Below are 72,089 nucleotides of genomic sequence, written 5' to 3'. Positions count from 1 at the left end.
GGATCTTTTTGCATTTTGCATTTTCTTTGACTGTTGTGTATGATATCTTCTGCACCTGAGATTCTCTCTTCTATCTCTTGTATTCTGTTAGTGATGCTTGCATCTATGACTTCTGATCTCTTTCCTAGGTTTTCTATCTCCATTGTTTTCTCCCTGTGTGGTTTCTTTATTGTTTCTATCTCCATTTTTATATTCTGGATGGTTTTGTTCAGTTTCTTCACTTGTTTGGTTGTGTTTTCCTGTAATTCTTTAAGGGATTTTTGTGTTTCCTCTTTAAGGACTTCTACCTGTTTATCTGTGTTCTCTTAATTATGTCCTTCTTAAATTCCTCTACCATCATCATGAGATGTGATTTTAAATCAGAGTCTTGCTTTACTGGTGTGCTGGGGTAAGCAGGGTTCGCTGTGGTAGGTGAACTGGGTTCTGATGATGCCAAGTAGTCTTGGTTTCTGTTGCTTATATTCTTGTGCTTACCTTTCACCATCTGGTTATCTCTGGTGTTAGCTTGTCATTTTTTCTCTGACTTTGGCTTGTCCCTCCTGCACAAACTTCCTGTGTGTCAATCCTTCTGGGAGACTGGTTCTCCCCGGAAGGTATTTCGGTGTGGAGATCTGTGGTACAGGCTCATCTCTGGGGTGCAGACAGAGACCAGAAGAATCCTGTGCCCAGATGATCCTTGGTTCCTGTGTCCTGATGGCTCTGGAAGGGTCCCTCTTGGGCCAGGAATTTGAAGAGAAGTGGTGGCCTTACCTGTGCTCATAGGTCTGTAGGCACTCATGGGAAACCAGATTTTCATGGGAGAGTTCCTGGCATTATTGTATATGAAGTTCTGTGGCACAGGATCAGATCTGGGTTCCCATTCGAGGCCACCCCTCAGATCCTGTGTCTTGAGGGTTCCAGGCAGGTTTCTCTGAGTAGGAGTTGTAGTCCTGTCTGCATACACAGGCCTGTCCATACATCTGGGAGGCTCGCTCCCTCCAGGAGTTATTTGGGTATGGAGCCCCGTGGCAGAGGATCTGCTACAGGCAGAGACCACCTATAATTCATAGGGTGAACATGTATAAAAGATTTTCATATTTAGAGAATTAGAATATGTACATATTTTAGATTAAGTTTGAATATTGTAAAAATATCTTTTGATCACCAGATGTAATTGTCATCTTGGAGGCATATTGCTAAATGAACTCTCCCTTTCTATCTCTTTCTGAACTTTGACTGGCTAGTTCAACTAAGTTGTTCAAGTCCTAACTCCTTTCCAAGCTGTCTGATTCAAAATGGCTTTCAAATGAATTGCTATACTTGGTCTCAAACTGACTCTGAAAATCACTTTTAATCATTTTACCTTCTCATTCTCTAGATTGTTCTGTCTTTATCTGTGCATAAATTGTTCTATTTCCACCTTTTTCCATTAAACTATCCTGGTCAAAGTGCCCCACTTCATCTTTCTGCACTGCTCACTTAAGTTGCTTTTCTTTTTTTTTTTTACACATTTTTTTAATTAGGTATTTTCCTCATTTATATTTTCAATGCTATCCTAAAAGTCCCCCATACCCTCCCCCCACACCCCTACCATCCCACTTTTTGGCCCTGGTGTTCCCCTGTACTGGGGCATATAAAGTTTGCAAGTCGAAAGGGATTCTCTTTCCCGTGATGGCCAACTAGGCCATCTTTTATACATATGCAGCTAGAGTACTGGTTAGTTCATAATGTTGTTCCACCTATAGGGTTGCAGTTCCCTTTAGCTCCTTGGATATTTTCTCTAGCTGCTCCATTGGGGGCACTGTGATCCGTGCAATAGCTGACTGTGAGCATCCACTTCTGTATTTGCTAGGCCCCCCGGCATAGTCTCATTAGAGACAGCTATATCACGGTCCTATCAGCACAAACTTGCTAGTGTATGTAATGGTATCAGCGTTTGGAGGCTGATTATGGGATGGATCCCTGAATATGGCAGTCTCTAGATAGTCTATCCTTTTGTTTCAGCTCCAAACTTTGTCTGTGTAACTCCTTCCATGGGTGTTTTGTTCCCAATTCTAAGAAGGGGCAAAGTGTCCACACTTTGGTCTTCGTTCTTCTTGAGATTCATATGTTTTGCAAATTGTAACTTATATCTTGGGTATTCTAAGTTTCTGGGCTAATATCCACTTATCAGTGAGTACATATTGTGTGGGTTCTTTTGTGATTGGGTTACCTCACTCAGGATGATACCCTCCAGGTCCATCCATTTGCCTAGGAATTTCATAAATTATTTTTTTAATAGCTGAGTAGTATTCCATTGTGTAAATGTACCACATTTTCTGTATCCATTCCTCTGTTGAGGGCCATCTGGGTTCTTTCCAGCTTCTGGCTATTATAAATAAGGCTGCTATGAACATAGTGGAGCATGTGTCCTTCTTACCGGTTGGGACATCTTCTGGATATATGCCCAGGAGCGGTATTGCGGGATCCTCCAGTAGTATCATGTCCAATTTTCTGAGAAAATGCCAGACTGACTTCCAGAGTGGTTGTACAAGCTTGCAATCTCACCAACAATGGAGGAGTGTTCCTCTTTCTCCACATCCTCGACAACATTTCCTGTCACCTGAATTTTTGATCTTAGCCATTCTGACTGGTGTGAGGTGGAATCTCAGGGTTGTTTTGATTTGCATTTCCCTGATGATTAAGGATGTTGAACATTTTTTCAGGTGCTTCTCTGCCATTCGGTATTTCTCAGGTGAGAATTCTTTGTTCAGCTCTGAGCCCCATTTTTTAATGGGGTTATTCGATTTTCTGGAGCCCACCTTCTTGAGTTCTTTATATATATTGGATATTAGTCCCCTATCCGATTTGGGATATGTAAAGATACTTTCCCAATCTGTTGCTGGTCTTTTTGTCTTATTGACGGTGTCTTTTGCTTTGCAGAAGCTTTGCAATTTTATGAGGTCCGATTTATCAATTCTTGATAATACAGCACAAGCCATTGCTGTTCTATTCAGGAATTTTTCCCCTGTACCCAAATCTTCGAAGCTTTTCCCTACTTTCTCCTCTATAAGTTTTAGTGTCTCTGGTTTTATGTGAAGTTCCTTGATCCACTTAGATTTGACCTTAGTACAAGGAGATAGGTATGGATTGATTCGAATTCTTCTACATGATAACAACCAGTTGTGCCAGCACCATTTGTTGAAAATGCTGTCTTTTTTCCACTGGATGGTTTTAGCTCCCTTGTCAAAGATCAAGTGACCATAGGTGTGTGGGTTCATTTCTAGGTCTTCAATTCTATTCCATTGGTCTACTTGTCTGTCACTATACCAGTTCCATGCAGTTTTTATCACAATTGCTCTGTAGTAAAGCTTTAGGTCAGGCATGGTGATTCCACCAGAGGTTCTTTTATCCTTTAGAAGAGTTTTTGCTATCCTAGGTTTTTTGTTATTCCAGATGAATTTGCAGATTGCCCTTTCCAATTTGTTGAAGAATTGAGTTGGAATTTTGATGGGGATTGCATTGAATCTGTAGATTGCTTTTGGCAAGATAGCCATTTTTACTATATTGATCCTGCCAATCCATGAGCATGGGAGATCTTTCCATCTTCTGAGATCTTCTTTAATTTCTTTCTTTAGAGACTTGAAGTTCTTATCATACAGATCTTTCACTTCCTTAGTTAGAGTCACGCCAAGGTATTTTATATTATTTGTGACTATTGAGAAGTGTGTTGGTTCCCTAACTTCGTTCTCAGCCTATTTATTCTTTGTGTAGAGAAAGGCCATTGACTTATTTGAGTTAATTTTATATCCAGCTACTTCACTGAAGCTGTTTATCAGGCTTAGGAGTTTTCTGGTGGAATTTTTAGGGTCACTTATATATACTATCATATCATCTGCAAAGAGTGATATTTTGACTTCTTCCTTTCCAATTTGAATCCCCTTGATCTCCTTTTGTTGTCTAATTGCTCTTTCTAGGACTTCAAGTACAATGTTGAATAGGTAGGGAGAGAGTGGACAGCCTTGTCTAGTCCCTGATTTTAGTGGGATTGCTTCCAGCTTCTCTCCATTTTCTTTGATGTTGGCTACTGGTTTGCTGTAGATTGCTTTCATCATATTTAGGTATGGGCCTTGAATTCTTGATCTTTCCAAGACTTTTATCATGAATGGGTGTTGGATTTTGTCAAATGCTTTCTCTGCATCTGAGATAATCATGTGGTTTTTGTCTTTGAGTTTGTTTATATACTGGATTATGTTGATGCATTTCCGTATATTGAACCATCCCTGCATCCCTGGGATGAAACCTACTTGGTCAGGATGGATGATTGTTTTGATGTGTTCCTGGATTCGGTTAGCAAGAACTTTATTGAGCATTTTTGCATTGATATTCATAAGGGAGATTGGTCTGAAGTTCTCTATCTTTGTTGGGTCTTTTTGTGTTTTAGGTATCAAAGTAATTGTGGCTTCATAGAATGAGTTGGGTAGAGTACCTTCTGTTTCTATTTTGTGGAATAGTTTGTGAAGAACTGGGATTAGATCTTCTTTGAAGGTCTTAAAGAACTCTGCACTAAACCCATCTGGTCCTGGGCTTTTTTGGTGGGGAGACTATTAATGACTGCTTCTATTTCTTTAGGGGATATAGGACCGTTTAGATCTTTAACCTGATCTTGATTTAGCTTTGGTACCTGGTATCTGTCTAGAAACTTGTCCATTTCATCCAGGTTTTCCAGTTTTGTTGAGTATAGCCTTTTCTAGAAGGATCTGATGGTGTTTTGGATTTCTTCTGGATCTGTTGTTATGTTTCCCTTTTCATTTCTGATTTTGTTAATTAGGATGCTTTCCCTGTGCCCTCTAGTGAGTCTGGCTAAGGGTTTATCTATCTTGTTGATTTTCTCAAAGAACCAGCTCCTTGATTGGTTGATTCTTTGAATAGTTCTTCTTGTTTCCACTTGGTTGATTTCACCCCTGAGTTTGATTATTTCCTGCCTTCTACTCCTCTTGGGTGAATTTGCTTCCTTTTGTTCTAGAGCTTTTAGGTGTGTCGTCAAGCTGCTAATGTGTGCTCTCTCTAGTTTCTTTTTGGAAGCACTCAGAGCTATGAGTTTTCCTCTTAGTAATGCTTTCATTTTGTCCCATAAGTTTGGGTATGTTGTGGTTTCATTTTCATTAAACTCCAAAAAGTCCTTAATTTCTTTCTTTATTCCTTCCTTGACCAAGTTGTCATTGAGAAGAGTGTTGTTCAGTTTCCACGTGAATGCTGGCTTTCTATTATTTATTTTGTTATTGAAGATCAGCCTTAGTCCATGGTGATCTGATAGAATGCATGGGACTATTTCAATATTTTTGTATATGTTGAGGCCTGTTTTATGACCAATTATGTGGTCAATTTTGGAGAAGGTACCATGAGGTGCTGAGACGAAGGTATATCCTTTTGTTTTAGGATAAAATGTTCTGTAGATATCTGTTAAGTCCATTTGTTTCATCACTTCTGTTAGTTTCACTGCGTCCCTGTTTAGTTTCTGTTTCCATGATCTGTCTATTGGTGAAAATGGTGTGTTGAAGTCTCCCACTATTATTGTGTGAGGTGCAATGTGTGCTTTGAGCTTTACTAAAATTTCTTTAATGAATGTGGCTTCCCTTGTATTTGGAGAATAGATATTCAGAATTGAGAGTTCCTCTTGGAAGATTTTACCTTTGATGGGTATGAAGTGCCCCTCCTTGTCATTTTTGGTAACTTTGGGTTGGAAGTCGATTTTGTTAGATATTAGAATGGCTACTCCCGCTTGTTTCTTCACACCATTTGCTTGGAAAATTGTTTTCCAGCCTTTTACTCTGAGGTAGTATCTGTCTTTTCCCCTGAGATGAGTTACCTGTAGGCAGCAAAATGTTGGGTCTTGTTTATGTAGCCAGTTTGTTAGTCTATATCTTTTTATTGGGGAGTTGAGTCCATTGATATTCAGAGATATTAAGGAAAAGTAGTTGTTGCTTCCCGTTATTTTTGTTGTTAAAGTTGGCACTGAATACAAAGAGAAAGGATAATGACAGCTGAGTACCTGCATTCCTTGTTCTGTGTTCCCTGATTTACTAAGCTAAGAGAAAGTAGCCTCCTGTGTCAGTGGCATAGACGCATCTACCATCACACAATTCTTACTCTGTAAAATATAAATCAGAGCAAAATTTGCCTCAGTATCCAGTCTGGGTAATATACTTACTACTTAAACTTTTAATGTTTCCTTAACAGAATTATATTATTATTCATTTTAAATAATCTACATGCAAGAAATCTAATTCAACTTAGATTATCTATTGCATCTTCAAAGTGTCTGTCTGATCAGCCTTAGGCTTTGAGATTATATCTGTAAACAAGGAAAATCCTTCATATCCTAAAGTATGTGTTTCATAAACAACCAATAATAGAGCAAGAAATAACAGAAAAAAAGTGCTCAATACTATTTCCCCCAAAAGGTTCATTTGGTACTTATCTATTTCTAGTAAATCATAGCATAATACAAAGGTATGAGATTTATTCTCCATTTCCTATTTGAAATTTCACTGTATAGCTGTAAATTCAGCTGATTCTAGCACATTGATCAGGATCTAGCCAACACTCAGAAATAAAGAGTGATAATTAACATTTTATATAGGAAGAAACATGGGCATTTTGTGTTAACAAATTTATAGTGGTCTCCAGTATGAGACAACATTATATTTATTATACAAACTGGTCCACACCAAATTTGTTTGTACCCACTAAAATCACGTTTATTGGGAGGGAACAATGGCCTTGGAGATAGAGACTCTGAGAGTTATATGACTTCGGCCACTGCTTAAAGCATCATTTCCTTGTACTGTAAAATGAGTTAATAACTTACAGGGCTACTGTAAACACCACCAGATTAAACACACAAGATGAGTCCACTCAAGGTCTGGGATATAGTTGAAAATCAGCACATTTTTAGCTATTTTATTTTTCTCTGAATGGAAGAGACAAACTGTTTTTAGATAAGCACTACAAAAAATGTTCTTGCCTTGCTGAGGGACAGGAAGGGCTATCCTGTGTTTATCACCCTTTGTCGTTTGCTCTAACAAGAATGATGTGCATTTGTTAGTGCTACTAGCTCTTTGCAACCATTTTCAGTGAGGGATGCCTGAGAAAGACAATTTTGGTCAAGTACCAGATGTGCTCAGGTGCTCTATTGATATTAATTAATCCCCAGTAGCAATAATTTGGCCACAGATTTTGGCTTTTGTGATCTTTCATGCTGGATAGAATTACATTAAGATAATTCCCTTTTAGCCAAGCCCTTCAGAATTTTATTCAGCTCTTGGCAGAATTCACACTGTGTTTGTCTTGTAGGTCTGTGGTTGGCACCTTGAGTGGGCTGGTATTAAACAAGTAGACTGTGTGATGTTATTGATTCAAGTTTGATAATGAGAGATATCCAAAATGTGCGGCAAACATTCACAAATTCTCTCTTGAATTCTGAGCATGTTAATGAGGAGAAATTTAGAAAACCATCTACTGCCACTGACTCTACTCATACAGCAAGTTTAATCATGTGGCAGAGCCATTTTCAAAAATCTCTGCTTCTCTCAAATGGTAGAAAGCAAATTTAGTGTCTAGCATAACATCAGATTTACCTTTGTTTCCAGTCTCTTCTTTTTCTCACTGTTTAAAAACAATTCGATTTACTTTGTATTTGAAATCAAAGCAGTGGGAGTTAGTCACAAACTGGAAGCAAGGGCCTGATGCTACCTGGTCCTTTTCTTTCTGGGCTGATAATGCTCATGATCTGATCATTGTGCAGCATAATACAACACAATGGAGAGACCAAACAATGTTCAAGTCTTCTGAAATCCTTATATGTGCATTTTTAGGAATCTGGTATTTAATATAAATTAAAAATTCACTGTAATCTTAGATTTTTCAAAATTGACTTTTAGTGAGGGTTCGTAAATGCTTTAACATCCCTTCTAGCTCACTACCCACCAGAGGTAGTGGAAAGAAAAAGTTCATAGAGCAAAGGAAGATGTGGACCTGTTTAAAAACGTTTCTTTGGAGAAAATCCAATTTGTGTTGTCAGGATATCTGTAGTTTAGTTTACACGAATCATCTCAAAGATGATGATGATTCATGTAAACTTAACTACTCTTGCAAACACCATTCATGCATTAGCAATGGCAGGACTTGCAAATACCATTCATGAAACAACAATGGCAAGTCAATCCCGAAGAAATTGCAAAGCTCTTTCAATTGGCCAGAGTTCTCAGAAGTGGCAAGAAGCCACAGTAACACCACCAGAAGTTTTGTGGTGTGTTTCTCTCTGTGAAGTCACAACAAACAACAACCAATGAAGAATGGTAAGGCATGTCAATATCACTCAACATCATCGCCAATGACCACTGGTGACCAGCAAAGGCATACAAACACTATCTAGCATTGCCCAGGGTCTATTGGACTATTTTTATTTATTTTTTTTGGACTATTTTTATATCCTTTCCAAACATCACATGTTCTCTTAAGCTCTAACAAACTATCACATGCTCTTTTTCCAGGCCACATCCAGAAAAACACTATGTGTCTGTTTTTAGCAAAACTTCCACATGTTTGCTTCAGCAAAAAGAGCCTCTCATAAAACAGTTTTCAGAAAAATATCACATGACACAACTGAGTCCCCCAAGAAACCAGATATTTCCACTTTAGTTCACTGTCTTTTAATTAATTAAATTATTATTATTATTTATTATAAAAGTGTTTAATTGGGCTTACTTACAGTTCTAGACGTAAAGTCCATGATGGCAAACAACACCATACCACACCACAACAAAAAAATAAATAGATAAACAAGAAACTCAAGTCCATTGTAAAGATGAATATCAAGAATTTGCTAATAATAGGGGCTAGAAAGATGTCTCACTTTAAGACTGCTTTCTATAAAAGCCTGAAAACCCAACTTCAATCCCCCAAAAACCTATGTAAAAATGCTGAGCATGACTGCACATGCCTATAACCCCAGCACTGAGGTATGGAAACAGGTAGACCCTGGGAGCTCATGGCCAACTTGTTAGCCAAGATGTTGAACATCTTGTTCAATGAAAAACCCTACCTCAAGGAGGGGACTGATTAGGTGCAGACCTATTGTGCTTCTCTGGCTTCCACATATATGCACATAAGTACATACATTCATACATACACACACAGAGAGAGAGAGAGAGAGAGAGAGGGGGGGGGGAGGAGATATTTTGCTAGTAACACTATAATTTTATTAACATAGATAGTTATAAAATAGTGTTATAGTTCTCTACACAACCCTTATGCCAGTTGTTGAAATGATTAGTTTGCTTTTCTTTACAAACCACAGTATCTTATGATGCTTCCTAGTTATGTTTCTGCTACTTGAAATTATGACTGCTCTTATATTCTCTTATGAAGGCTATAAGCTTGTTCAGTATGCTGGATCCAAAGGTCAACAATAGCAGAACAATTAGGGATCCTAATAAGGTGGATATGAGGGTGGTTAACCAAAGGGAGGAGTTAAACTAAGACTCTTTAGTAAACATTTGGCGAATAAAAAAGATGAAAAATTGGGACACTCCTGATAATAATATTTCCTAAATTACAGAATCAATTTGGGAGATATGAGCTTATGTCATGTACGTCCTCCTTACTTTTAACCTACTCTTGACCGACTCTCATCTATTTATTTATTTCAGATGAGCAAGGTTCTCAGAACGTCTTCTTTGATGCTATTCCCTACAGTCAGGCAGTGTATGCTAAATGAACCCCTTCTTTATCAAGTTGATTTTTGTCCGAATCTTGGGCACAATGGTGAGAAAAGTTACGTAAACAATATCCTACCACCTCCTTCTCCTACTTATATTGGATATACCTTCCAAAATGATTTTTACCAAGCTAGCCTTGGGACATAAATTCACTTCCCTTGCATTACCCTTAAACTAGTTATGATGTTTTGAAATATCCTCTTTTTTTGTTTTTCCAAAACCAAGAGGCTAATTTTCAAACACGTCGGGGTCAACCCTCAATCAGTCCCTTGAAGTGAGTGACAAGAAGGCAACCCCTAATGGCTTTTACAAGCAGTTTTTGTACTTTTTAGGGGCACAGGTTACATCAGCAAAGCTACAGTTCAAACTTATTGGCTAAACATATTAACCTTTAACTCTGTTGGCTAGCAAGCATGACACGAATTTGAACTCTACCTGGTACTTTCCAGAGAGTCAGGTAACTATCAGTAAGTACATTCTGAGAATTTTTTACTGAAGAATGTTTCTGTGGGTTGAGAATGGAACGTGGCCTAGCCTTGTCCCCAGGTGGGAGGGGGAAGCTGTAAAGAGGGTGTGGGAATGGAAAACCCTCTAGGGTCTCTCATTCCCAGCCCCCCCCCTTTTTTTCTTGTACAAGCTCCAATCCTGGAGCTAAGGTCAGGGGTCTTGGGTAACTAACTCATATTCTTCAGGTCCTGTCCTCAGGGTCTCATATTGTTGGCCCAGGACCATCAGCTGCACTGCTCTTATATTCTCTTATGAAGGCTATAAGCTTGTTCAGTATGCTGGATCCAAAGGTCAACAATAGCAGGAGAACAAATAGGGATCCTAATAAGGTGGATATGAGGGTGGTTAACCAAAGGGAGGAGTTAAACTAAGACTCTGAACCAGCCCTGACTCTGTTCTCTTTCTCTCTTCTGCTTGGCTAGCCCTTCTCTCACCTTGGCCATTGAATCTTTAACTACCTCTGGAATGGTTTCCAGTATATGCTTCCTGAAAATTCACATCCCCAGGTAGCACAGAAAAAGTGCTTGACCTCCTAACACTGATGGGCCTGCTGCTGGCTTCCCCCATCTCAGGGCAAACGTATATGGGGGTTTCTCAAAGGACACTCCTCAACTTTGGGTGTCCAAACCCTAAGCCCCACCCTCCAAGGCTGCTTTTGGGACACAGTTTAGATTCACAAGTTCCTCGTCCCACACATTTGGGTCATCCCTCCCTGTGTGTCTCTAGGGTGGGGATATCCAAGAAGTCAAGGCCCACTGCTAACTTACAAATATCAAAGACAAGGTCTGACCACCAGATATAGGGTGGGCGTTCCTATCTAGTGGTCCAAGCTACATCCCCAGTGGCTGAGGGTACTTGCCAAGTTACTTTGGTAGGGTTGTGGGGGTTGCTGAGGCTCAGTGCTGGAAGATACACTATAGCCATCTCATCATTTCTCTGGCCTTGCAGAAGGAGGTTGCTCAGGTGTCTGACTGCTACATTAGTTACATGAACACAGGCAGATACATTAAAGGATGTAAGTGTGGTCAGCAAAACCAGGAATGGCCCAACTTCTGAAGTACCTGCATTATACAGGGCACTAAGTTTAGGCCACAATTCCTGTTGGCTGATCTGGAAAGCTTGCAATAAAGCCATAAGATCCTTTTCAGCCTGAAAAGTCACTGGTGTGTGTGTGTGTGTGTGTGTGTGTGTGTGTGTGTGTGTGTGTGTGTCAAGAGCCAGGGTCAAGGGAGTGGGAGTCCCGTACAGGATCTCAAAAGGGGTCAGGTTAAAATGGTAGGGGGGATTCTGGGCTTGGAACACGGCCAGGGGAAGGAGCACCACCCAGTCAGTACCAGTCTCCAAGGACAATTTAGTTAAGGTTTCTTTTAGGGTTTTGTTCATTCTCTTCACCTGCCTGGAGCTCTGGGGACTCTATTCACAATGGAGCTTCCAATTAGTCCCTAATATCTCTGCCAATCTCTGACTTACCTTAGAGACAAAAGCAGGACCGTTTTCTGATCAAATTACCTTGGGCACTCTGAACCTCGGAAAAATTTCCTCTAATATCTTCTTGGCTATCACTGTAGCTGTTTCTTGCTTGGTGGGGAAAGCCTCAACTCATCCAGAGAAAGTATCCACAAACAGTATAAGGTATTTTGTAGCCATATTTTCCTGCCTTCTGTAAAATTGGCATCCCAATATACTCCAGGCTGTTCTCACCTAGGTCTTTTGCCCTGTTTGCTCTTGGCTGTATAAGCATTTACTTGCTGGCATACCATATACTGATATACTTGTCTCTCTGACTAAAACCCTAAGGTCCATTACATATACCTTAGATCCCTTGAATGCTTTGATGAGTTTCTTACCCCTAAATCTATGCATTCGGTCAAGTAAGTCCTCAGCTTGTTTTCTGGGGAGTATAGATTTTCCTTGTGTGCACCATTGCACTTCCTTCTCTAGTAGTTGGTAGGGTGGCTAGCAATCTGAGTCCTTTCTTCTGTATATTATAAGTGATGCCATTCCTTAGTCCAATTAATTCCCCAGCAGGTATCTCTTACAGGCCCATAACCTGGATATACTCCTACATAGTCACTACTCGAGCTACTTGATCTGCCTGGTTATTGCCCCAGGTCACTGAGTCTCTTCTCTTCTGATATCCTGGACAATGAGCAATACTCAAAGTTGCTGGCTTCATCAGGGCTTCCAAGAGATCCAAGATTTCCTATTTGTTTTCTTCTTTTCCCTTTGATATGAGCAGTCCTCTCTCTTGGTATATAGCTACATGAATGTGGGCTGTGGCAAAGGCATACCTGCTAGCCATGTAGATGTTAATTTTCTTGCTGTCCCCAAGTTCCAAGACCTTGGTGAGGGCAATTAGCTCCACTTTCTGCACTGACATGCTGGGGGTAGGTATTCAGCCCAGATGATATTTATGCCATTCACCATGGCAGCACCCTCTCATCTATGACCTTCTCCCATCTGTAAACAAGGTAGCCTTGGATTCTGGCAGGCGTCAGTCAGAGAGGTCTTTTCTCCACCTGTGGGCCAGTTAGTTGTGATCTGCTGGGCAGGATGTGTATCTGGGGCCCTATCTTGAAGAGTATATCTTGACCCAACAAAGGGTAGGGACAGTCTAGGATGACCAGAAGTGAATGGGATACCCAGCCCATCCTTGGGTCCACTGTTCTTTGGGTAGTCCATGAATACATTTTGGTGCCAGTGGTTCCTTGGACCCAAGATTTTTTTTTCTTGGAAATGGGACCATCATCTTGGAGAGGAACCAAATGTTGAGCCCGTGTCCACCAAAATTGAGTGGGTTTCCCTCCATGCTCAGAGTTAGCCTTGATTCATGGAGGAGGTATGAACCCTGTCCTCTCTAGTCACTGTCTTCCCCCAGGGCTAACACTTTCTCCATTTGGAAGTGCTTTTCCCAAAGCCTGGAATTTCCTGCCCCTGACTTATGTTTGTTAGGACACTCAGGCATAGTGGCCCCTCCTCTCATAAGATGTGCATTGGTCCTTATCAAAGGATTTTCTGTCTCTCTTTGGAGTCTCTCTTCTTTGCTTTTCCTAACTACTGCAGTCAAGAATCTATGTAAATTCTCTTCCTGTCATTTTTCTTTCTTTCTTTTTTAATCTCCATTTCATCTTTTTTCTTTTTCTTTTTTTTTCCATTTTTTATTAGGTATTTAGCTCATTTACATTTCCAATGTTATACCAAAAGTCCCCCATACCCACCCACCCCCAATCCCCTACCCACCCACTCCCCCTTTTTGGCCCTGGCGTTCCCCTGTACTGGGGCATATAAAGTTTGCGTGTCCAATGGGCCTCTCTTTCCAGTGATGGCCGACTAGGCCATCTTTTGATACATATGCAGCTAGAGTCAAGAGCTCCGGGGTACTGGTTAGTTCATAATGTTGTTCCGCCTATAGGGTTGCAGATCCCTTTAGCTCCTTGGGTACTTTCTCTAGCTCCTCCATTGGGAGCCCTGTGATCCATCCATTAGCTGACTGTGAGCATCCACTTCTGTGTTTGCTAGGCCCCGGCATAGTCTCACAAGAGACAGCTACATCTGGGTCCTTTCGATAAAATCTTGCTAGTGTATGCAATGGTGTCAGTTAGAGATTTTTTCCAGTTTTGTTGAGTATAGCCTTTTGTAGAAGGATCTTATGGTGTGTTGAATATCTTCAGGATCTGTTGTTATGTCTCCCCTTTCTTTTCTGATTTTCTTAATTAGGATGCCGTCCCTGTGCCCTCTAGTGAGTTGGGCTGAGGGATTATCTATCTTGTTGACTTTCTCAAAGAACCAGCTCCTCATTTCGTTGATTCTTTGAATAGTTCTTCTTGGTTACACTTGGTTGATTTTGCTTTTTAGCCTTCTTGTATGTTCATGGTCATCTCTTTCTTTAGGTTTGGCAAGTTTTCTTCTATAATTTTGTTGAAGATATTTGCTGGCCCTTTAAGTTGAAAATCTTCATTCTCATCTACTCCTATTATCTGTAGGTTTGGTCTTCTCATTGTGTCCTGGATTTCCTGGATGTTTTGCGTCAGGATCTTTCTGCATTTTGCATTTTCTTTGATTTTTATGCCGATGTTCTCTATGGAATCTTCTCCACCTGAGATTCTCTCTTCCATCTAATATATTCTGTTGCTGATGTTCGCATCTACAGTTCCAGATTTCTTTTCTAGGGTTTCTATCTCCAGCATTGCCTCACTTTGGATTTTCTTTATTGTGTCTACTTCCCTTTTTAGGTCTTGTATGGTTTTTTTCAATTCCATCACCTGTTTGGTTGTGTTTTCCTGCTTTTCTTTAAGGACTTCTACCTGTTTGGTTGTGTTTTCCTGTTTTTCTTTAAGGACTTGTACCTCTTTAGGTGTGTTCTCCTGTATTTCTTTAAGTGAGTTATTAAAGTCCTTCTTGATGTCCTCTACCATCATCATGAGATATGCTTTTAAATCAGGATCTAGCTTTTCGGGTGTGTTGGGGTATCCAGGACTGGCTGAGGTGGGAATCCTGGGTTCTGATGATGGTGAGTGGTCTTGGTTTCTGTTAGTAAGATTCTTATGTTTGCCTTTTGCCATCTGGTAATCTTTGGAGTTAGTTGTTATAGTTGTCTCTGGTTAGAGCTTGTTCCTCTCGTGATTCTTTTAGCCTCTATCAGCAGACCTGGGAGACTCTCCTGAGTTTCAGTGGTCAGACTACTCTCTGCAGACTACTCTCTCTACTAAGCTCTCCTCTTTTTTTTTTTTTTCCATTTTTTATTAGGTATTTAACTCATTTACATTTCCAATGCTATACCAAAAGTCCCCCATATCCACCCACCCCCACTCCCCTGCCCACCCACTCCCCCTTTTTGGCCCTGGTATTCCCCTGTACTGGGGCATATAAAGTTTGCAAGTCCAATGGGCCTCTCTTTCCAGTGATGGCCGACTAGGCCATCTTTTGATATATATGCAGCTAGAGACATGAGCTCCAAGGGGTACTGGTTAGTTCATAATGTTGTTCCACCTATAGGGTTGCAGATCCCTTTAGCTCCTTGGGTACTTTCTCTAGCTCCTCCATTGGGAGCCCTATGATCCATCCATTAGCTGACTGTGAGCATCCACTTCTGTGTTTGCTGGGCCCCGGCATAGTCTCACAAGAGACAGCTACATCTGCGTCCTTTCAATAAAATCTTGCTAGTGTATGCAATGGTGTCAGCGTTTGGATGCTGATTATGGGGTGGATCCCTGGCTATGGCAGTCTCTACATGGTCCATCCTTTCATCTCAGCTCCAAACTCCGTCTCTGTAACTCCTTCCATGGGTGTTTTGTTCCCAAATCTAAGGAGGGGCATAGTGTCCACACTTCAGTCTTCATTCTCCTTGAGTTTCATGTGTTTAGCAAATTATATCTTATATCTTGGGTATCCTAGGTTTGGGGCTAATATCCACTTATCAGTGAATACATATTGTGTGAGTTTCTTTGTGAATGTGTTACCTCACTCAGGATGATGCCCTCCAGGTCCATCCATTTGGCTAGGAATTTCATAAATTCATTCTTTTTAATAGCTGAGTAGTACTCCATTGTGTAGATGTACCACATTTTCTGTATCCATTCCTCTGTTGAGGGGCATCTAGGTTCTTTCCAGCTTCTGGCTATTATAAATAAGGCTGCTATGAACATAGTGGAGCATGTGTCCTTCTTACCTGTTGGGGCATCTTCTGGATATATGCCCAGGAGAGGTATTGCTGGATCCTCCGGTAGTACTATGTCCAGTTTTCTGAGGAACCGCCAGACTGATTTCCAGAGTGGTTGTACAAGCCTGCACTCCCACCAACAATGGAGGAGTGTTCCTCTTTCTCCACATCCTCGCCAGCATCTGCTGTCACCTGAATTTTTGATCTTAGCCATTCTGACTGGTGTGAGGTGGAATCTCAGGGTTGTTTTGATTTGCATTTCCCTGATGATTAAGGATGTTGAACATTTTTTCAAGTGCTTCTCTGCCATTCGGTATTCCTCAGGTGAGAATTCTTTGTTCAGTTCTGAGCCCCATTTTTTAATGGGGTTATTTGATTTTCTGAAGTCCACCTTCTTGAGTTCTTTATATATGTTGGATATTAGTCCCCTATCTGATTTAGGATAGGTACAGATCCTTTCCCAATCTGTTGGTGGTCTTTTTGTCTTATTGACGGTGTCTTTTGCCTTGCAGAAACTTTGGAGTTTCATTAGGTCCCATTTGTCGATTCTCGATCTTACAGCACAAGCCATTGCTGTTCTGTTCAGGAATTTTTCCCCTGTGCCCATATCTTCAAGGCTTTTCCCCACTTTCTCCTCTATAAGTTTCAGTGTCTCTGGTTTTATGTGAAGTTCCTTGATCCACTTAGATTTGACCTTAGTACAAGGAGATAAGTATGGATCGATTTGCATTCTTCTACACGATAACAACCAGTTGTGCCAGCACCAATTGTTGAAAATGCTGTCTTTCTTCCACTGGATGGTTTTAGCTCCCTTGTCGAAGATCAAGTGACCATAGGTGTGTGGGTTCATTTCTGGATCTTCAATTCTATTCCATTGGTCTACTTGTCTGTCTCTATACCAGTACCATGCAGTTTTTATCACAATTGCTCTGTAGTAAAGCTTTAGGTCTGGCATGGTGATTCCGCCAGAAGTTCTTTTATCCTTGAGAAGACTTTTTGCTATCCTAGGTTTTTTGTTATTCCAGACAAATTTGCAAATTGCTCCTTCCAATTCGTTGAAGAATTGAGTTGGAATTTTGATGGGGATTGCATTGAATCTGTAGATTGCTTTTGGCAAGATAGCCATTTTTACAATGTTGATCCTGCCAATCCATGAGCATGGGAGATCTTTCCATCTTCTGAGATCTTCTTTAATTTCTTTCTTCAGAGATTTGAAGTTTTTATCATACAGATCTTTCACCTCCTTAGTTAGAGTCACGCCAAGATATTTTATATTATTTGTGACTATTGAGAAGGGTGTTGTTTCCCTAATTTCTTTCTCAGCCTGTTTATTCTTTGTATAGAGAAAGGCCATTGACTTGTTTGATTTTATTTTATATCCAGCTACTTCACCGAAGCTGTTTATCAGGTTTAGGAGTTCTCTGGTAGAATTTTTAGGGTCACTTATATATACTATCATATCATCTGCAAAAAGTGATATTTTGACTTCCTCTTTTCCAATTTGTATCCCCTTGATCTCCTTTTGTTGTCGAATTGCTCTGGCTAATACTTCAAGTACTATGTTGAAAAGGTAGGGAGAAAGTGGGCAGCCTTGTCTAGTCCCTGATTTTAGTGGGATTGCTTCCAGCTTCTCTCCATTTACTTTGATGTTGGCTACTGGTTTGCTGTAGATTGCTTTTATCATGTTTAGTTATGGGCCTTGAATTCCTGATCTTTCCAAAACTTTTATCATGAATGGGTGTTGGATCTTGTCAAATGCTTTTTCTGCATCTAACGAGATGATCATGTGGTTTTTGTCTTTGAGTTTGTTTATATAATGGATTACATTGATGGATTTTCGTATATTAAACCATCCCTGCATCCCTGGAATAAAACCTACTTGGTCAGGATGGATGATTGCTTTAATGTGTTCTTGGATTCGGTTAGCGAGAATTTTATTGAGGATTTTTGCATCGATATTCATAAGAGAAATTGGTCTGAAGTTCTCTATCTTTGTTGGATCTTTCTATGGTTTAGGTATCAGAGTAATAGTGGCTTCATAAAATGAGTTGGGTAGAGTACCTTCTACTTCTATTTTGTGAAATAGTTTGTGCAGAATTGGAATTAGATCTTCTTTGAAGGTCTGATAGAACTCTGCACTAAACCCATCTGGTCCTGGGCTTTTTTTGGTTGGGAGACTATTAATAACTGCTTCTATTTCTTTAGGTGATATGGGACTGTTTAGATGGTCAACTTGATCCTGATTCAACTTTGGTACCTGGTATCTGTCCAGAAATGTGTCCATTTCGTCCAGGTTTTCCAGTTTTGTTGAGTATAGCCTTTTGTAGAAGGATCTGATGGTGTTTTGGATTTCTTCAGGATCTGTTGTTATGTCTCCCTTTTCATTTCTGATTTTGTTAATTAGGATTTTGTCCCTGTGCCCTTTAGTGAGTCTAGCTAAGGGTTTATCTATCTTGTTGATTTTCTCAAAGAGCCAACTCCTCGTTTGGTTAATTCTTTGAATAGTTCTTCTTGTTTCCACTTGGTTGATTTCACCCCTGAGTTTGATTATTTCCTGCCGTCTACTCCTCTTGGGTGAATTTGCTTCCTTTTTTTTCTAGGGCTTTTAGATGTGTTGTCAAGCTGCTAGTATGTGCTCTCTCCCGTTTCTTCTTGGAGGCACTCAGCGCTATGAGTTTCCCTCTTAGAAATGCTTTCATTGTGTCCCATAGGTTTGGGTACGTTGTGGCTTCATTTTCATTAAACTCTAAAAAGTCTTTAATTTCTTTCTTTATTCCTTCCTTGACCAAGGTATCATTGAGAAGAGTGTTATTCAGTTTCCACGTGAATGTTGGCTTTCCATTATTTATGTTGTTATTGAAGATCAATCTTAGGCCATGGTGGTCTGATGGGATACATGGGACAATTTCAATATTTTTGTATCTATTGAGGCCTGTTTTGTGACCAATTATATGGTCAATTTTGGAGAAGGTCCCGTGAGGTGCTGAGAAGAAGGTATATCCTTTTGTTTTAGGATAAAATGTTCTGTAGATATCTGTCAGGTCCATTTGTTTCATAACTTCTGTTAGTTTCACTGTGTCCCTGTTTAGTTTCTGTTTCCACGATCTGTCCTTTGAAGAAAGTGGTGTGTTGAAGTCTCCCACTATTATTGTGTGAGGTGCAATGTATGCTTTGAGCTTTACTAAAGTGTCTCTAATGAATGTGGCTGCCCTTGCATTTGGTGCGTAGATATTCAGAATTGAGAGTTCCTCTTGGAGGATTTTACCTTTGATGAGTATGAAGTGTCCCTCCTTGTCTTTTTTGATAACTTTGGGTTGGAAGTCGATTTTATCCGATATTAAAATGGCTACTCCAGCTTGTTTCTTCAGTCCATTTGCTTGGAAAATTGTTTTCCAGCCTTTCACTCTGAGGTAGTGTCTGACTTTTTCCCTGAGATGGGTTTCCTGTAAGCAGCAGAATGTTGGGTCCTGTTTGTGTAGCCAGTCTGTTAGTCTATGTCTTTTTATTGGGGAATTGAGTCCATTGATATTAAGAGATATTAAGGAAAAGTAATTGTTGCTCCCTTTTATTTTTGTTGTTAGAGTTGGCATTCTGTTCTTGTGGCTGTCTTCTTTTTGGTTTGTTGAATGATTACTTTCTTGGTTGTTCTAGGGCGTGATTTCCGTCCTTGTATTGCTTCTTTTCTGTTATTATCCTTTGAAGGGCTGGATTCGTGGAAAGATATTGTGTGAACTTGGTTTTGTCGTGGAATATTTTGGTTTCTCCATCTATGGTAATTGAGAGTTTGGCCGGGTATAGTAGCCTGGGCTGGCATTTGTGTTCTCTTAGTGTCTGTATAACATCTGTCCAGGCTCTTCTGGCTTTCATAGTCTCTGGTGAAAAGTCTGGTGTAATTCTGATAGGCCTTCCTTTATATGTTACTTGACCTTTCTCCCTTACTGCTTTTAATATTCTATCTTTATTTAGTGCATTTGTTGTTCTGATTATTATGTGTCGGGAGGAATTTCTTTTCTGGTCCAGTCTATTTGGAGTTCTGTAGGCTTCTTGTATGATCATGGGCATCTCTTTTTTTATGTTTGGGAAGTTTTCTTCTATTATTTTGTTGAAGATATTAGCTGGCCCTTTAAGTTGAAAATCTTCATTCTCATCAATTCCTATTATCCGTAGGTTTGGTCTTCTCATTGTGTCCTGGATTACCTGGATGTTTTGAGTTAGGATCCTTTTGCATTTTGTATTTTCTTTGACTGTTGTGTCGATGTTCTCTATGGAATCTTCTGCACCTGAGATTCTCTCTTCCATTTCTTGTATTCTGTTGCTGATGCTCGCATCTATGGTTCCAGATCTCTTTCCTAGGGTTTCTATCTCCAGCGTTGCCTCGCTTTGGGTTTTCTTTATTGTGTCTACTTCCCCTTTTAGTTCTAGTATGGTTTTGTTCATTTCCATCACCTGTTTGGCTGTGTTTTCCTGCTTTTCTTTAAGAGCCTGTAACTCTTTAGCAGTGCTCTCCTGTAAATCTTTAAGTGACTTATGAAAGTCCTTCTTGATGTCCTCTATCATCATCATGAGAAATGTTTTTAAATCTGGGTCTAGATTTTCGGTTGTGTTGGGGTGCCCAGGACTAGGTGGGGTGGGAGTGCTGCGTTCTGATGATGGTGAGTGGTCTTGATTTCTGTTAGTAGGATTCTTAAGTTTGCCTTTCGCCATCTGGTAATCTCTGAAGCTAGCTGTTTTAGTTGTCACTGTTAAGAGCTTGTTCTTCAGGTGACTCTGTTAGCCTCTATGAGCAGACCTGGAGGGTAGCACTCTCCTTAGTTTCAGTGGGCAGAGTATTCTCTGCAGGCAAGCTCTCTTCTTGCAAGGCAGGTACCCAGATATCTGGTGTTCGAACCAGACTCCTGGCAGAAGTTGTGTTCCACTCACTAGAGGTCTTAGGATCACGTGTGGAATCCTGTGTGGGCCCTTGCGGGTGTCAGGCGACTCAGCTGGCAAGGTAGCCGGGGCTCGAGTGGAGTGGAAGGGGTTTGTGCCCCAGATCAAGCCCGGGTAGCCTGCTTCCCTATGTACCGCAGTCTCAAGTTCCACGCGATTGGATTGGGGTAGGCGCTGTGTTCCACTCACCAGAGGTCTTAGGGTCCCGTGGGGAGTCCCGTGTGGGCCCTTGCGGGTGTTGGGCAAGACTCTGCTGTCAAGGTAGCCCGGGGCTCGAGTCTCGAGTCGAGCGGAAGGGACTTGTGCCTCAGATCAGGCCCGGGTAGCCTGCTTCCCTATGTACCGCAGTCTCAAGTTCCGCGCGATTGGATTGGGGCAGGCACTGTGGTCCACTCACCAGAGGTCTTAGGGTCCCGTGGGGAGTCCCGTGTGGGCCCTTGCGGGTGTTGGGCAAGACTCTGCTGGCAAGGTAGCCCAGGGCTCGAGTCTCGAGTCGAGCGGAAGGGACTTGTGCCCCAGATCAGGCCCGGGTAGCCTGCTTCCCTATGTACCGCAGTCTCAAGTTCCGCGCGATTGGATTGGGGCAGGCACTGTGGTCCACTCACCAGAGGTCTTAGGGTCCCGTGGGGAGTCCCGTGTGGACCCTTGCGGGTGTTGGGCAAGACTCTGCTGGCAAGGTAGCCCGGGGCTCGAGTCTAAGCTCTCCTCTTGCAGGGAAGGTGCACAGATATCTGGCATTCGGACCTGCCTCCTGGCAGAAGATGAAGGCCTGAAACAGGGCCTTTCCCAGAAGCTCTGTCGCTTCCACCTGTTCCAGAATCTGGGTAGCCTCTATAGTTGGCACTCTCACCTACACAGAGTAGTCTCTGAGAGATCCTGGACCAGAGATGGCTCCCCAGGTGTTCCGGCAAAGCCCTCCCTGGCCAGGTGGACACCTCTCCTCTGGCAGTGAAGGTGCCTGGATGTCTGGAGCCTGAAACAGGGTCTGCCCCAGATACTGTGTCACTTCTGCCTGTCACAGAATCTGTGTAGCTTCTGTAGTCTGCACTCTCACCTGCGCAGACTAGTCTATGAGGGATCGGCGAATCAAGATGGCTCCCCCAGGTGAATATCCCAATTTTGCAGAGACTTACAGTACTCTAAGCTTTGCCCCAATCTCTGTCATTCTTTGTCTTTCATTCTTTTAATCAGTTGCTCAGCATATAGATTGAAAATTGCCTCATCACTCTCATCTAGTTCTAAGACTTGTTCCTCCACTACTTCTGCTTTTCCTCACACTTCCACCTAATTTTAGACTCATCCAAACTTTCATATCCTGAACAACAGGGTACCTACTTTCTGCTCTTTGAAATACATTCTTATTTCCTGGTCTGTAATGGTGCCCTGACTGCACTAGAGCCATAGTGAGACAAAGCTTGTGGGAGTAACCAAATAATATCTGATTGGATTTAAGACCCACTTCATGAAATGGAACCTATGCCTAAGTGTCGCTTCTGTCTCCAACCAGCAGAAAAGAGTGATGACACAGTGTTCTTCTCAAAGCAGTTTATTCAGGAACCTTTCAACATGCAAGCAGGAATCTCTCTTAGCCCCCAATCACAATCCCTTATATAACCCCTCAACCACGCCCCATCAGCCCAGTCCTTGTATGGCCTGATCTTGCATCATGGTGATCCTGTGCAGCTCTCATGATGAACGTGGCTTATTTTCGGGTGTATAAGGAAGTCAGGTGTAGGTCATAAGACTTGGCTGCAGTCCTGGGTGCCATCTTGGGACTACTGCCACACCCGCTCCCCACACCTAAGGCCACTTGGGTTGTCTAGAATCCAAGACAAGACAGGCTAAGAACCTAAGGGAAAATCAAACACTATTGTTCTGCTAAAGTAGCAAACATTTTTCAGTCTTCCTAATACTGAAACACTTTAACACAATTCCTCATATTGTGATGACCTCCGACAATAAAATTACTTTTGTTGCCTCTCCAAAACTGTAATTTTTCTCTTGTTATGAATAGTAATGTAAATATTTGATATGCAGTGTAGCCACAAGATTTTCTATCTGGCCTCTGCTTCCAGAATAAAAATTTTGAGATGTGATTATTTATAAATAAATGCCTAGGTCATAAGCTTTGGCTTGTTCCCCAACTAGCTTGAAACTTATATAATCTGTTTATTTTAGTCTAAGTCTGCCACATGGCTATTTACTTCTCCTGTCTGCTTCCTCTGAGCTCAGAGAGAAATCTACCACTCTTTTTTTCCCAGAGTCCTACCTCTCTCTGCTGAATGCCCCACCTTCTATTTTCTGCCTGCGCTAAAAGACCATCAGATTTTTATTGCAGGTGATGTTTCCATAATAGTATAGGAGATATTTTCTCTACCATGCAGGATTATCTTATAGGCAACATCCATAAAAGTGTTATTTCACCCCCAAACGAATCATGATCCACATGTTGAGAACCACTGTGCTAAAGGAACACAGCAATAAATGAGTTGTGAGGACATTCTGTTATCTTCATAAATTAGTGCCTTGCTCACCCATCATCACAGAGGCTTCATCCTGCAGTATATGGAAACAAATGTAAAGACCTGTAGCCAGGCAATATGCAGAGTGAGAGACCTTGGAACACTCAGCCCTACATGAGATGTCTCCATTAAATTCCACCTCCTAGGGCTCAGGGAACCCTCTGGGAAGCAGAACAAATGAAAGAGCCAGAGGAAATAGTGGATACCAAAGAAAGAAGGCCTTCTAAACACAGGATAACTGGCACACATATGAAATCACACAGATCTGCATGAGTCTGCACCCACTGGTGTCCTAGAAATGGATACATGTCCCCATCCTTAGCCCAGAAGCTATCTTTATTTGATACCCATTGAAAATGAAAAAATTACTTTTCTCCAAGGGATTCTCACTGGGGAAATAAACCAATCATAAGGGTAGGCTGCATGCCCAGCACTACACAACACTGAAAGACCCAGTCTAACATTATAAACTCCATTTTGTATTCAGACTCCATCTTAAGTTTGTCCTTAGTTTGAACTCAGTTACTGGAAAAATACACAACTTATCCCAGAAACCCAGACACCCCTAGCAATAGCCATTCTAACCTTAGTAACAGTCGATCAACTCCTAGGAGGAAGGTACCTATGTACCAGATGTTTTGAAATAGATTACTCAAGTTAACCACAATTGGTCATAACAAGTTGAAATGATTACTAGCCAATAGAAATACACAAAGCTGAAAATTTCAAATGTTAACCAATCATGTAAGGGAGTTGGAAAATCCCTTATCCTGCTGAAACTATGATAAATAGGCAAAGCGTTACCAGCTTGGAGCCTTCCACACCCATCCACTGCTGTGGAGAGGTTGGAGAAGTCTGAACTTGAACTTGAATAAAGACTCTTTGCTTTTGTATATGAGTTGGATTCCTGGTAGTCTTTGGTGGTCTATGGGGATCCCAGGATCTGGGCATAACTGAAAAGAATCCTTTGCAGTTACTTTGATTTCACTTTCTGAATTTTCTAAAACTGCAAAAACAATCCTTTTATCCCTTGTATCCTGAGAGGGGTTTCTTTAATTGTTTATTTCCTTATTGTTGCCTTGGTCATGATTTTTGTTCACAGCAGTAAAAACCTAACTAAGACAGAAGGTGAGACACTATAGCCTTGACTTCACAGGAAATTTAGAAGAGCAGAGGTTAGTTTGGCTAATATCTAAAGAGGGACTGCAAGGGAGAATGCCATCAATGTAATGAATAATCTTACATTTAGTGAGGCACAAGAAGAGTTGGTCAAAAGCCAGGTCCTGGCCAAATAGGTGTGGACTGTCCCAGAACACTTGAGGTAGGACAGTCCAGATGAGTTGTGTAAAGAAGTGAGTGTCAGGCTCAGTCCAGATAAAAGCAAAAATGTTTGTGACTAGGTATGGGGGGCGGGGGTAGAGAAGAATGAATCCTTGAGATCTAAGACTGAGAAATGGGTCCCTGATGGCATAGTGGAAAGCATCATATAAGGGTTAGCCATGACATGGTATAGAGGGACCACTGCATAATTAAGAAACCAGAGATCCTGAACCAGGTGATAGGTCCCATAGGGTTTCTTGACTGCTAGTATAGGAATGTAAAAATGGGAAGAAGTAGGATGGAGAAGTTTTATTCATAGGAGGTCAGAGATGATAGGCTTTAGACCTCTGAGGCTCTGGAGAGAGAATAGGGGTACTGAACTTGCATGATGTACCAAGCAGGGTCCTGTAATTAGATGTTAATGAGAGAATGGTGTTTTGCAACAGAGGAGTTCTGGATGTCCCAGACTTGGGAGTCTAACTGGGAGGCTGGCAAAGGAAATGAAGTGTTAGAGCCAGTAGGCTGGGTATCTAGGAGGAGAAGAGGAGCTGCTGACAAGCTTGAATTCAAGAAAATGGAAGGAACAAAAAATTAGAGGCTCCTACTTTGGCTAGAAGATCTTCCCAATAAGGGAACTGGACACATTGTACTACCAGAAAAGAATGGGTAAGAGGAACACCCCTAAAAATGCAACTGAGTTCTGGGGTCTCGTGAGGTTAATAAGGTGGTCCCCCTGCCAGACAATAGGGAAATGAGGAGAGGTGGGTCCCCAAAACTCTGTCCAGACTGAATAAGTGGACTCCAGTGTCCAAAAGGAAGGAGATAGGTTGTCCTAATACCATAATAACTACCTAGGGCCCCCTTTTAAAAATGGTAGTGGTTGGATCAAGGGAGCTTGGGCCCCTTCATTCATCTATGGCCAGGCCTAGGAGATATGCTGGAGGGTAGTCTAAAATAAGAGTAATATCCCTGTGCCATGAGCGACATGGAGTAATCTGCAGCCAAGGTCCCTCTTGGTAGCACTTTGGACATGGCCCTGGTAGTTTGCAGGAATTAGGGCAGGCCAGTGCTCAGTGAACCTGTGGACCACATTTGAGACAGGGAGCTAGTGGTTCTCAAGTCTTAGGAGGCCAGAAAGCCCATACAGTCCCTAATGCTGTTTGAACAGCCTTGGCCAGCATATGGTATTTTTGTTTGTAGGCCTTTTCATATTTCCCATGGTATACTTTAAAGGACAACACTAAGACTTCTGTCTGTGGAGTTAAGGTTTCTCTGTCAAACCATTTAAACCTGGCCCTAATGTCAGGGTAGATTTGGGAAAAGAAATAGGTCATCAGGAGTTTCTTACCTTCTGGGTTTTCAGGGTCTAGGTTAGCATATTATAAGGTGGCCTTTGTAAGGGGTTCTAAAAGTTAAGACAGGTTTTCCTGTTTGTGCTGGATGACCTCCTGGAGTTTTTCATAATTTACTGGTTTAAGGGCAGCCTTACAGAGACTAGCCAGGAGACAAGATATAAATTGGTCTCTACCTAAAACACCACCTAGGCTATTATAATTCCATTGGGGATCCTGGTCGGGCACTGCCTCAGACCAGATGGGTATACTGCTTTGGTTTGGTGTATGTCATCTGCATTTGCTCTAGCCTGTTCCGAGACTCGCCTACTTTCCCTGGGGAGTAAATTGTTAGTGAGGATCATGTATATGTAACAGAAACTGAGACTAGACTATAAGATTGAGTGATATCTTGAAATTCCTGGAGGCTGGCTGGGGAGGTACCTGATTACTAAAACTTGTCACTATCATTTTAGTTCTTGTAATACAGGAAAGTTGGGGCTACCCTCTTCTGGAATCAAATGGAAGCTCAAATTCAATCTTATTGGAATTTTAGAGAAAAACCCCAAGGCAGGGCAGCTGTAAATTTCAGCCACTGACTGGAAGAGGAAAATTAGGAGAGAAGGAAAACAGTCATGACCATTTAAGATGGCATGAAGGTCACTCATGTGGCAGACAAGGAGCTACGTGGTGGGGGGGTGGAGGCTTTAGAGACAAAGTATGGAAGAATGGGGATTGGGGAAACCCAACATGTCATGGACAGCATGCTTAGAAAGGAAAAAGAAAAGAAAAAGGGAAAGTTGTGATTTTTGTAATTATTCAGAAGACATACAGTGCCACATGGCTGCAGCCCTGAGAAGTCACTGCAAACAGGAGTGGGGACCCTGGGAAGGAAAAAGCAGCAGCCTATTATTTAAGGAGTAATTATTCCACCTACCTCATTAGCATGGTTTACGGTGAACAAGTCTTCCTGGAGTTGACCCTTCCCAGGTTATTGAATCAACCCCAAGTGGAATATCAGGTCTCCACCCAGGCTGAAGACTCTATTGTCTTGGTCTAGAGTGTTTGGATTTGTTTATTTATTTGGTTGATTTTTACACTAAAATTTGCAGGAGGAGCAAAGACTCAGATCAAGAGTCCACCTCACAATCCTTCACTTGGAATTGGCCTGTGTTTCCTCTGGTTTTATACAAGTTTCCTAACTTCCCAATCCTGTCAGGCCAGAAGAAATCAGTTTCTCTATAATAAAGCTATCACATTTTATTTGCAGCACAGTTGTCAACCTATTTATTGTTATCATCACATCAACTATTCACAGCAAGAAATTGTTCTCTCACATTTCTATTCAATGACTCACTGGCTAGGATGCTTGAACTTTTGCCTGTGACCTTAGGCATTTTTATTACTAAGTATTATTTTGATGTACTGCACGTGATTCTCTGTACCCTTAGCTTCAGCCACAATTTATCTTTTGTTCCCTCAGTCTGTCAGATATTTCCTTCTCTTCAACTTTAATTTTATCTTTTCTGAGAAGTAAAATGTTCATTTCTAGCAGGATTTCTGTAAAGGTCACTGTTGAGAATTTTGGCACATGATTCATTAATGCAGTTTCTTCAGATAAGAGAACACTGTGGCCTGGAGGGTATTACATAACCTTAGAATGATGGTCAAGCAACCACATATTTCTCAGAACTATTTTTAATATGTACTTAAGCATTTAAAATAATGTGTGTCAGTGGGGCAAGAAGCAGTAGTCTATACCATATGTGGAAATACTGCTAAAGCTGAGAATCATGAGAGAAAAACCAGTTCCACACTTTTGAGGCAATTTTGAAGCAAGCTTTAATTAAACACTGGCTGGATGATGGACTCTGGCCAGGTCCATTACAGGGTTCCTAGGAAATGGTGATGAGTCAGGTTTCGAAGAGGCTTAAAAAGGCAAAACCATCAAATTTCCCATCATGTCCAATCAGGGGAAATCATGTTTCCTGCTTCCTACCTCTAACCTATATCCAATCAAGCACTTACAGTGCAAATAAGCTTATTTACAAGAGTGAAAATATGTGGATTTGTAAATTTTCAAGGACCACAACCTTCAGCGTTCCAAGAAGTAATCTTTCCTTGGACAAATGAGGCTTATAGGTTAACTTTGGCTATTACAATACAAATGTGTACAACATTGTCAAAATAAATCGAGATATAGTATGTGTATAATATTGTCCACATTTCCAGTTCTTACTTTCAGGATGATATTTAAATAATGTGTTCCTTAATACCATTATTCAGTCCATATTACTCCAGCCAATATAGATAATGCCTACTTCTTGGTCACTTCTTTTGTTCTAAGCTTTTCAAACACATATTCTACAAAAGAGAATGATAATACCCTTGGGTATAATCTTGCCTGCATTTATATATATGCAAATTAAGAAATAAAGGTAATTGTGATCATTGATTTTATCTATATTTTCTTTACTTTTCCTGAGAATTTCATATATGTACACAATGAAATATGATTATATCTACTCCCCGATCTCTCTTCTGCAACTCCCTCCATAAACTCCTACAATGTTCCCCTCCAAAGTTCATGTCATTCATGTTGTATAGGTGTGTGTATGTTTGTGCGTGTATGTGTGCATGTGTGTGTGTGTGTGTGTGTGTGTGTGTGTGTGTGTAATGGCCCACTATGTCAAGTTAGTGCTGCTCAGATCTGTATGACTGAGGGGCCATCCACTGGAGCATGAAAAATCTAGGAATGGAAACACCCTCAAACAAATATTTCTTTCTCCTCCAGCAGCTATCAAACACTAACAGTTGCTCGGTGCTAGCTCTCAAACCCAACACAAACAGCTGAGGTACTTACTTAACACATCAAATTGGACCTGGCTGCCAGGTTCTCCCAGCATCCCACAGTTCCGACCTGTTACAGGGTCCTCCTGGCTGTCATAACCCTTCCCTAATCTCCAGCCCAGTATGTACTGGGCTGCCCTTCCATGAGTTGCTCTTTCCTGTATAATCCAGCCATTTGGTTCCCTAGCCCTTTTTTGTCTTTTCTTTACCTTCCTGGCCTCTTATTCTGTCTCTCTACTCTTTCCTTCCCTCCTTTCTTCAAATGGCCTAGTTCAGTCTAGTCATGTTCACTCTGGACTCCCACAGATGCCCCTGCCTCTGACTATTTATTTCTTCCTTATCTACAATAAACTCTCACCTTGTCATACCTAGAAGCAGTCATGTCCTTCCTTTTTCTTTTTTTCACTCAGTAGTAGCTGGGGCCTGGAAAACACCACCCCATCTATGCCAGAATTTTGACTAGCTTGATTTTATGCAGTTGTTTTTCAGCTAATCACAGCTACTGTAGGTCCATGAGTGTGGTATCCAAGCCATGTGTGCAAAACAGCACTTCACAGGATTCCTCTCTATCTTCTACCTCTTATGTCCTTTTTGTTGCCTCTTTTGTAACTTTCTCTGATGGTGGGCTGTGTGGTAGGAAGAGACAGTTAAAAAGATGACCTATTTAGGACTGACAACTTATGTGTTTCTGCAGTGAAATTTGCCCAATATTAAGAGAAGGAGGAGGAAAAGAGGAGGAGGAGGAGGAAGAGAAGGAGGAGAAGCAACAGCTCTGACTGGCCTGCATATATGGATAAACATTTAGAAAGCAATTTGCCAATGAAGCCACTTAACACCAATAACAGACTCTACCTTTGAGCCTGGGACCTCCACAGCCATGGTAATTTGATCAGAATTACAGTACTGGGTATAAAATTTCCTTCTGTGGAGAGCCTCACATTCAATCAGAAAGTGCATGGTTACTCCACAATAAGTTTGCTTCTAATGTATTGTAGGCATCTTATTTAGTGGGTCTTATTGCAGCAAGACAAGTTCTGCACTGGGGAGGACCATTGATGTCTTTTCTTCTTCTTCAGTGTCCTGAATAGCACTTTCCAACACCATGCAAGCAAGTCAACAAGGTAAATTTCCTTGTAACATTGGGAATGATTTCCCTATGTCCTATAGTCATGCTGTGTGGAATCTTCAAGAATAACGTCTAGCTATGTAGCTATGGTGGTTAGCCAAGGACAGTGACAATAGGCTGAAATGTTAGATACTTCTGCAGACTCTCTGTACAATAACAAAGAGAGAGAGATTTTATTACTTGCAGTTTTTATTTAATAACACATACTTTCTAAGGGCAGTACTGTCTACCTACATGCAGTAAGTCCATTTGAACTCTGGATATTTTAAGTATATTTTTATATTAGCTATTATTTCCTGTGTTACTGGGGAAGTTGTATTTAGGGTGTCCTAACATGTGCCTAGGAGTTGAATCATACTACCTAGGTTTTTCTCTAGCGGTTACTCAGTATTATATCTTACTTTGAAGGTCCTGATCCATTTGGAGTTGAGTTTTGTGCAGGGTGATAAGAATGTAGATTTATTTTTCTGATTTCCCAGAACCAAAATTTGAAAAGCCTATCTGTTTTCCAGTGATGTATATTTTTGACAACTTTGTCAAAAAAGAAAAGTCAGATACCTGTAGTTGCATGGATTTGTCTTTGGGTGCTCAATTCTATCCCATTACTGTGTGTGTCTATTGTGTGCCCAGACTATCCTGTTTTATTACTATGGCTCTGCACTGTAACTTTACATCAAATATGGTCAGTCCTCCACAGCATTATTTTTGTGCAAGAGTGCTTTAGCTGTCTTTGATATACTATGCCTCCATATTATGTTTGGATTTTTTCTCTTGAGACTGTGGATAATGGCTTGGAATTTTATCAGTGTTGCACTGAATCGCTAGTTTGTTTTTGGTAGGAAGGTCATTTTCCATGATCTTAAAATGTCTTTCTCTTTAGTTAAGTTCATTTCGAAGCTCTCTCTCTCTCTCTCTCTCTCTCTCTCTCTCTCTGTGTGTGTGTGTGTGTGTGTGTGTGTGTGTGTGTGTGTGTGTGTGTGTGTGTGTTTATGTTGAATAGGATCATTTCTTTGATTTTGATTCTGGTTTTGGTATATTTGCTATTGATATAGAAGGTTCTTGAGTTTTGTATTATTCTATTTTGCTAAACATACATGTGTGTGTGTGTGTGTGTGTGTGTGTGTGTGTGTGTGTGTGTGTGTGTGTGTGAGAGAGAGACAGAGAGAGACAGAGAGAGACAGAGAGAGACAGAGAGAGACAGACAGACAGACAGACAGACAGACAGACAGACAGACAGAATCAATGCTGTGTGTTCTTAGTGGAGTCTTTTGAATCTTTTTATGTATAGAATTTTATCTTCTGCAAAAAGAATACACCACTGAATTATTCTTTTACTGTTTGTATCATTTTTATTTCCTTCTCTTATCATAGTCCTCTAACTAAAACCAAGCACAAAAATAGACACAGTTGTCTTGTTTTCTTTTTCTTTCTTTTTTATTGTGCTAGTTAGATTTACTATTGCTATCATGAAACTCAAAAATAAGTTGGGGAGGAATTTATTCAGCTTACACTTCTACTTCTTATTCCATCATTTAAGACAGTCAAGGCAGGAACTCAAACAGGGTCAGAACTGTACCTGATACAGATACAATGAAGGGTACACTTACTAACTCAGTATCATGGCTTGCTCAGCCTGATTTCTTATCAAAACCAGGACCACCAGTCCAAAGATGGCACAACCACAATGGGCCTCCCACATAAATCGCTAATTAAGAAAATGCCCAACTGGCTTGCCTATTACCTGGGCTTATGGAGGCAGAGAATGAGAAAGAGCCAAAAGATTAGGACATATTGCCAAATTTAGCATGATTGCCAAAGTTAGCATGAGGCCAAGCAGAGACATTCAGTCAAAATCTGAGAGAAACCAATTTGAATAAGTTAACTTGGAGAGGAGTTTGAGCCAGACAGCTGAGTTGAACCAGCTAGCCAGAGTTCAGAAAGAACAAGAAAGGGTGAGCTTATTCAGCAATAACCCTCAAAGGCTGAAAATATTCTAGGCCTAGATAAGACTGTGTGGAGGCTAGAAGCTTCTAAGACTAGGCCCAGGTTAACAGATGGAGACAATTATATCAGGTGAATAAGAGATAGTTTTACATCATTGGAAGTAGTGGGATCACGAAATTCATGTAATACAAGAAAACACATTTTGGTCTGTGGGTTGGCAATTGAAGCACCACAAACCTTATAATTTTCAGTAAAATATTTGAAAAAATATTTTTTTGAGAATACAGTGTGGGACTGTCTCTTATAACAAAAAATTTTAAATATCCAGCCCTACTTAATGAACTTTAAAATGCTCTGTTTCCTTTTCAATCAATGGGAAATTTAAAGAGATTGTATTTTCATATTCTCTAAGAGTTTCCATTGCTGGGAAGAGACATGATGACCAAGGCAACTCTTATAAAGAACAACACTTATTTGAGACTGACTTACAGTTTTAGATGTTCAGTCCACTATCATCATGGTGGGAAGCATGGCAACATGCTTGGTGCTGGAGGAGCTGAGAGTTCTACATTTTGTCCAGAAGGCAAAACATGAGACAACTGGCTTCCAGGCAGCTAGGAGAAGGGCCTCAAAGCCCATCTCCAAAGTGACACACTTCCTCCAACAAAGCCACATCTATTCCAATAAGGCCACACCTCCTAGTAGCATCACTCCCTGGGCCAACCATATTCAAACCACCACACCTATCCTGCACAACGTTATTTCTGTCTGAAAACGTTGTTGAAATCAATTTGTTTTAATTAGAGGATTGATATCCCATTTACTTGACTTAACAAATTATTCTCATTTTGTGCTGACAATGCTTGTAGGAGTTCCATCATTGATACCTTTGATGACATAACCAAAAAGAAGCTCTTTCTTTATTTTTTAACTGAATTCAAATCACATATTTAGATCCTGATAGCAAATGCCATGGAGAAATGGGATATTGAAAGAAGTCATATTTTAATTTATAATTGTATATTATATTTTCCTATAAAAATGTATTATTATGTCTGGGGCTGCAGAGATACCTAAGTGATTACAGAGCACTGACTGCTCTTCCAGAGGACTCCAGTTCAATTTCCCAACTTGCATATGACAGCTCACAACTGTATAAAACTCTAAGATCTGACCTTCTCCCACAGACATACATGCAGGCAAATCACCAATGCACATAAAAATTGTTTTGTTTTGTTTTAAAGTATTACTTCTTTAAGTAGTGATATTATGAATGTATGCTGCCAGATCCCAACCCACCTTTATATAAGATCCTATCCAGAAGGAATAAAGGTGTGTTAGAATTACTCCATCATCTGAGACCATCTGTCACAAGAGCTATAATACTCCTGGGAAGAGAGCACTCTCCTGAAGCTTTTGCCACTGGAAGCATCTCTGTACTCTGCTCACTTGCTAGCCAGCCCTCTGCTAGCTCAGCTCTGCTTAGCTCAGTGCAGCCAGTGCAGCATCTCGGAGCAACAGCAGCTGCAGGATAGCAGTACCAGAGCAGCAGCAGAGGTGGCAAAGGTGCTTCCCCCGTCCTGTTCATGCTCTTTCCTCTTCGCATGAACCCTCCCACCAGGCTGGGCCAGAGATCTCCATGGATAGCCTCCAGTACACAGACTGGCATGTCTCTATGAGGATTATGAAGGGAGACTATGTCCATTCCTACTCCGTGGCAATGGATCTTGTAGTTAGTGTGGTTCTCTCATCTCATCTTCCCTCTATGTGTACACCTCTAGAACAATTCACCCATTTTATAAAGACAGTGCTCACAGTAAATTAGAGCTTGTTCTAGTCTCATTCATGATGCTGTGATAAAACGGTCTAACCAAAAACAACTTAGAGAAAGAGTTTATTCAGCTTATACCTCCAGGTTTCAGTCTATCACTGAGAAAAGTCAGTAACTCAAGGCAGAAACTTGAAAGCAGTCCAGCTTGCTATTCCACACAGCAGTACCTCTGACCAAGAAACTCACTTCACAGCCAAGCAATTACAGCAGGAACCATGGAGGATACTGTTATATGTATGACTAGTAGGTAGGCTTGCTTTTGCTCAACTATCTTTCTCATACAGGTTAGGATCAACTGCCCAGAGAAGGGTGTTTTCTACAGTAGGGTGGACCTTCTTACATCAACTATGAATAAAGAATTACACACACACACACACACACACACACACACACACACACACAGGCCAACCTGATCTAGGTAATTCTTCAATTGAGACTCTCTTCTCAGGTGATTCTAGGTTGTGGCAAGTTACCATACAAAACTACCCAGAGCCCATCCCAATAACCTTGTATGTTTGTCAGGGTTCTCAAGAGTAACAGAGTGAATATATATGTGGGGAAGGAGAGGAGGTGTACCAGCCAAGTCCTGCATGGCTGGGGAAGGGACAATGTGAAACGGTTCCTGCGCCTTGAGTAGCTGGGCCTCTACAAGTGTTGACCATTGCTAGGCATAAGGCTTGTTTGTATAATGTAAATATTTCCATGTTCTTCTTTCAGCAAATGCTCTCTCCATTAAGGTCAATGGCTCCATGATAACTAGAAACAGCATGAGTCTGGGAGGCAAGAATATGTTCCTTAGCAAAATGGTGAATGCTGTGACTTTATAGGACAGCCCTTAAGGCTGTGGGAAAGAACTCTGAAAACATGAGTTCAAAAATATATACATTCTCAACTATGCAACATATAAGGATGCAATATGAATTGTTTGAGGGGCTTTACAAGCCTAAAAGAACCGAGGCAGCTGCACTATGAGCCAGCTTGTCATAAAGATATTAAGGAAAGAGATAAAGACATATAGGGAATGGTGATTTCAGAGCAAGATTCCACCCAGCTAAACTTACTGTGCTTACAAAGGCAGACAGATTTTTGAGTTCAAGGTCAGCCTGAGACAAAGAAAGTTTAGGCCAGGCATGATAGGAATGATGATGTAAGAGCAAGATCCTACCCAGCTACCCTGGATTTTCTGTGCTTATAAAGGCAGGCAAACTTCTGAATTAATTTTCTATGTTTAAAAAAAAAACTACTAGCTATCTTCTGAGAATCAAGGGGCTAAGGTCATAAAAAATGATAATTCATGGGAAAATCAAAAGGGGACCTGGGTAATGATTGAATTAATACATAAATAAAAGATGAGGCTTTGGTCTGCAAGAGCTGAGTTATCTCCTCAGCTGTCTAGAGAGCCAGCTGGAGAAGAACAGAGCTATCAAGCTATCATCCATCCAACAGTATCCTCCATGGTTCCTGCTATAATTGCTTGGCTGTGAAGTGAGTTTCTTGGCTTCAAGTCATTTCTTCTACCACTCCCAAACACCCCTTCTTCAGGACCCCCTCTCACCAAGGCTGGTCCTTGGCCTCTCTCTCTCTCTCTCTCTCTCTCTCTCTCTCTCTCTCTCTCTCTCACACACACACACACACACACACACACACACACACCACACAATGTGTGAAATTTATTGGAATGATTTGAATGATTTACAGGTTTAGGCTATGGTCCAGCTAATCCAACAATAGCTGCCTATGAAGGGAAGGGCCAAAAATCCAACAGTTGTTTATTTCACAAGACTGGATGTCTCACCTGGTCTTCAGTATGCACTAGAATCCCAAAGAAGTAGGCTCTATGCCAGTGAAGGAATGGACTTGCTAGCAAGGACGAGAACAAGCAGGCACGGGAAACAGAGCTTCCTTCTTCCATGTCCTTTATATATAGGCTGCCAATAGAAGGTGATGTTCAGATCATAGGTGTATCTCCCCACATCAAATGTTTTAGAGTTAAAGTTTTATATTACCACCTCAAAGATCTAGACTAGAAGTGAATCTTTCAAATTAAAATGATTTAATTAAGAAAAGAAAGCCTGCCAGACAGTTGTGGCACATGCCTTTAATCCGAGCACTTCGGGGGCAGAGGCAGGCGGATTTCTGAGTTCGAGGCCAGCCTGGTCTACAAAGTGAGTTCCAGGACAGCCAGGGCTATACAGAGAAACCCTGTCTTGAAAAAAATAAAAAAACAAAAAACAAAAACAAAACAAAAGAAAAGAAAGCCTGAGAGGTGTGCTCAGTTATTTGGGTTTTAGTTAATTTTAGATGTAGTCAAGTTGACAACCAAGAATAGCCATCTTACCCCCATATACTTGAATATATCAGAAATGATCCCAAGTAAAATTTCATTCTTAATTACCTAAGACTGGTACTTTAGAATCAGGATGTGCTACATACATTTGAAGTCTGCTTGACAGGCTGAGAGACCTGGAAGCCCTCACAAGGCCAAGAGTTTCAAGAAAACTCAACCTCCTGGAACCCTGGCATTCTCATAACCATATACTCATACCCTATCCCCGTGTTTGTCTGTTGTATGGATCCATGTGCTCTCTTTAAGTATTGTTTTATTATCAGTGCCTTTAAAGATTGAATTCTGACATAGGTAAGCCTTCATCAGTGTTCCTAGAAAAATCCTTGAAGCCGAGGAGCTTGGAATTCAGTAGGAACTCAGTAAAAATGTTACCTATTCAGTAACATTCAAATTTACTTAGAGACAGTGAAACTAATTAGGCATTACAAAGAACGGAGCTAGAATAGCTCAGGGTTAGTCTGCAGAGTGGTTACTTAGGACAGTAGGCAGTCTCACCCAAACAAGAGAATACACAATGGCCTAGTGAATAGGTAGATTTACCATGAAAGAGTTAGGGAATCCCACTGAGACAGGAATCTTCACTATAGCCAGGTATAGCAGGCTACATTGCATATTGGAAGCAAGTTGGTGAATTCTTCTGACAAATGGAGATTCCCCACAGATACTTTAAAGAACAGCCAAGTTACACTCATGCAAGAATTTAATTTATCAAGGCCTCGAAAGAGGGGGTTTGTGGTATTGCATTATTCATCAGAAGGTCTGCTAGAGCAGAACCCCCTGGTGCTAGCCTTCACAAGGCTCAAAGGAGTAGCACAAATTGTGACTAGGGTGTGAAATCCTTACCTGTCATTAGCTGACCCTAGGCAGGACTGTTTTATCTTTATTGTAAATATTACCTGGTTCCTGTAAGTCCTTTTGAAGTCATTCCTTTGTTTTGTGTCAGATAACTTCAATGTACTTTGCCTACTGTGACATCCTACCCCTTTGTTTTCTGTATTATATAAGACTGGTGTTGACTTTGTGACAATACACTCAGATTCCACACACTCTCTCTTGTCGTTTCTGTTTATCATTCATTGACTCCTTGCCCACCTGCAACTAGAGACCCGTTCCATGCAGATAGGAGACCCAAAAAAGGAGTTAGTCTACAGCAAGGATGGATGATAATTTCATCCCCAAATATGTCCTCAATTATAACTTTTTAATGGCACAGTAGTATACCATTGTGTAAATGTACCACATTTTCTGTATCCATTCCTCTGTTGAGGGACATCTGGGATCTTTCCAGCTTCTGGCTATTATAAATAAGGCTGCTATGAACATAATGGAGCAAGTGTCCTTATTACACCTAGGAGCATCTTCTGGGTACACTCAGGAGTAGTATATCTGGGTCCTTCAGTAGTACTATGTCCAGTTTTCTGAGGCACAGTCATACTGATTTTCAGAGTGGTTGTACCAGCTTACCCCAGTAATGGAGGAGTGTTCCACTTTCTCCACATCCTCACCAGCATCTGCTGTCATCTGAGTTTTTGATCTTAGCCAATCTGACTGATGTGAGGTGGAATCTCAGTGTTGTTTTGATTTGCATTTTCCTAATGACTAAGGATGTTGAACATTTCTTTAGGTGCTTCTCAGCCATTCAATATTCCTCAGTTGGGAATTCTTTGTTTAGCTCTGTACCCCATTTTTAATAGTGTTATTTTGTTCTCTGGAGTCTAACATCTTGACTTCTTTATATATATATTGGATATTAGCCCTCTATCAGATGTAGGATCGATAAAGATCTTTCCCCAAACTGTTGGTTTCTGTTTTGGCCTATTGACAGTTTCCTTGTCTTACAGAAGCCATTCAATTTTTATGAGGTTCCATTTGTCAATTCTTGATCTTAGAGCATAAGCTATTGGTGTTCTGTTCAGGAAATCTTCCCCTGTACCCATATGCTCGAGGCTCTTCCCCACTTTCTTTTTTATTTATGTGTATCTGGCTTTATGTGGAGGTCCTTGATCCATTTGGACTTGAGCTTTGTAAAAAGGAGATAGGAATGGATAGATTTGCATTCTTCTGCATGATACTGCCAGTTGAACCAGCACCATTTGTTGAATATGCTGTCTTTTTTCCACTGGATGGTTTTAGCTCCTTTGCCAAAGATCAAGTGACCACAGATGTGTGGGTTCATTTCTGGGTCTTCAATTCTATTTCATTGATCCATCTGCCTGTTATTGTACCAAAACCATGCAATTTTAAACACTATTGCTCTGTAGTACAGCTTGAGGTCTGGGATGCTAATTCTCCCAGAAGTTTTTATTGTTGAGAATAGTTTTCACTATCCTGAGTTTTGTTTTGTTTTGTTTTTTGTTTTTGTTTTGTTTTGTTGTGTTGTGTTGTGTTGTGTTATTCCAGATAAATTTGAAAATTGCTTTTTCTAACTCTCTGAAGAATTGAGTTAGAATTTTCATGGGGATTGCATTGAATATGTATGTCGCTTTCAGCAAGATAGATATTTTTACTATATTAATCCTGCCAATCCATGAGGATGGGAGAACTTTCAATCTTCTGAGGTCTTCTTCAATTTCTTTCTTCAGAGACTTGAAGTTCATTGGGTCTTGGTGGTTTTGTTTGTTTGTTTGTTCATTTGTTTATTGAGACAGGCTTTCTCTGTGTAGCCCTGGCTTTCTTGTAACTCACTTTGTAGACCAGGCTGGCCCAGAACTCAGAAATCCACCTACCTCTATGTTCCAAGTGCTGGGATCAAAGGCGTGTGCCACCACTGCCATACAGTTATTTCACTTGTTTGGTTAGAGTCACACAAAGATACTTTACATTATGAAGTGTGTTGTTTCCCTAATTTCTTTCTCAGCCTGTTTACCCTTTGAACATAGGAAAGCTACTGGTATGTTTGAGTTAATTTTGTATCTGGCCACTTTGCTGATGTTGTTTATCAGATTTAGGAGTTCTCAGGTGGAATCTTTGGGGTCATGTAAGTATACTATCATATCATCTGCAAATAGTGATATTTTGACTTTCTTTTCAATTTGTATGCCTTTGACCTCCTTTTGTTGTCTAATTGCTTTAGCTAGAACTTCAAGTACTATTGTGAACAGATAGGGAGCGAGAGGGCAGCCTTGTCTAGTCCCTGATTTTAGTTGGATTGCTTAGAGTTTCTCTTAATTTAGTTTGATGTTGGCTACTGTTTTGCTGTATGTTGCTTTTACTATGTTTAGGTATGGGCCTTGAACTCCTGATCTTTCCAAGATTTTTAACATGAAAGGATGTTGAATTTTGTCAAATGCTTTCTCAGCATCTAATGAAATGATCATATGGGTTTTTTTCTTTGAGTTTGTTTATGTAGTAGATTACACTGATGCATTTTGGTATATTGAACCATCCCTGCATCCTTGGGATGAAGCCTACTTCATCCCAGGGATTATGGTGAATGATAATTTTGATGTGTTCTCGGATTTGATTGCCAAGAATTTTATTGAAGATTTTTGCATCGATATTCAGAAGGGAAATAGTCTGAAGTCTTTTCTTTGTTGGGTCTTTGTGTAGTTTTGGTATCAGCATAATTGTGGCTTTATAGAAGGAATTGGGTAGTCTTTCTATTTTGTGGAATAGTTTGAAGAGTCTGATGGAATTCTGCACTAAACCATCGGTCCTGGGCTTTTTTTAGTTGGGAGATTTTAATGACTGCTTCTGTTTCATTAGGGGTTATACAACTGTTTAGACAGTTTATCTGATCCTGATTTAACTTTGGTATTTGGTATCTGTCTAGAAAATTGTCCATTTCATCCAGATTTTCCAGTTTTCTTGAGTACAGGCTTTTGTTGTAGGATCTGATGATTTTTTTTAATTTCCTCAGTTTCTGTTGTTATATCTCCCTTTTCACTTCTGATTTTATTAATTTTGGTACTGTCTCTGTGCCCTCTGGTTAGTCTGGCTAAGGATTTATCTTTTTTTCTCAAAAAACCAGCACCTAGTTTTTTGTTTTTGTTTTTTGGGTTTTTTTTAAATTCTTTTTATAGTTCTTTTTGTTTCTATTAGGCTGATTTCGGCCATGAGTTTGATTATTTCCTGCCCTCTACTCTTCTTGGGTGAATTTGCTTCCTTTTGTTCTAGAGCTTTCAGGTGTGCTGCCAAGCTGCCAGTGTATGCTCTTTCCAGTTTCTTTTCTGAGGCACTAAGAGCTACGAGTTTTCCTCTTAGAACTGCTTTCATTGTGTCCCATAAGTTTGGGAATGTTGTATCTTCATTTTCATTAAATTCGAAAAAGTCTTTAATATCTTTTTTTATTTCTTCCATGACCAAGTTATCATTGCATAGAGCATTGTTCAGCTTCCATACGTATGTGGGCTTTCTGTTGTTTTTGTTGCTATTAAAGACCAGTCTTAATCCACGGTGATCTGATAGGAGGCATGGGATTATTTCAATCTTCTTATATCCGTTGAGGTCTGATTTGTGACAACGTGGTCAATTTTGGAGAAGGTACTCTGAGTTGCTGAGAAGAAGGAATATTCTTTTGATCTAGGACGAAATGTTCTATAGATATCTATTAAATCAATTTGGTCCAAAACTTCTGTTAATTTCACTGTGTCTCTGTTTAGTTTGTGTTTCCCTGATCTGACCATTGATGAGAGTGAGGTGTTGAAGTCCCCCACAATTATTATATAAGGTGCAATGTGTGCTTTTAGCTTTAGTAAAGTTTCTTTTATGAAGGTGGGTGCCCTCTCATTTGGAGCATAGGTGTTCAACTGAGAATTTTTGGTAGATTTTTTTTCTTTGATGAATATGAAGTGTCCTTCCTTATCTTTTTGATGACTTTTGGTTAAAAGTTGATTTTATTAGATATTAGAATGGCTACTCCTGCTTGTTTCTTGGGAACATTTGCTTGGAATATTGTTTTCCAGCCCTTTACTCTGAGGTCGTGTTTGTCTTTGATACTGAGGTGCATTTCCTGTATACAGCAAAATGCTAGGTCCTGTTTATGAATCCAGTTTGTTTGTCTATGCCTTTTTATTGGGGAATTGAGTCCATTGATGTTAAGAGACATTAAGGAATAGTGATTGTTGCTTCCTGTTATTTTTATGTTTGTGTGGTTACCCTCTTTGGGTTTGTTGAAAGAATATTACTTTCTTGCTTTTTGTAGGGTGTAGTCTCCCTCCTTGTATTGGCATTTTCCATCTATTATCCTTTATAGGGCTGGATTTGTGGAAAGATATTATATAAATTTGGTTTTGTCATGGAATATCTTGGTTTCTCCATCTATGGTAATTGAGAGTTTTGCTGATTATAGTAGTTGGGGTTGGCATTTGTGTTCTTTTAGGGTCTGTATGACACCTGCCCAGAATCTTCTAGCTTTCATAATCTCTGGTGAGAAATCTGGTTTAATTGTAATAGGACTACCTTTATATGTTACTTGACTTTTTCCCTTACTGCTTTTAACATTCTTTCTTTGTTTAGTGCATTTGGTGTTTTGGTTATTATGTGATGGGAGGAATTTCTTTCCTGTTCCAGTCTATTTGGAGTTCTGTAGGTTTCTTGTTTGTTCATTGGCATCTCTTTCTTTAGGTTAGGGAAGTTTTCTTCTATAATTTTGTTGAAGATATTTACTGGCCCTTTACGTTGAGAATCTTCACTCTCTTCTATACCTATTAACCTTAGGTTTGATCTCTTCATTGTGTCCTGGACTTCCTGGATGTTTTGAGTTAGGATCTTTTTGCATTTTGCATTTTCTTTGACTGTTGTGTATGATATCTTCTGCACCTGAGATTCTCTCTTCTATCTCTTGTATTCTGTTAGTGATGCTTGCATCTATGACTTCTGATCTCTTTCCTAGGTTTTCTATCTCCATTGTTTTCTCCCTGTGTGGTTTCTTTATTGTTTCTATCTCCATTTTTATATTCTGGATGGTTTTGTTCAGTTTCTTCACTTGTTTGGTTGTGTTTTCCTGTAATTCTTTAAGGGATTTTTGTGTTTCCTCTTTAAGGACTTCTACCTGTTTATCTGTGTTCTCTTAATTATGTCCTTCTTAAATTCCTCTACCATCATCATGAGATGTGATTTTAAATCAGAGTCTTGCTTTTCTGGTGTGCTGGGGTAAGCAGGGTTCGCTGTGGTAGGTGAACTGGGTTCTGATGATGCCAAGTAGTCTTGGTTTCTGTTGCTTATATTCTTGTGCTTACCTTTCACCATCTTGTTATCTCTGGTGCTAGCTTGTCTTTTTGTCTCTGACTTTGGCTTGTCCCTCCTGCACAAACTTCCTGTGTGTCAATACTTCTGGGAGACTGGTTCTCCCCGGAAGGTATTTGGGTATGGAGATCTGTGGTACAGGCTCATCTCTGGGGTGCGGACAGAGACTAGAAGAATCCTGTGCCCAGATGATCCTTGGTTCCTGTGTCCTGATGGCTCTGGAAGGGTCCCTCTTGGGCCAGGAATTTGAAGAGAAGTGGTGGCCTTACCTGTGCTCATAGGTCTGTAGGCATTCATGGGAAACCAGAGTTTCATGGGAGAGCTCCTGGCTTTATTGTATATGAAGTTCTGTGGCACAGGATCAGATCTGGGTTCCCATTCGAGGCCACCCCTCAGATCCTGTGTCTTGAGGGTTTCAGGCAGGTTTCTCTGGGTAGGAGTTGTAGTCCTGTCTGCATACACAGGCCTGTCCATACATCTGGGAGGCTCGCTCCCTCCAGGTGTTATTTGGGTATGGAGCCCTGTGGCAGAGGATCTGCTACAGGCAGAGACCACGTATAATTCATAGGGTGAACATGTATAAAAGAATTTCATTATTAAGAGAATTAGAATATGTACATATTTTAGATTAAGTTTGAATATTGTAAAAATATCTTTTGATCACCAGATGTAATTGTCATCTTGGAGGCATATTGCTAAATGAACTCTCCCTTTCTATCTCTTTCTGAACTTTGACTGGCTAGTTCAACTAAGTTGTTCTGGTCCTAACTCCTTTCCAAGCTGTCTGATTCAAAATGGCTTTCAAATGAATTGCTATACTTGGTCTCAAACTGACTCTGAAAATCTGTTTTAATCATTTTGCCTTCTCATTCTCTAGATTGTTCTGTCTTTATCTGTGCATAACTTGTTCTATTTCCAACCTATTTCCATTAAACTATCCTGGTCAAAGTGCCCCACTTCATCTTTCTGCACTGCTCACTTAAGTTGTTTTTCTTTCTTTTTTTTTTACACATTTTTTTAATTAGGTATTTTCCTCATTTATATTTTCAATGCGATCCCAAAAGTCCCCCATACCCTTCCCCCACTCACCTACCCTCCAACTCCCACTTTTTGACCTTGGCATTCCCCTGTACTGGGGCATATAAAGATTGCAAGTCGAAAGGGCCTCTCTTTCCCTTGATGGCCGACTAGGGGTACTGGTTAGTTCATAATGTTGTTCCACCTATAGCGTTGCAGATCCCTTTAGCTCCTTGGATATTTTCTCTAGCTGCTCCATTGTGGGCACTGTGATCTGTGCAATAGCTGACTGTGAGCATCCACTTCTGTGTTTGCTATGCCCCCCCGGCATAGTCTCATTAGAGACAGCTATATCAGGGTCCTATCAGCACAAACTTGCTAGTGTATGTAATGGTATCAGCGTTTGGAGGCTTATTATGGGATGGATCCCTGGATATGGCAGTCTCTAGATGATCCATCCTTATGTTTCAGCTCCAAACTTTGTCTGTGTAACTCCTTCCATGGGTGTTTTGTTCCCAATTCTAAGAAGGGGCAAAGTGTCCACACTTTGGTCTTCGTTCTTCTTGACATTCATGTGTTTTGCAAATTGTAACTTATATCTTGGGTATTCTAAGTTTCTGCGCTAATATCCACTTATCTTTTTTTTAATTTATTTTTTTATTACATATTTTCGTCAATTACATTTTCAATGCTATCCCAAAAGTCCCCCATACCCTCCCCTCCACTTCCCTATGCACACATTTCCATTTTTTTTTTTTTGGCACTGGCGTTCCCCTGTACTGGGGAATATACAGTTTGCATGTTCAATGGGCCTCTCCAGTGATGGCCGACTAGGCCATCTTTTGATACATATGCAGCTAGAGTCAAGAGCCCCGGGGTACTGGTTAGTTCATAATGTTGTTCCACCTATAGGGTTGCAGATCCCTTTAGCTCCTTGGGTACTTTCTCTAGCTCCTCCATTGGGAGCCCTGTGATCCATCCAATAGCTGACTGTGAGCATCCACTTCTGTGTTTGCTAGGTCCTGGCATAGTCTCACAAGAGACAGCTACATCTGGGTCCTTTCTATAAAATCTTGCTAGTGTATGCAATGGTGTCAGCGTTTGGAAGCTGATTATGGGGTGGATCCCTGGATATGGCAGTCTCTACATGGTCCATCCTTTCATCTCAGCTCCAAACTTTGTCTCTGTAACTCCTTCCATGGGTGTTTTGTTCCCAATTCTAAGGAGGGGCATAGTGTCCACACTTCAGTCTTCATTCTTCTTGAGTTTCATGTGTTTAGCAAATTGTATCTTATATCTTGGGTATCCTAGGTTTGGGGCTAATATCCACTTATCAGTGAGTACATATTGTGTGAGTACTTTGTGAATGTGTGAATGTCACTCAGGATGATGCCCTCCAGGTCCATCCATTTGGCTAAAAATTTCATAAATTCATTCCTTTTAATAGCTGAGTAGTACTCCATTGTGTAAATGTACCACATTTTCTGTATCCATTCATCTGTCGAGGGGCATCTGGGTTCTTTCCAGCTTCTGGCTATTATAAATAAGGCTGCTATGAACATAGTGGAGCATGTGTCCTCCTTACCAGTTGGGGCATCTTCTGGATATATGCCCAGGAGAGGTATTGCTGGATCCTCCGGTAGTACTATGTCCAATTTTCTGAGGAACCGCCAGACTGATTTCCAGAGTGGTTGTACAAGCCTGCAATCCCACCAACAATGGAGGAGTGTTCCTCTTTCTCCACATCCACGCCAGCATCTGCCCTCACCTGAATTTTTGATCTTAGCCATTCTGACTGGTGTGAGGTGGAATCTCAGGGTTGTTTTGATTTGCATTTCCCTGATGATTAAGCATGTTGAACATTTTTTCAGGTGCTTCTCTGCCATTTGGTATTCCTCAGGTGAGAATTCTTTGTTCAGTTCTGAGCCCCATTTTTAATGGGGTTATTTGATTTTCTGAAGTCCACCTTCTTGAGTTCTTTATATATGTTGGATATTAGTCCCCTATCTGATTTAGGATAGGTAAAGATCCTTTCCCAATCTGTTAGTGGTCTTTTTGTCTTATTGACAATATCTTTTGCCTTGCAGAAGCTTTGGAGTTTCATGAGGTCCCATTTGTCAATTCTTGATCTAACAGCACAAGCCATTGTTGTTCTATTCAGGAATTTTTCCCCTGTGCCCATATCTTCAAGGCTTTTCCTCACTTACTCCTCTATAAGTTTCAGTGTCTCTGGTTTTATGTGAAGTTCCTTGATCCACTTAGATTTGACCTTAGTACAAGGAGATAGGTATGTATTGATTCGCCTTCTTCTACATGATAACAACCAGTTGTGCCAGCAACAATTGTTGAAAATGCAGTCTTTCTTCCACTGGATGAAAGCTCCCCTGTTGACGATCAAGTGACCATAGGTGTGTGGGTTCATTTCTGGGTCTTCAATTCTATTCCATTGATCTACTTGTCTGTCAGTATACCAGTACCATGCAGTTTTTATCACAATTGCTCTGTAGTAAAGCTTTAGGTCAGGCATGGTGATTCCACCAGAGGTTCTTTTATCCTTGAGAAGAGTTTTTGCTATCCTAGGTTTTTTGTTATTCCAGATGAATTTGCAGATTGCTCTTTCTAATTCGTTGAAGAATTGAGTTGGAATTTTGATGGGGATTACATTGAATCTGTAGATTGCTTTTGGCAAGATAGCCATTTTTACAATGTTGATCCTGCCAATCCATGAGCATGGGAGATCTTTCCATCTTCTGAGATCTTCTTTAATTTCTTTCTTCAGAGACTTGAAGTTTTTATCATACAGATCTTTAACTTCCTTAGTTAGACTCACGCCAAGATATTTTATATTATTTGTGACTACTGAGAAGGGTGTTGTTTCCCTAATTTCTTTCTCAGCCTGTTTATTCTTTGTGTAGAGAAAGGCCATTGACTTGTTTGAGTTAATTTTATATCCAGCTACTTCACCGTAGCTGTTTATCAGGTTTAGGAGTTCTCTGGTGGAAATTTTAGGGTCACTTATATATACTATCATATCATCTGCAAAAAGTGATATTTTGACTTCCTCTTTTCCAATTTGTATCCATTTGATCACCTTTTGTTGTCGAATTGCTCTGGCTAATACTTCAAGTACTATGTTGAAAAGGTAGGGAGAAAGTGGGCAGCCTTGTCTAGTCCCTGATTTTAGTGGGATTGCTTCCAGCTTCTCTCCATTTACTTTGATGTTGGCTACTGGTTTGCTGTAGATTGCTTTTATCATGTTGAGGTATGGGCCTTGAATTCCTGATCTTTCCAAAACTTTTATCATGAATGGATGTTGGATCTTGTCAAATGCTTTTTCTGCATCTAACGAGATGATCATGTGGTTTTTGTCTTTGAGTTTGTTTATATAATGGATTACATTGATGGATTTTGGTATATTAAACCATCCCTGCATCCCTGGAATAAAACCTACTTGGTCTGGATGGATGATTGCTTTAATGTGTTCTTGGATTCGGTTAGCGAGAATTTTATTGAGTATTTTTGCATAGATATTCATAAGAGAAATTGGTCTGAAGTTCTCTATCTTTGTTGGATCTTTCTGTGGTTTAGGTATCAGAGTAATTGTGGATTCATAAAATGAGTTGGGTAGAGTACCTTCTACTTCTATTTTGTGAAATAGTTTGTGCAGAACTGGAATTAGATCTTCTTTTGAAGGTCTGATAAAACTCTGCACTAAACCCATCTGGTACTGGGCTTTTTTTGGCTGGGAGACTATTAATAACTGCTTCTATTTCTTTAGGGGATATGGGACTGTTTAGATCATTAACTTGATCCTGATTTAAGTTTGGTACCTGGTATCTGTCCAGAAATTTGTCCATTTCATCCAGGTTTTCCAGTTTTGTTGAGTATAGCCTTTTGTAGAAGGATCTGATGGTGTTTTGGATTTCTTCAGGGTCTGTTGTTATGTCTCCCTTTTCATTACTGATTTTGTTAATTAGGATTTGTCCCTGTGCCCTTTAGTGAATCTAGCTAAGGGTTTATCTATCTTGTTGATTTTCTCAAAGAACCAACTCCTCATTTGGTTAATTCTTTGAATAGTTCATCTTTTTTCCACTTGATTGATTTCACCCCTGAGTTTGATTACTTCCTGTTATCTACTCCTCTTGGGTGAATTTGCTTCCTTTTTCCTAGAGCTTTTAGATTTGTTGTCAAGCTGCTAGTGTGTGCTCTCTGCTCTTTCTTCTTGGAGGCACTCAGAGCTATGAGTTTCCCTCTTAGAAATGCTTTCATTGTGTCCCATAGGTTTGGGTATGTTGTGGCTTCATTTTCATTAAACTCTAAAAAGTCTTTAATTTCTTTCTTTATTCCATCCTTGACCAAGGTATCATTGAGAAGAGTGTTATTCATTTTCCACGTGAATGTTGGCTTTCCATTATTTATGTTGTTATTGAAGATCAGCCTTAGTCCATGGTGGTTTGATAGGATGCATGGGACAATTTCAATATTTTTGTATCTGTTGAGGCCTGTTTTGTGACCAATTATATGGTTAATTTTGGAGAAGGTCCCGTGAGGTGCTGAGAAGAAGGTATATCCTTTGGTTTTAGGATAAAATGTTCTGTAGATAACTGTTAAGTCCATTTGTTTCATAACTTCTGTTAGTTTCACTGTGTCCCTGTTTAGTTTCTGTTTCCACGATCTGACTATTGATGAAAGTGGTGTGTTGAAGTCCCACAATTATTGTGTGATGTGCAAGTTGTGCTTTGAGCTTTACTAAGGTGTCTTTAATGAATGTGGCTGTCCTTGCATTTGGAGCATAGATATTCAGAATTGAGAGTTCCTCTTGGAGGATTTTACCTTTGATGAGTATGAAGTGTCCCTCCTTGTCTTTTTTGATAACTTTGGGTTGGAGTCGATTTTATTCGATATCAAAATGGCTACTCCAGCTTGTTTCTTCAGACCATTTGCTTGGAAAATTGTTTTCCAGCCTTTCACTCTGAGGTAGTGTCTGTCTTTTTCCCTGAGATGGGTTTCCTGTAAGTAGCAGAATGTTGGGTCCTGTTTGTGTAGCCATTCTGTTATTCTATGTCTTTTTATTGGGGAATTGAGTCCATTGATATTAAGAGATATTAAGAAAAAGTAATTGTTGCTTCCTTTTATTTTTGTTGTTAGAGTTGGCATTCTTTTCTTGTGGCAGTCTTCCTTTTGGTTCTTTGAGGGATTACTTTCTTGCTTTTTCTAGGGAGTGATTTCTGTCCTTGTATTGTTTTTTTTTTTTTTTCTGTTATTATCCTTTGAAGGGGTGGATTCTTGGAAAGATAATGTGTGAATTTGGTTTTGCCGTGGAATACTTTGGTTTCTCCATCTATGGTAACTGAGAGTTTGGCTGGGTATAGTAGCCTGCGCTTGCATTTGTGTTCTGTTAGGGTCTGTATAACATCTGTCCAGGATCTTCTGGCTTTCATAGTCTCTGGTGAAAAGCCTGGTGTAATTCTGATAGACCTGCCTTTATATGTTACTTGACCTTTTTCCCTTACTGCTTTTAATATTCTATCTTTATTTAGTCCATTTGTTGTTCTGATTATTATGTATCTGGAGGAATTTCTTTTCTGGTCCAGTCTATTTGGAGTTCAGTAGGCTTCTTGTATGTTCATGGGCATCTCTTTCTTTGGGTTTGGGAAGTTTTCTTCTATTATTTTGTTGAAGATATTTGCTGGCCCTTTAAGTTGAAAATCTTCATTCTCATCTACTCCTATTATCCATAGGTTTGGTCTTCTCATTGTGTCCTGGATTTCCTGGATGTTTTTTGTTAGGATCTTTTTGCGTTTTGTATTTTCTTTGATTGTTGTGCCGATGTTCTCTATGGAATCTTCTGCACCTGAGATTCTCTATTCCATCTCTTTTATTCTGTTGCTGATGCTTGCATCTATGGTTCCAGATTACTTTCCTAGGTTTTCTATCTCCAGTGTTGCCACATGTTGGGTTTTCTTTATAGTGTCTACTTCCCTTTTTAGGTCTTGGATGGTTTTATTCAATTCCATTACCTGTTTAGTCGTGTTTTCTTGTAATACTTTAAGGGATTTTTATATTTCCTCTTTCAGGTCTTCTACCTGTTTAGCAGTATTCTCCTGTATTTCTTTAAATGAGTTATTAAAGTTCTTCTTGATGTTCTCTACCATCATCATGAGATATGCTTTTATGTCTGGGTCTAGTTTTTCTGGTGTGTTGGGGTTTCCAGGACTGGGTAGGGTGGGAGTGCTGTGTTCTGATGATGGTGAGTGGTCTTGGTTTCTGTTAATAAGATTCTTAAGTTTCCCTTTCGCTATCTGGTAATCTCTGCAGTTAGTTGTTGTAGGTGTCTCTGGTTAGATCTTATTCCTCAGGTGTTTATGTTAGACTGGAGCAGCAGACCTGGGAGACTAGCTCTCTCTTGAGTTTCAGTGTTCAGAGTACTCTCTGCAGGTAGGCTCTCCTCTTGCAGGGAAGGTGCCCAGATACCTGGTGTTTGAACCTGCCTCCTGTCAGAAGTTATGATCCACTCACAGAGGTCTTAAGATCCTGTGGAGGGTCCTGTGTATACCTTACAGGTGTCCGCAGACTCCACGCCCAAGGTACCTCTGTGCTGGTGTGGACTGGATGGGACTTGTGCCCTTGATCAGGCCGGGTTTTCTGCTTTCCTAATAAATGCAGTCTCAGGTCCCGTGAGATTGAATTGGAGCAGCAGCTGTGTTCCACTCCCCAGAGGTCTTAAGATCCCGTGGCGGGTCTTTTGGGTAGGTGGCGGGTGTCAGCCAACTCCGTGCCCTAGCTTCCCGGGTGCTGGTGGGACCAGAAGGTTAAGTTGCTTTTCTTTCCTGTGTTTTTCTCATATGAGTTGGGCATATCCTATATCTGATTCATTCTGTCAAAGCTTTCTCTGATTCATCACTTTGTCTACCCCTCAATTAGAAGTCACTTTCAAATATGGTTGATATTTTTTCTACAAATTAACTTTATTTTCATTGTTCTGGGTGAAAAATATGTACTAAGGGCATGCCTGTTATCCGTTCAGAGGAAAGAAAGGTGTGTCATTCCATCTAATCACACAGACCTAGAAGGACTTTGGATGTGTTCCCTTGCCACAGCATCCATGTTGCTAAATTAAAATTCCTTTAAATGATATGACAATCCAATTGAGGTTCTAATAGTTGCAGATCTTTCTAGTGTGCCTGTTATGGGTTCAGGATATTTCTTATCAGCTTCAACAACAAGTGAGATAAGTGTTTAATGCATCACAAATTTGTTATTATTTCCTGGGGACAGAAAAACTTGAAAAGAGATGGTATGAACTATTAAAAAAATACAATTTTTTAAAATATCAAGCATGATAAATTTAGGTCTATTCATCCACTTCCTCTTTAGACTTCATATAAAGCTATAACCATAAATTATCAAGGCGGTCAAAGTTTCAGAATCATAACAACACAATTAATACCTAATAGCTTTTCACATAAATAAGTTTGACACTTACAAGGCAAGATGCTTTTGTTTATTGCACTTTAACAATCACTTAAATGCTGTCCTTTTTCTCAGCTTCCAACACAGTAAATGAATCATCTCTTCACATTTATTATTCTCACTATAGTTTGGTTTTGGGTTTTTTTTTTTTAAAGAGCTAACAGAGGGAACTTCTGTTCAAGACAAGTAAGTTTTCAGATAATTTTGCACTGTTTAAGAAGAAAAAGGCAAATTAATGGTAATGGATATCTTTTATGCTTTTCTAGTAAAAGCACTAGAAATTTCCTAAATGTTTAGTGCATTCCAAGCCTTACCCTAGTGCTGGGAATACAGAAAGTGACAACGCCACACACCATATCACTGGTAAGAAATGATGAAGCCTAAGGCCAACATATTCTTCTGACAATACAAATGAGCTTTTAAACTGATGCTCATGTTCTTCAGAACATATTTTAAGTTTTTCTTAAAAAAAAATAATCTCATATTATCTCTCTAAAGGTTATCTGTAAACACCATTGTGAACCAAATCCCCATGAACAGGACCCTGCAGCTAACTGTAATAGAAAAAAAAAATTAGAGATTTCAAGGAGTTACTCAAATCACACTTTCTCTACCTAATCACCCTCAGTCTTCTGAGTACCAATAAACATTTTTAATGTCATAATACATGTATGAGCCCAGGAGATGACGCAATAGATAAAGTTCAAAGGCCCAGAAACAAGATCCCAGATAAAAGTTGATTAAGCATGGCAACTCCTCATAATTCCAATACCAGGAGAGCATAAACAAGGCCCCCTGGGTCAATGTGGCCAGATAGATTAACCAAATCAGCATATTTGGTGCTCAGTAAATCATCCTGCCTCAATTAAATGGAGAGTGATTAAGGAAGTCATACAAGGCAGCTTCCATCCTCTCATAAACCCACATGGTGAACCCACACATATCATAGTTGTAAAAGCATAGACAAATAACATGATCAAGAAAAGCTGCCAATCTTGTGGTACCAAGAAACAGAGAAAGGTTTTGGTTTGTTTTTTGTTTTTAAGAGACTAAAAATAAGGTATGCCCTCCCAATATCCAATATTCCCTTCTTCCTTTTACCAGACTTCACCTCCTAGTCATCCATTCAGCCAAAAATACACCAGTGGGTTAATCTACTGTGGAGGAAAGCACTCTCAGGAGCCAGTTACCTCTTCATAAAGTGACTACTCTGGAGCTATGATACTTTGAGAAATACTCCATAATTAAATTATCAATTACCATAATTCTTGTTATAGCCTTTCAGAGACACACAAGTATATGAAATAACTTTTATTATCTAAAATGATGCTAAGCTTTACAAGCAAATATCCATTTGGAAGTTCAAGTGAAGGTCTATGCTATAAAAACATTGCCTAGTGATCAAAAGTGACTAATGAGATAAATCCTATGCTACATGCATCCAAAATGTATTTCAATAAAGACTCCAGAGATTGGAATAAACATCACTAAAAATTGTAATTATTCACTAAATATTTCTATCATAACTTTATATTCCTGGAGTAAGGAGATTTAATTTTCTATGTATGATATCCTTTAAAAGTATGTTTCTGAGACTTCATTATAGGACAATTAAAATAACATAGCCCAAATTAAAATATTGGCTGAAAAGTATAATGATAATATTAGTGAATATATAGTTTTAAAACTCCATGAGCTCTAGTGACTACACACAGATATTTAAGCTTTTATAACCTATGTTTACCAGTCTTTAAAATTATATGGTTTCCATAATGATGGGCATATGGGTTATAAATCTAAAATGGTGATATGGCATCCTTTGGTTTTTGTTGTTGTTTGTTTGTTTTTAATTCCTCAAAAATCTTTAATTTGCACTTTGCCACTTGTCTCAAATAATTTACAAAGTAAGCCACAAACATGAATAAAGATACAAATCAAACAAAACTTTTACGGATTTTCCTGGAAATTTTATGTCAGTTTGTAATATTTGTTATTGGCTTTACAAAGATATAAAATATAACATGGAGCTTAGTCATAGAATAAATAATCAATAAACTCCTGAACTGGTTCTAAATCAGTTTCTCTCAACATGACATCATTTTGACTTTTCATTCTGTACACACACACACACACACACACACACACACACACTGGGTGCATAGAATATCAATGATCTCTCTCTATCAGAGTTCCTAAAAATAAAAATTGAAGCTATATAATCCATTCTTTTTTATTTATTTAATTTCTAAAAAATAAAAAAGCTCAAATTCCTTATCAATAGAATAACCAGGACTGTCCACATCACTTCTTTTACCACAGATCATCCAAGGGTTGACACTTTCTGTAGAGAAATGCCCAGACCAAAGGGAAGAGATGCTACCAACCAGTCATACCACTAGCTCACAGGTTTCCCTCAAAAAAAAAAAATCTCTCAAACTTCACAGGTTTAGTTAAATGGAAAAGAAAAAAGAATAAAGTTGGACAATAAGAACAGCTTATGAGGACAGACATTATTGTAAGTTTCCAAAGAGTTATTGAGTACAGGCATCATTATGGGTGACTTTCTGGTATGTTGCACAGAGTGGCACCACAATGAACTTCATTATATACAGAAATCAGAATGTGATAAAATAGTCTTCCTCTTACATTAATATTTTAACAAATCAAAATTGAAATTGAATTTTAAGGGCATTTAGCTGATGGTTTTGAATTTATATAGATGAACATCATCAAGTGATATTAGACAAAAGTGAGATGGCAGGTGAAAGAAGCCTTTGTGGAAGAAAACAGCAAAAGAGTCTGCTACAAAAATTGGAGGCAACTGGCTTGTTCATCTTTCCCAGAAAGCAACTGATTTTGAGGGAAAACATAATGAGGTTTATATTAACTATGTGATAGCCTATGTTTAAAATAAATGTTATCCAACACACAGTGTATTGTTAATAGTTTCCTTCTACATTATAGAGAGAACTTTACAAATAATTCAGATACACATTTTATCTATCAAAAATATTCTTCTCCACTTTGTATATCAATGAAAATTCTGCCACTCTAAGGGGTACATATTATATTGTATTATATTATATTATGCAAGCAGTTATTTCATTATATTTTCAGAGTATTATGTTTGTTCTGCTCTCTCTTTGCTTTATTCCTCATTTCTCTTTATAAAACATTCTCTCTTGAAGAAGACAAGGGAAAAACTATTTCAACTACTTGGGATCTTACCCCACTTGAGCCATACATACATCCCTGTATTAGTCAGGGTTCTCTAAGTAACAAAATGTGTGTGTGTGTGTGTGTGTGTGTGTGTGTGTGTGTGTGTGTGTGTACATATATGAGATTTGTTAGAACAATGTACAAGTTGCAGACCAGCTAGTTCAACTATAGCTGTCTATAAAAGACCAAAAATCCAGTAGTTGCTAAGTCCATGAGACTAGATGCCTCAGCTGGTCTTCAGTGTATGACAGAATCCTGAAGAAGATAAATCTAAATCTAATCCCAGTGATGGAATGGATTTGGTAGCAAGCCAAGAGCCAAAGCTTCTTTCTTCGATGTTCTTATATGGGTTTTCAGTAGAAGGTGTGGCCCAGATGAAACATGTGTGTTTCTTCCCCAAGATCTGAATTGAAGGCATGTGTCTTCCTACTTCCAAGGTCAGGACTGTAAGTGGATCTACTTCAAACTAACAAAAAAAAACAAAAACAAAAACAAAAACAAACAAACAAAAAAAAAAAACTCTCTCAGAGATGTGCCCTCTATTTTATTCCAGATGTAGTCAAATTGACAATTAAGAAGAGTAATCACACTTCCTTTCTGGCAATGTACTTAGCAACCCAGGACCCCCAACTCCATTGAGCTGCATACACAACTCTCTCCAGAGTGATTGGTCACTCCAACCTCTAAACCTAGAATCCTTCAGTAATTTCCCTTTTTAATTTTTTTCTGCGATATTACTTTAATCTTTCTTTTTTATTAGATATTTTCTTTATTTATGTTTCAAATGTTATCCCCTTTCCTAGATTCCCCTCCAAAAATCCCCTATTCTCTTCCCCCTTCCCCTGCTCCCAAACCCACCCACTCATGCTTCCTGGCCTAGGCATTCCCCTAAACTGGGGCATAGAACCTTCACAAGACCAAGGGCTTCTCCTCCCATTGATGACCAACTAGGCCATCCTCTGCTACATATGCAGCTAGAACCATGAGTCTCTCCGTGTGTTTTCTTTGATTGGTGGTTTAGTCCCAGGGAGCTCTTGGGTCACTGGTTAGTTCATATTGTTGTTTCTCCTATGGGGCTACAAACCCCTTCAGCTCCTTGGGTACTTTCTCTAGCTCCTTCATTGGAACCCTGTGCTCTGTCCAATGGATGGCTGTGAGCATCCACCTCTGTATCTGCCAGGCACTGGCAAAGCCTCTCAGGATACAGCTATAACAGGCTCCTGTCAGAAAGCACTTGTTGGCATTTGCAGTAGTGTCTGGGTTTGGTGGTTGTTGATGGGATGGATCCCCAGGTGGAGCAGTATCTGGATGGTCATGCCTTCAGTCTTGGCTCCAAACTTTGTCTCTATAACTCCTTCCATGGGTATTTTGTTCCCCCTTCTAAGAAGGATTGAAGTGTCCACACTTTGATCTTCTTTCTTCTTGAGTTTCATGTGTTTTGCAAATTGTATCTTGGGTATTCTGAGCTTCTGGGCTAATATCCACTTATCTGTGAGTATATATTAAGTGACGTCTTTTCTGTTACCTCACTCAGGATGATATCCTCCAGATCCATCCATTTGTCTAAGAATTTCATAAATTCATTGTTTTTTTAAATTAGGTATTTATTTCATTTACATTTCCAATGCTATCCCAAAAGTCCCACACGCACCCCCTATTCCCACTTCTTGGCCCTGGCATTCCCCTATACTGAGGCATATAAAGCTTGCACGACCAATGGGCTTCTCTTTTCACTGATGGCTGACTAGGCCATCTGCTGATACATATGCAGCTATAGACATGATCTCCGGGGGGTACTGGTTATTTCATATTGTTGTCCCACCTACAGGGTTGCAGATCCCTTTAGCTCCTTGGCTACTTTTTCTAGCTCCTCCATTGGGGGCCCTGTGAACCATCGAATAGCAGACTGTGAGCATTGACTTCTATGTTTGCTAGGCCAATGTTTGCTGTCTCAGAAGAGACAGCAATATCTGGGTCCTTTCAGCAAAATCTTGCTAGTGTATGCAATGGTGACAGTGTTTGGAAGCTGATTATGGGATGGATCCCCAGATATGGCAGTTTCTAGATGGTCCATCCTTTCGTCTCAGCTCCAAACTTTGTCTCTGTAACTCCTTCCATGGGTGTTTTGTTCCGAATTCTAAGAAGGGGCAAAGTGTCCACACTTTGGTCTTGGTTCTTCTTGAGTTTCCTGTGTTTTGCAAATTGTATATCTTGGGTATTCTAAGTTTCTGAACTAACATCCACTTCCCAATGACTACATATTATGTGAGTTCTTTTGTGATTGGGTTGCTTCACTCAGGATGATGCGCTCCAGGTCCATCCATTTGCCTAGGAATTTCATAAATTCATTCTTTTTAATAGCTGAGTAGTACTCCATTGTGTAAATGTACCACATTTTCTGTATCCATTCCTCTGTTGAGGGGCATCTGGGTACTTTCCAGCTTCTGGCTATTATAAATAAGGCTGCTATGAATATAGTGGAGCATGTGTCCTTCTTACCGGTTAGAACATCTTCTGGATGATCATCTCATTAGATGTGGAGAAAGCATTTGACAAAATCCAACACCCATTCATGATAAAAGTCTTGGAAAGATCAGGAATTCAAGGCCCATACCTAACCATGATAAAAGCAATCTACAGCAAACCAGTAGCTAACATCCAAGTAAATGGTAAGAAGCTGGAAGCAATCCCACTAAAATCAGGGACTAGACAAGGCTGCCCACTTTCTCCCTAACTATTCAACATGGTACTTGAAGTCCTAGCCAGAGCAATTAGAGAACAAAAGGAGATCAAGGGGATACAAATTGGAAAGGAAGAAGTCAAAATATCACTTTTTGCAGATGATATGATAGTATATATAAGTGACCCTAAAAATTCCACCAAAGAACTCCTAAACCTGATAAACAGCTTCAGTGAAGTAGCTGGATATAAAATTAACTCAACCAAGTCAATGGCCTTTCTCTACACAAGAAATTAGGGAAAGAAATTAGGGAAACAACACCCTTCTCAATAGTCACAAATAATAGAAAATATCTCGGCGTGACTCTAACTAAGGAAGTGAAAGATCTGTATGATAAAAACTTCAAGTCGCTGAAGAAAGAAATTAAAGAAGATCTCAGAAGATGGAAAGATCTCCCATGCTCATGGATTGGCAGGATCAACATTGTAAAAATGGCTATCTTGCCAAAAGCAATCTACAGATTCAATGCAATCCCCATCAAAATTCCAACTCAATTCTTCAACGAATTAGAAGGAGCAATTTGCAAATTCATCTGGAATAACAAAAAACCTAGGATAGCAAAAACTCTTCTCAAGGATAAAAGAACCTCTGGTGGAATCACCATGCCTGACCGAAAGCTTTACTACAGAGCAATTGTGGTAAAAACTGCATGGTACTGGTATAGAGACAGACAAGTAGACCAATGGAATAGAATTGAAGACCCAGAAATGAACCCACACACCTATGGTCACTTGATCTTCGACAAGGGAGCTAAAACCATCCAGTGGAAGAAAGACAGCATTTTCAACAATTGGTGCTGGCACAACTGGTTGTTATCATGTAGAAGAATGCGAATCGATCCATACTTATCTCCTTGTACTAAGGTCAAATCTAAATGGATCAAAGAACTTCACATAAAACCAGAGACACTGAAACTTATAGAGGAGAAAGTGGGGAAAAGCCTTGAAGATATGGGCACAGGGGAAAAATTCCTGAACAGAACAGCAATGGCTTGTGCTGTAAGATCGAGAATTGACAAATGGGACCTAATGAAACTCCAAAGTTTCTGCAAGGCAAAAGACACCGTCAATAAGACAAAGAGACCACCAACAGATTGGGAAAGGATCTTTACCTATCCTAAATCAGATAGGGGACTAATATCCAACATATATAAAGAACTCAAGAAGGTGGACTTCAGAAAATCAAATAACCCCATTAAAAAATGGGGCTCAGAACTGAACAAAGAATTCTCACCTGAGGAATACCGAATGGCAGAGAAGCACCTGAAAAAATGTTCAACATGCTTAATCATCAGGGAAATGCAAATCAAAACAACCCTGAGATTCCACCTCACACCAGTCAGAATGGCTAAGATCAAAAATTCAGGTGTCAGCAGATGCTGGCGAGGATGTGGAGAAAGAGGAACACTCCTCCATTGTTGGTGGGATTGCAGGCTTGTACAACCACTCTGGAAATCCGTCTGGCGGTTCCTCAGAAAATTGGACATAGAACTACCGGAGGATCCAGCAATACCTCTCCTGGGCATATATCCAGAAGATGCCCCAACTGGTAAGAAGGACATATGCTCCACTATGTTCATAGCAGCCTTATTTATAATAGCCAGAAGCTGGAAAGAACCCAGATGCCCCTCAACAGAGGAATGGATACAGAAAATGTGGTACATCTACACAATGGAGTACTACTCAGCTATTAAAAAGAATGAATTTATGAAATTCCTAGCCAAATGGATGGACCTGGAGGGCATCATTCTGAGTGAGGTAACACATTCACAAAGGAACTCACACAATATGTACTCACTGATAAGTGGATATTAGCCCAAAACCTAGGATACCCAAGATATAAGATACAATTTCCTAAACACATGAAACTCAAGAAAAATGAAGACTGAAGTGTGGACACTATGCCCCTCCTTAGAAGTGGGAACAAAACACCCTTGGAAGGAGTTACAGAGACAAAGTTTGGAGCTGAGATGAAAGGATGGACCATGTAGAGACTACCTTATCCTGGGATCCACCCCATAATCAGCATCCAAACGCTGACACCATTGCATACACTAGCAAGATTTTATCGAAAGGACCCAGATGTAGCTGTCTCTTGTGAGACTATGCCGGGGCCTAGCAAACACAGAAGTGGATGCCCACAGTCAGCTAATGGATGGATCACAGTGCTCCCAATGGAGGAGCTAGAGAAAGTACCCAAGGAGCTAAAGGGATCTGCAACCCTATAGGTGGATCAACATAATGAACTAACCAGTACCCCGGAGCTCTTGACTCTAGCTGCAGGTGTATCAAAAGATGGCCCAGTCGGCCATCACTGGAAAGAGAGGCCCATTGGACACACAAACTTTATATGCCCCAGAACAGGGGAATGCCAGGGCCAAAAAGGGGGAGTGGGCGGGTAGGGGAGTGGGGGTGGGTGGGTATGGGGGACTTTTGGTATAGCATTGGAAATGTAAATGAGCTAAATACCTAATTAAAAAAAAAAAAAGAATAGTGGGATAACTTAAGCATAAAAAAAAAAAAAAAGAACTTCAAGTCTCTGAAGAAAGAATTTAAAGAAGATCTCAGAAGATGGAAAGATCTCCCATGCTCATGGATTGGCAGGATCAATATAGTAAAAACGGCTATTTTTCCAAAAGCAATCTACAGATTCAATGCAATCTCCATCAAAATCCCAACTCAATTCTTCAATGAGTTAGAAAGAGCAATCTGCAAATTCATCTGGAATAACAAAAAACCTAGGATAGCAAAAACTCTGCTCAAGGATAAAAAAACCTCTGGTGGAATCACCATGCCTGACCTAAAGCTGTACTACAGGGCAATTGTGATAAAAACTACATGGTACTGGTATAGCGACAGACAAGTAGACCAATGGACTAGATTTGAAGACCCAGAAATGAACCCACACACCTATGGTCACTTGATCTTTGACAAGGGAGCTAAAACCATCCAGTGGAAGAAAGACAGCATTTTCAACAAATGGTGCTGGCACAACTGGTGGTTATCATGTACAAAAATGCAAATTGATCCATTCCTATCTCCTTGTACTAAGGTCAAATCTAAGTGGATCAAGGAAATCCACATAAAACCAGAGACATTGAAACTTATAGAGGAGAAAGTAGGAAAAATCCTGGAAGATATGGGTACAGGGGGAAAATTCCTGAATAGAACAGCAATGGCTTGTGCTCTAAGATCGAGAATCGACATATGGAACCTCATAAAATTGCCAAGCTTCTGCAAGGCAAAAGACACCGTCAATAAGACAAAAAGGCCACCAACAGATTCAGAAAGGATCTTTACCCATCCTAAATCAGATAGGAGAGTAATATCCAATATATATAAAGAACTCAAGAAGGTAGAAGCCAGAAAATCAAACAGCCCCTTAAAAAATGGGGCTCAAAGCTCAACAAAGAATTCTCACCTGAGGAATACTGAATGGCAGAGAAGCACCTGAAAAAGTGTTCAACATCCTTAATCATCAGGGAAATGCAAATCAAAACAACCCTGAGATTCCACCTCACACCAGTCAGAATGGCTAAGATCAAAAATTCAGGTGTCCTCAGATGCTGGCAAGGATGTGGAGAAAGAGAATAACTCCTCCATTGTTGGTGAAATTGCAAGCTTGTACAGCTACTCTGAAAATCAGTCTGGCGGTTCTTCAGAAAATTGGCCATGGTATTACTGGAGGATCCCGAAAATTCATTGTTTTTAATAACTGAGTAGTACTCCGTTGTGTAAATGCACCACATTTTCTGTATCCATTCCTCTGTTGAGGGACATCTGGATTCTTTCCAGCTTCTTGCTATTACAAATAAGGCTGCTATGAACATACAGAAGTATGTGTCGTATTACAAGTTGGAGAATCTTCTGGGTATATGTCCAGGAGTGATATTGCTGGATCTTCTGGTAGAAGAACTATGTCCAATTTTCTGAGGAGCCACCGAACTGATTTCCAGAGTGGTTGTACCAGCTTGCAATCCCACCAGGATTGGAGGAGTATTCCTCTTTGTCCACATCTTCGCCAGCATCTGCTGCCCTTTTTAAAATGTTAAGATTATAATATAATTAACTTTTAAAAATATTTTTAGATTAATATAATTCCCATTCCTTCCTCCAAACTCTTCCATATCTCATTCCTACTCTCCTTCAAAGCCATGGTCTCTTTTTTTCATTAATATATAAATATAACCTACTTAGCCTGTATAATGTTATTTGTACATATTTTTTTCAGGGATCACCATTTGGCACTAAACTATTAGTGTGTTTTTCCCTGTGGAAGGCCACATCTCCTGTTGCTCATAGTTCTTAATATAAGTTTGGGACATCATAAGCTTTCCTCCATCCATGTTGGATGTCCATTGGTGTCATCCTTGTTCAGCTTATGGTTCAGTAGTCATGTTAATGTGATTTCATTGGCGTAGCTTCTAATGTTACTGGAAAACACAATCTCACAAGAAACTCCCTGATTCCCTGTCTCTTACAATCTTTCTTCCTTCTCAATCATGCCCTTCTAGAATGTTCCCTGAGTCTTAGGTAGGGGAGTGTTTTGTAGATATATCTGTTGGGACTGAACTCTCCTGCTCTACATTTTGGTTGGTCATGTTGTTTTGTAGTGGTTGCTGTCTGAGTAACCCATCCTTTTATGTTCAAACAAATCCTGGAATATACGTGGGAACTAGGAGCAGTGGGTCAATTTGTTCCGGCGTGATGTATAGTATATGCAAAATTTATTCCTCTACCTCTCAAGTATTATGATTGCTATTACTTTAAACCAACATATTGTTACTAAATGCAAAATCCTCTAAAAAGCTGTCTTGTAGTTGGCCACGTGGCACATAACTGTAATTTTAGTACCAGGGAAACGGACACAGGAAGAGCAGAAGTTCAAAGCTCTCCTGAATGAATGCATACTGAATTTGAGGCCAGGACTCATGAGATCTTGTCTTGAAAATTCAAAGCAAAACAAACAAAAGAACCCCTCAAAAAATCTGGCCCAGAGTTGGTTTCATGAGCTTGTGTGTCAATCCCCAGCACTGACCTTGCAAGAATTCTGTAATCAGCTTAATGATCTGACATTAGCTACTTGAGAGCTTTAATAGTTTTAAAAAGTGTCCCCATGTGTCCCTCCTGTCCCTCCTAGAACAGACCATGCATGTTATGTAGGAAGTAAGAAAACTAAAATGGAGATAAGTTGTTCTTATACCCTCCTGAAAACCATATGAAAACTCACAGCCCTGAAATGCAAATGACTTGGCGCAGATGTGGTCCTTACTCCACACCTCTGTTCTCTTCTGCTTTCTTATGTCAGCAGGCTCCCAGAAAATCTATTTGGGCTTTAGTATCCTCAACTGAAAATAAGCAGTGACTCTCCACAGTGACTGGGAACTAATGTGAGAAGTTTTGAGGTGATCCTGACTCCTTTAAAGTAGGACCTGGAAGCACTATTTTAAAGCTGTGTCTGTGGTTAAGATGTCTATTTTTAGTTGGGAACATAATTCAGGATGTTGTCCAATTAACAGTGTAAATGGACACCATTTAGTCCTTTAAAGTCCTGAACAACAACAAAAGGCAAATTCGCTTTCACTTTCTGAGCTGTGACATCCATCTTCTTTGCTTTCGGACAGAAGACTCCACACTCAGACCATCAGATCCCTGCTTCTCAGGCCACTGGCTTGGGGAAGAACCCTCACCTTGCAGACAGATTAGAGACTTAGCTTATGCAAACATGTGACCTAGTCCTTCCTATAAACCTACATATCACATGGCCTGTTTTGCTGAAGGCCAGGAGAATGTGTGTCAGTTGCTGTAGCACACACCTAAGAGATGGAAAAAAAGGAGCTTTGATCCCATGGCTAAATATGGCTTTATAACTCCTGAATCTTTTCATATTGTTCATGAAAGAGTCAAAAAAGAGAGGCATGGTGGCTGATACTGGGTTATGTCAAGGCCATGTCTGTTTAAAGCTTACTTCAACAGCAGGGTCCCAGGGGCAAAAACCCACCACAATGACCCACAACGATGGGACTCTGCACATGCAGATCTGAACTTCCCAGAACACCAACTGACATCCTTGTGGGTGCATGTGCCAAAGACAGAGTGATTTGGAATAAGGTCGATATTATTAGAGTTAGTATTCCTTTTCAAAGAAATAGCACAGTTGGGAGGCTGGGTTAAATATCTGAAGAACCATAGGAGAGCTGAGAGCACAGAGCATGAAAGCTGTCAAGGGCAGCCATTGTTCTGAAAGTCCTCCCACAGAGAAAAGCATAAGCAGACAGCCATGCCTACTCTGCCAGCTCTCTTCAACTGCTGTAATGTAAGTCTATAAAGTTAGCAGGGATAGCATTTTATTCTAAATTAGACATCTTTTAAATTATTGCTACATAAGACAGGAGATATCAAACTTTGCCTGCAAAGTAGTAGTAATCAACAGTTTTATGTAAACTTGGCTAACTAAAATGGTATAGAGAGGTTCTTTCTTTGTTTAAGATAAATCTAAACACATGGAGTCCTAGCCCCTGGCAGCAGGCAGTAATTTCCCCAGACATATATGTTCCCTTACTATACTTATTTAGTTATGACAGCAGGTCCATAGAGCAACCTTAGCACTGAAAAAAAGAGCTGGTGTGCCTTTCACATAGAAGCAAAGCAATTAACACAGAAAACAGTGAAACAAAACAGTCACTACATAGTTAAATTATACTCTCTTCTCTCACCTAGGAAACTAAAACCAGCTACTTCTATCAATAAATAACTTGCAGGTGTCTTTTCTGCACGACTCGCTTTCTTCCATCTTTCTCAGGCCACATTTACCCAGTACTGATGCTGTCCAGAGCCCTGACACAGAGAGCATCAGCAAGATACTCATGTATCTAGCAAATCACCAGAGACCCTATCTCTCAGGAAGGCTGTGCTTAAAATAGCAAGCTGACATATTTTTCACTTGTGAAGAAAGAGTTTTTCCAAAGGTTGTCAAAACCCATATTTAGCCTATGATTGAATCCTTTAAAAGAATGTTTATATCAAGATACTTGAAGTGTAATTGACTTGCTCATCACTCTGTGTGCAATTAGAAGACCCACCTTCCATCTGTTTTAAAATGTGAACACCCACAGTGGCTATAAGTGACCATTTTCCCACAAGTTTCTCTGTAGTGCTACAATATATTTTTGCTTAACAGTAGGGGAATTTCATCCTGGCTCAACAGCACCTAGCTACAAAACAAGATTCCTTTTACACCACAGTATGAGTGGAGCAATCACCACAAAAAGCATTCTCTGTGTACAGCTGTACAATGTAAATTTAGTCTTAGATACAAACACTGTAGCTTAGATGTGGCACGTCCCCCAGAGGCGCATGCGTTAAAGTCTGGATCCTCACGAGGTACCAGACTCAGAGGTAAGAAATGACTCCGTCTTGAGGGCTCTAACCTCACCTAATGGATTCATTTATTGGTGTGTTTACAATCTGATTTGTCAAAGGGAGTGACAGAAATCTAGGAGAGGAGGTCTAGCTGAAATGTATGCTTAGGAACTTGCCCTTGGGGGCTCCATCTTGCCATCTGCCTCTTTCTCCCTTTCTCTTCTGGTTCAGCCACAAGATGACCAAGTTTTCTCTATCATGCACTGCCCATCATGACATTCAGACTTGCCTCAGAACCACAGTGGTGAAGCCAGGCAACTACAGATGGAAACTCTATAGTGATGAGCTGCAGTAAAATGGTCTTCCTTTCAGGTGATTCTATTAGCTTAGTATGGAAATCACACCTATAATTCTGATATTTGGGAGGTTGAGACCAAAGGATGAGGAATTCTGGGACAGAATCAGTTCATAGTGAGTTTGGAATCAGTATGAACTATATGAAACTTAATTGCAAAAACAGACAAAAAAGAAAGTTGATTTTCTCAAGTACTTTGTCACAGAAATAGAAAGATAACAAACACAGAAGATACATACATACAGATATATATATACATATATATGTATACTTATATATAATAATATACATACCTGTATAAGTATATATTTATATACATACCTATGTAAATATATACTTGTATATATACTGACTTATATAAGTGAAGACATTATTTCTTAGACCCAACAGAAGCAGAAGCTTACTTTACAATGTAAAAGCTAAAGGTCACCCAAAATTCTCCCCCTGGAGAAAAGTGTAGAATTTAATGTCTCTGTACATTGTTTAATTCTGCGTAATTCATTTTTTTATGTACTACATCCTCACTGATCATTAATTAAGACAGAACAATATGGTATGGCACCACTTGCCCCAAGTCTGGGTTACTGTTAATCCAGTTTAGAAGTCTGTTCCCTGATCTATAGCATACAGGCATGGTACCAAAGAGCCATGACCATCTTTAAGTGGTGTGCTTAAATGCTGTCACTGTAGCTTTTAAGTAAGTCTTCTGAAATGCTTAAGAAATAGACTGCAAACTTGCCCATATTTTCCGAGGTTGGCAAGCTGAGCAGCAGCCTTAATTCACTCCTTCTTTAGGTCCCATTATGGCTACAGTTGCTGTAGTACTTTCTCTGCCCTGTGGGTCAGCTCAAACCATTCATCTCACAAAAAGGAAGCAGAATGCTGTACCAAAGGTTTGGAAAGAGGGACTTGGAAGATGAGTAAGGGTAATAAAGGAATACAAAACCATACTTAGGAGGAATAACTTCTACTTTCTGTAGTTCAGTATGGTGTCTGAAACTAATTAAGTGTGTATTATATAGCCTAAAAAATTATATATCTACATATATATTTAAAATATAGAAAATTGTGACTATTTCCCATACAAAAAACAATCAGTGAGGTTATATTTATTACTGACATGCTCATTCTCTACTGTGTGTGTGGTGAATAACTATACTATCCCCCATGGGCCAGCTCATACCATATATCTATATCTTTATCTTTATCTTTATCTTTATCTTTATCTTTATCTATATCTATACCATATATGCCATATATGCCATATATACCATATACGCCATATATACATTTACACAAATATATATATATATACTTACCATATATACACATATGCATATACTGAATATGACCATGTATACACATATGCATATACATACATATATTTGAATTATACTAGCCACTTATAGAGAACTGAAGACATGAGGCAGGGTGATAAGGTTAAAGCACTTGCAGATGAAGCACCCTTGACCCTAGGACTGAAGACCCACCTTTGTTCTATCCCATCCAATTCTTCAAAGCTTACACAGCCCAACACTCACTGCCTAAAAATAACATGATCTTTTGCAAAGAAACTATTTAAGGTTTCCTATAAAGCTATTTACTCATAGCCTTTAAATTGGCAATGTAAATACAAAGATTCTACCCACGCCATGAGAAGCTCTGATCCACAATTTTATTCTCTCATTCTAGACTGCGGACAAGCAATCAAAGATTATCAACATCTGAGCACAGTTTTTAGTGGTTATGGAAGAGATCAAGGCAAACTTGACAGTAGCAAAGCAAATGTTGATAACCGTCTTCAATAACCTAAGAGGTGTAAGACAAGATGGTGTGACAATAAAATAAAAAGGGAAAGGCTCTTAAAAGGCAAAGAAATGAACCACCCAGAGCACTCCTCACTATAAGCCTCAAGGAGTCTAAGTGATCAGACAGCAGAGATACCTGTGTGCCAATATTTGTCAATGTTTGCTGAAGCACCATAAACAACCAAGAAATGGAGCCAGCCCCTATGTCCACCAAAAAAAAAAAAAAAAAAAGGAATGGATAAAGAAAATATGATATATATGTGTGGGTTTAGTTTAATGACTTTGCTTTTCTCCTTTGATTTTACTGGTAAAAAAAAAAAAAGTGAAATGTAATTATTAGTTTCAGAACTGTAATCTAATAGGGAAACAGTGGCCAAGAAATATATGCACATCTCACTGACACATATAACTGAAAAATCTGATGACTTCTAGAAAAACACTTGTTCTAACAAATGACAACAGGGTTTTTTCTTTGTTTTGTTTTAACACAGGAGTCCTAAACATGTTGCTGAGGCTGGTTTAGAGTTCCTGGGATCTTTTGTTCTTTCTGCCTCAGCTTCCCAAATCAGTTAGAATGTAGGCAAATGCCACTACATCTGGCCTAACAACTAATATTATTTATTAGCTAATTATCCTTATTCTTTACATTCTTAAATTTAAAAAGTATTATACTGATTGGGTTTTGTGGTCTTGAGCATTAGGGCTCTCATTTCCTTAGATTTTGCTTGCACTTGCAGTGAGGACCATTCACTCTGACAATGGGAGCATTTGGTCGCAGCTTATGCAAAAATGTTTCCAACACAAAGGTTCTGAAATGAGAAGAGTTAGGTATTCCATTGGAGGACTAGGTGGTAACCTCTCTGTCACCCAAAACAGGAGAATCCAATGCACATAGAGACACAGCTTTTTCTTTTGATGTCCATTCAAGCTAAATATAATTTTAAAACGCCAGAATCTCATGAAGGGAAATAGGCTACAAAATTCATGCATGTGTTCATTCTGTCCTGTGTATAAATATGACTGAGTGCATTCTGTTACCCTTCAAAAGGTACCGACACGTTTGAATGGTTGACCTTCAAATGGGAAAAGAAAAACTAATCCCCCCGGACATGAAGGTCTGCCACATCACTAAGGTGTTTCTTCTCTGCCTAGGCATGGAAGCTGCAGCTTTCTTACTAGAAAGCTTAAGGACAGCTAAAATGGTGTGCTTAACATAACGATGATGAGAACAGGAAAGAGAAACAAGTCAAGCAGTTTTAGGGTAAGGGATTCCCTAAAGTTAACATCTTTTCTTTACTGAAAACTAGAAATGCCCCTGGCCTTGTCACCAGCTCTGTTCTGATGAGAGGCCAGAGTTGACAGAAATGCTTAATCCAATGTCATAGGTTCTACCCAAGCCAGAGGCAAGGGATGCCAGTAAGACAGCCTAGCCTCCCCTCATCTCTCCTCTCTTCCTTGAAAAGTATATTGGAGGATGTATTAAAACTGAAGCCCATGGACACCTAGCTGATGGACCAGCTGGATTCTGGCCAGTTCATCTCTGCTTTGTACTTCTACTCCATAAAGCCTTATAAACTCCAAGGTAGTACACTCCAAGGTTCCCATTCCTGGGTACCTGCTCCTAAAACTGTCTCCTTTCCCTTTAAGCTCCCACCTATCAAACTCATTTCTAAATTCATCTTCAGTCCAGCAAGACGGGTCAGCAGGTAAAGGAACTTGACACCAAGCCTGGCAACCTGAGCTCTATCTCTGGAAAAAGAGAACAGAGAAGTTGTCATCTAGCTTGTACAGTAGACATGTGCCAGGGCACACATGCACCTACACACACACACACACACACACACACACACACACACACACACACACACACACACCCCTTCCTAGTTGATGAATTTGATGCTTGGAATTCATGCGATAAAGACCAACAAGCTACTAACTCAGTTGATGCTTTTTCTGACCAAGAACACCCAGATCCCTAATCCCTGAGTTAGAGTCCATTTGAGACTAGGAATCCTCCATTGTTTTCATGAATATTCCACTTTCTTTCCATCAAAGTTTGCTGTCTAAAAAGAGGCAAGTGGAAAAGGCTTTTCTAAGACTTGTTTATGCTTTTGACCACTGTAGCATTCTATAGAGTAGATGTCTGTCTTAGTTCCGGTTCTATTGCTATGAAAAAAAATGTGACCAAGGCTACTCATAAAAGAAATAATTTAATTTGGCTTATGGTTTCAGAGGGTGTCTTAGTTGGAACTTCTATTTCTGTGATAAAATGCCATGACCCAAAGGAACATGGGGAGGAAAGGGTTTATTTCAGTTTATATGTTCTGATCATAGACCATATAAGAAGGAAGTCAGGACAAGAACCTGGAGACAGAAGCTGATACAGAGGACATATAGGAGTGCTCTTTACGGAGTTGCAACCCATGGTTGGTTCAGCCTGTTTTCTTATAGCACATGGGACCATAAGCCTATGGCTGCTACACCCATAATGGGCTGGGCAGTCCCACATCAAAACCTAATTTTAAAAATTCTCTGCAGACTTACTCACAGGCCAATCTTTTTTCCGACATTTTTTATTAGATATTTTCTTCATTTACATTTCAGATGCTATCCCAAAAGTCCCCTATAACTTCCCCCTGCCCTACTCCCCTACCCACCCACTCCCACTTATTGGCCCTGGAATTCCCCTGTATTGGGGCATATAAAGTTTGCATGTCCTATGGGCCTCTCTTTCCAGGGATGGCCGACTAGGCCATCTTTTGATATATATGCAGCTAGAGTCAAGAGTTCTGGCGTTCTGATTAGTTCATATTGTTGTTCCACCTATAGGGTTGCAGACCCCTTCAGCTCTTGGGTACTTTCTCTAGCTCCTACATTGGGGGCCCTGTGTTCCATCCTTAGATGATTGTGAGCATCCACTTCTGTATTTGCCAGGCACTGGCAAAGCCTCACAGAAGACAGCTATATCAGGGTCCCTTCAGCAAAATCTTGCTGACATAAACAATAGTGTCTGCCTTTGGTGGCTGATTATGGGATGGACCCCTGGGTGGGGCAATTTCTGGATGGTCCATCCTTCTCTATTAGCTCCAAACTTTGTCTTTGCAACTCCTTCCACAGGTATTTCATTCCCTATTGTAGGGAGGAATGAAGTATCCATGCGTTGATCATCCTTCTTCTTGATTTTCTTGTGTTTTGGAAGTTGAATCTTGGGTATTGTAGGTTTCTGGGCTAATATCCACTTATCAGTGAGTACATATCATATGACTTCTTTTGTGATTGGGTTACCTCACTCAGGATGATATCCTCCGGATCCATCAATTTGCCTAAAAATTTTCATAAACTCATTGTTTTTAATAGCTGAGTAGCACTCCATTGTGTAAATGTACCACATTTTCTGTATCCATTCCTCTGTTAAGGGACATCTGGGTTTTTCCAGCTTCTGGCTATTATAAATAGGGCTGTTATGAACACAGTGGAGCATGTGTCCTTATTGCAAGTTGGAACACCTTCTGGGTATATGCCCTGGAGACATATTGCTGGATCTAGTGGTAGTACTATGTCTAGTTTTCTGAGGAACCGCCAGACTGATTTCCAGACTGGTTGTACAAGCTTGCAATCCCACCAGCAATGGAGGACTGTTCCTCTTTCACATCCTCGCCAGCATCTGCTGTCACCTGAATTTTTGATCCTAGCCATTCTGACTGGTTGATTTGCATTTCCCTGATGATTAAGGATGTTGAACATTTTTTCAAGTGCTTCTCAGCCCTTTGGTATTCTTCAGTTGAGAATTCTTTGTTTAGTTCTCTACCCCATTTTTTAATGGGGTTATTTGAATTTCTGGAGTTCAGCTTCTTGAGCTCTTTGTATATATTAGATATTAGTCCCCTATCAGATTTAGGACTGGTGAAAACTCTTTCCCAATCTGTTGGTGGTCTTTTTGTCTTATTGACAGTATCTTTTGCCTTACAGAAGCTTTGCAGTTTTATGAAGTCCCGTTTCTTGATTCTTCATCTTTACAGCACAGGCCAATGCTGTTCTTTTTAGGAATTTTTCCCCTGTGCCCATATCTTCAAGGGTTTTCCCCACTTTCTCCTCTATAAGTTTCAGTGTGTCTGGTTTTATGTGGAGGTCTTTGAGCCACTTACACTTGAGCTTTATACAAGGAAATAAGAATGGATCAATTTCTATTCTTCTACATGATAACCACCAGTTATGCCAGCACCATTTGTTGAAAATGCTGTCTTTTTTTCCACTGGATGGTTTTAGCTCCCTTGTCAAAGATCAAGTGACCATAGGTGTGTGGGTTCATTTCGGGGTCTTCAATTCTATTCCATTGATCTAACTGTATGTTGCTGTACCAGTACCATGCAGTTTTTATCACAATTGCTCTGTAATACAGCTTGAGGTCAGGCATGGTGATTCCTCCAGAGGTTCTTTTATTGTTGAGAAGAGTTTTTGCTATCTTAGGTTTTTTGTTATTCCAGATGAATTTGCAAATTGCCCTTTCTAAACTCAGTGAAGAATTGAGTTGGAATTTTGATGGGGATTGCATAGAATCTGTAGATTTCTTTTGGTAGGATAGCCATTTTTACTATATTAATCCTGCCAATCCATGATCATGGGAGATCTTTTCATCTTCTGAGATCTCCTTTGATTTCTTTCTTCAGAGACTTGAAGTTCTTGTCATACAGATCTTTCACATCCTTAGTTTGAGTCTCACCAAGGTATTTTATATTATTTGTGACTATCGTGAAGGGTGTTGTTTCCCGAATTTCTTTCTCATCCTGTTTATCCTTTGTGTAGAGAAAGGCCACTGATTTGTTTGAGTTGATTTTATATCCAGCTACTGCACTGAACCTGTTTATCAGGTTTAGGAGTTCTCTGGTGGAATTTTTACGGTTATATATATATATATATATATATATATATATATATATATATATATATATATATGTGTGTGTGTGTGTGTGTGTGTGTGTGTGTGTGTGTGTGTGTATTATCATATCATCTGCAAATTTTGACTTCTTCCTTTCCAATTTGTATCCCCTTGATCTCCTTTTGTTATCGAATTGCCCTGACTAGAACTTCAAGGTCTTTGAATAGTTCTTTTTGTTTCCACTTGGTTGATTTCAGCCTTGAGTTTGATTATTTCCTGCTGTCTACACCTCTTGGGTGAACTTGCTTCCTTTTGTTCTAGATCTTCTATGTATGCTGTCAGGCTGCTAGGGTGTGCTCTCTCTAGTTTCTATTTGGGGACACTCAGGGCTATGAGTTATCCTCTTAGGACTGCTTTCATTGTGTCCCATAAGTTTGGGTATATTGTGGCTTCATTTTCGTTAAACTCTAAAAAGTCTTTAATTTCTTTCTTTATTTCTTCCTTGACCAAGGTATCATTGAGTAGAGTGTTGGTCAGTTTCCACATGAATGTTGGCTTTCTGTTATTTATGCTGTTATTAAAGATCAGCCTTAGTCCGTGGTGATCTGATAGGATGCATGAGATAATTTCAATATTTTTGTATCTGTTAAGGCCTGTTTTTGGTCAGTTTTGGAGGTGGTACCATGAGGTGCTGAGAAGGAGGTATATCCTTTTGTTTTAGGATAAAATGTTCTGTAGCTATCTGTTAAATCCATTTGTTTCATAACTTCTGTTAGTGTCCATTTGTCTCTGTTTAGTTTCTGTTTCCAGGATCTGTCCATTGGTGAGAGTGGGGTATTGAAGTCTCCCACTATTATTGTGTGAGGTGCAATGTGTGCTTTGAGCTTTACTAAAGTTTCTTTAATGAATGGGCTGCCCTTGCATTTGGAGCATAGATATTTAGAATTG

This window comes from Mus musculus, chromosome 4 (assembly GCF_000001635.26).
Source record: "Mus musculus strain C57BL/6J chromosome 4, GRCm38.p6 C57BL/6J".
NCBI lineage: Eukaryota > Metazoa > Chordata > Mammalia > Rodentia > Muridae > Mus > Mus musculus.
The sequence above is the reverse complement of the archived record's forward strand: the minus strand, read 5'-3'. Positions refer to the sequence as shown.